The sequence below is a fragment of the Carcharodon carcharias genome, chromosome 9 (genome assembly GCF_017639515.1).
Source record: "Carcharodon carcharias isolate sCarCar2 chromosome 9, sCarCar2.pri, whole genome shotgun sequence".
Classification (NCBI taxonomy): Eukaryota; Metazoa; Chordata; class Chondrichthyes; order Lamniformes; family Lamnidae; genus Carcharodon; species Carcharodon carcharias.
This window is the reverse complement of record NC_054475.1, coordinates 102,374,828-102,428,467: the sequence shown is the minus strand read 5'-3', so window position 1 is coordinate 102,428,467 and position 53,640 is coordinate 102,374,828. Positions and strand designations below refer to the sequence as shown.

The 53,640-nt window shown below is 43.5% G+C and overlaps 1 protein-coding gene across 5 annotated transcripts; it reads right to left on the bottom strand.

The window, feature by feature from the left end:
* Positions 1-3,976: 3,976 nt before the first annotated feature.
* LOC121282128 (protein sprouty homolog 2) lies at positions 3,977-31,634 on the bottom strand. Of its 5 annotated transcripts, none has more exons than XR_005943996.1 (2): positions 29,162-30,022; positions 3,977-4,245 (listed from the first exon to the last, which is right to left on the bottom strand). XR_005943996.1 is itself a non-coding variant. In XM_041195622.1 (2 exons), exon 2 carries the CDS (start codon positions 26,754-26,756, stop codon positions 25,848-25,850), a length of 909 nt encoding a protein of 302 aa, XP_041051556.1. In that variant the 5' UTR covers positions 26,757-26,805; positions 31,198-31,634; the 3' UTR covers positions 25,695-25,847. The 5 variants fall into 5 exon arrangements, 4 of the variants coding, with proteins under 4 accessions (XP_041051556.1, XP_041051554.1, XP_041051555.1 ...); XM_041195622.1 differs by lacking the exons at positions 3,977-4,245; positions 29,162-30,022 and adding exons at positions 25,695-26,805; positions 31,198-31,634; XM_041195620.1 differs by lacking the exon at positions 3,977-4,245 and adding an exon at positions 25,695-26,805 and having other exon boundaries at positions 29,162-29,993.
* Between the last annotated feature and the right edge of the window lie 22,006 nt (positions 31,635-53,640).

The window sequence follows — 53,640 nt, the reverse complement described above, 5'->3', positions numbered from 1 at the left end:
TCAGCAGGGGTCCCACACTCCACTAGCACCTTGCTGAAGGGTTCCCCAAAGGTGAGTATAGGTGCAGCTTTAACTGCAGGCTGCAGATGCCCATGACAGGACCGGTGTGGCAGGTTCTGTAGAACCTCACCACATCTTTGTGGAGGTGAGGCTAGTATAAATGCTAGCTTATGTGGGCTTGGGTTTTTTGTATACCGACACGCCCAGCCAGCGAGAGTTTGTGGACTAGCCGCAACATTTCCCTCAGGGCCTCGGCAGCACCACTACGTGGTGGATCATTGCCCACTTCTTGTCTGCAGGTCTGTAAGGAGGTCTCCAGTTCCTCATCAGCACCTCATTTTTAAAATAGCTCTCCGTGTATCCGTTCACTTCAGCTTCAGTTTTGGCAATCTGTGCTAATCATTTTAGCACTGGGTCGGCTTGTTGAGGAAGACCTACTCATAATGTCCTTATGGACCCGAAACTCCCAAAACATGTTTTGGATAACTAGACGGCAGGGTCATCTGTCTGCAGTGCCAGTTTGGCCTCCTCTAACGGGACTGGTTTGGCCTTAGGCCAGGTTACCACACATTCAGGAAGAACGCGAGAGACTTTCTCCTGTAGCTGCTCTGTCTCCCTGAACTCACTCAGCTTCACTAAAGCCACGTGGGACTCAACTACCTTTGATCCTAACAGGGCATTGCTGAGAAGCAGGTCGACCCTGTTCACAGGGGGGGTAGCGGGGGCGACTCCCACGGTCACTAGTCCTGAAATATGGTCATTATCCAGTTGCACCCAGTATAAAGATATGGGCCTTGATACCCTTTAACAATGCTTTGGCCTGTACTCACCTCCCTTTGAAAACCTAGTTCCTTCTCCTTTTTCCTATCTCTGTCTTTTTTGCTTTCTCTTTCCTCACTATCTTTCTCTCTTTTTTTCTCTTACCCTTGCTTGGAATTCTAGCTCTAGCAGTTTCTGTTCTAGCTGTAATTTTGCTAACATTAGGCTGTCTGTTGCAATTTCTCCAGGGTCTCAAACCTGGATCTGTCTGGCCACAAGTCTAGAAGTTCAGGTTTCCTGGCTTTTAGGTAAAACTCTAACACCAACTCCTTAGCTAAATCCTCAAGAAACAAAACCTCTAAATTATCAAAAGTGATTTCTATCTGTTCTAGAAAGCCATTGGCTTTGAAAATGTGGACATTTTTTCATGTTAGTATTGTAAACCCAAGAAAACCTATAGCAACTTGTTTCTTCTTTTTAAAAAGTTGCTTCCAAGGAACAATTTACTTTCTCCACTTCAATTTTCCCATTGTCTGTGGGACCTATCCTGGATGTTAGCTTCCAAATTTCTGTTACAACCACGTGAGGAGGGGTAAAACATGACCCCCTATCCTACCACTCCAGGTCGGAGCATAGAATGTTTTTTTTGTGAATTTGTAGAGGATATGCTTTCTAATACTGCAGGAGTCCCAATATATCTGCTTTCAGATTATAAAGAATTAGCCAGGCAGGTATTCTGGGTTAAAACAAAGGGCAAGATAAGTTTATTGAAAGTACTTCCCAAATTAAAAAGAAAACTAGGTAAATCACAACCATCATTCAAACAACCACCAGTCACCAATGTCACACACATTCCCTGGGCCCACCCATACACACACTGCCAGTGCGCATGGTAGAATAAGAGGATGGGCTTAAAGTTTTTTTTAAGAGTTCGTGAAGAAGATAAACAAATAAAGGAATATATGGTTAACTGTCCTCTGGCCCAACTTGAGGTGATGAGTCCATGTTGTAGTCACTTTGTTCAGTTGTCTTCCTGGGTATGGTTGTACAGAGCAGATTTCTGTGGCCTGAATTTTACTTTCCAAGGTTGGAAGCTCACCCGACCTGAACACACGTGAAATTGCGTGCGCAGTATTGAAGTCAGCAGGTACACGTGGGAGTCGGAACTGTGCCTGCCAATAATTATAGGGGGAATAAAGGCCATTAACAAGCCAATTGCACTCGATTTTAAGTTGCCTGTGCAATTTCATGCTCATCACATGGGTGCAAAACAGGCAGGCAGGCAGTCCATTTTTAGTGAATTGTTATCCAAGGGCAGGATAAAAAAGGGTCTGGAGCATTGCCATTGTTAATAGTGAGGGGTTTAGGAGATAGTTTGCTGCTGGTTGCTTAGTGAAACTTAACAGCTTTATCTCTGTTTTGAGCTTCAGTCTTTGCATTGCCAGCCTTCATTTCAGGACTCATTGATGGCTCCAAGACCCCTCAAGGATTTATACCTTGTGGACCTTTCTGTTACCCTGGTGATGGTGATTGTCTACAGAACTGATGGCACCTCAGCTAAGGAAGAAGAGAGGGGCAGAAGGGAGAGGAGGCCTGGTGTCCATAGGCTGTATCCAAGGGAGCGACCTGTGGAAGGAGAGGCACTGACACCGGGGATGCAGGGCCAGCAGGTAGTCCAAGGCAGAAAGGGCCACAGAAGATGCCATTATCTTGCTGCCAAAGTGTACAGGCAGCGAAGCAGCTACCTCAACATGTCAGAGGTGCAATGCCGAAGGAGGCTCTGCCTCTCCAGAGAGACAGTGACCTCCAATTGTCAGATGATTGGGTTGTAGATCACATCTAACTGTGTGGTGGACACCCCATGCCAGTGGCTCTGAAGGTCACAATTGCCCTCAACTTCTCTGCCTCCGGCTCTTTCCAGCAGTTGGTGGTGGATCTGTCTAGAATGTCCCAATCAGCTATCCAAAGTTGCATCAAGCTGGTGACTGATGCTCTGTTCAGGCGGGTCGTAACATCTGTTCATTTCTGGATGGACGAGGCCAGCCAGGCTGAGTGAGCCAGAGGCTCTGCTGCAATTGCTGGGTTCCCCCACGTCCAGGATGCCATTGACTGCACACACGTGGCCATCAAGACACCAGTGGGTCAGCCGGGTGCCTTCGCCAACACAAAGGGCTTCCACTCCATGAACATGCAGATAGTTTGTGACCACAAGACGCAGATTCTGCAAGTCTGTGCAAGGTACCCTGGCAGCTTCCATGACGCTTACATCCTGAGACACTCCCAGGTGCCAAGGTTGTTTGTGTCTCCAGCTCGACTGGATGGATGGCTGCTGGGTGACAAGGGCTATTCATTGAAAAGGTTGATTATGTTGCCTCTCTGACATCCAAGAACAGAAGCAGAGCAGTGTTATAATAGGAGTCATGCATCCACAAGGGCAGTGATTGAGGGGACCTTAGTTCTTCTGAAGATGAGATTTAGATGCCTGGAACATTCAGGGGGAGGTCTACAATATCCACCAGAACGTGGGTCACTGATCGAGACTACATGCTTTGCTCTCCACAATCTGGTTCTGGCAAGCAGAGAGTCACTGGAGGAAGAGGAACTTGAGGCAGCTCCACAGGCCACAGATGATGACTCCAGTGGTGGACCAGAAGAGAACCTGGGGAATAACACAGTGAGGGTATTGAGACAGAACTTTGGAACCTTCAGGGAGGCAGGGACACCAGGGAGGCCTTGATTCAACACACTTTCAGCTAGGCTGCTAAGGCAATGCTTTCACCTCAAGCCAGGGGCACTGCCTCCTTACCGAATGTTTGAAATGACCCATTCCATTGAACCCAAAGTCCACTCAGCACCAGTGGAATAAAGTTTAGAACCCCTCACGTCCAGCATGAAATACTGGTTTGCCGTGCGCCTATAAAACAAGTGAAGCATACTCAGACCATTAAAACAAAAACAAAATTTATATAATGTTGACATTCACAGAAAATGAACATGACAATATAAGGTGTTAATGGTCACACCAGCAAACAAATTAATGACAGAGGCAATGCACTCAGTGCTGAGGGTCAAAGCAGTACTCATACCCCACATGGACTCCTCCATGATATTGGCACCAAACCCTCAGGAATCTTTGCCAAATCCTCCCATGCATCCCGCTGGACATCCAGCATCTGCCACCTAATGGACTACCCAAGAGGCTCGTCATCTGCCTCAGGCTCAGCATGGTCCTGGTCTCCAGTAGTCCTCCAACTGCCAGTGCCATGAATACTCTCTGCCTCCGCCTCCTCCTCATGCCAGTGTGCCATGCTCTCCCCACTGTGTACCAACATTGTAGCCGATGATCTAATGCCCACCAAGGTTCTGGTATCTGTGTTGGTGCCTTTGCAGAGAGGGGGTGTGACGCAGTTGCATCTGATGGCCACTGGTCCTCCAACGTCAAGGGTCATTCATCAGGGTCCTGCACTTGTTGGCTGGTTGGCAATTCTAGGGGAGAGAAATGACATGTCATCAGTATTATTCATTACCATGTCACTGTGCATGCTAGGCCGGCTGGTGAGACAATGGAGATCTGCATCATGGCGCTAACGTCTTTCAATGAATAATGGGGACTCGGGTCAGGTTTGAGGTTTCCATTACAGATGCGTCAGCACAACAATTTTTATTCACTCCGACATTCTCGCATCTGTGCACTGCATACAAACCTTTGTCAGAGACCCCTGCCTCTCCACAACCAGTGGATCAAGCTGGTTGCTGGCAGCCATCTCTGAGGCTCCATCTCGTACTTCATCAATATGAACATGTTTGTGGGGCCTCCACCCATCCGTGACCTCACGATGTTGTTATGGCTACTGCTGTCCTGACAGGACATTGCAGCCTGGCCACCCCACCTGAGGAACACCTTGCAGGGCACACCCAAGCCATGGCGCTCAACCCACAAAGTAATCAGGCCAAGCAGCCAGAGTTCACTGCTTTGGCCAATGCCGATGTCAGTGACAGTTGGCACTCGGACTCTTACACCCCTGAGCACCATGGGAGGATGGCTAGTCATTAACATTCCCCACATAGATCCATGCCAACTTGGTTCTCACCTTTGCCAAGAGCAACAGGTCATTGAACCTTTTGTAGCTCTGCACCCATCTGCGCTGCACAACATCATGGCTGCTGGCCAGGGCTGCCACCTCTGCCCATGCTTTCTTGGTCAGGTGCGGTGCCCTCATCTTGTCACCCCTGGGGTTGAGGATTTCACGCCTGGCACTGATCTCCTCCACGAGGATTCCAGGCACTCATCCAAGAACCGGGGGAGGCTGAGTGCTGATAGGACTTGCCCTCCAGCCTGGCATGCCTAGCAAGTGCAGATGCCATTGCAGCTCAAAAAAAAATGTTTCATCAAACAACTCCAAAGCTACAAAGTGTCCCCTGACAGCCTTCAGGCAGCTGCCTCTGCTGCTTTTAAATCCACTACTGGGTCACCATTGGACCCGGCACCTGACAGGGTCCTGCCCCTGCCCTGCCCTTCCAATGTTTGAGCAGACGTGTTTCATGTTGGGCGACCCTTAATTGGCCACCCAGCATGAAATCACATTGGAAATGTGAGCTCCCCCATCAACGGATTATACGTCCGCTTCTGGGCCAGCCCACTTGGAGCACACACCAAGCGTGAAATTCAGGACTACTTTTTATTCCCAAAATATCTCAGCTTGCAGTGAATTTCTCTTCACAGAATGGTTACCTTGCAAATCCATGCACTATGCTTTAGAGAGAGAGTTTCTTTACAGCCTTTCAATACAGCCTTCTGATCTCCCAACTGATCTCTCTGACTTGATAAACACTGACTGGCTGTATATTCCAGAGGAATTTGATTACCATGTCTGCTGTAATCATTGTTTTATAAAATGCGTAATTGTACAACTTGACGTCTCATCTAAAAAACCTTTGAAGAGTTTTAGAATAGTGTGAAAGCCAACAGCAGATGGGGTCTTTCAAGCTCCCCAGGAAGTTTTGCCACTTAGGTAGTGTGCAAATTGTATATTGTGGCTGGCTGGCAGTCCTCCATTGTCTTAATAGAATTACAGCTTTTTTTAATCCATCCAGAAGAAAAAGTTAGCAATTGTAACTTTTTTTTTAAAGAAGCAAACCCTCGGAACAACTTATAAAAACTCTTACAATCAGTTTTTATATTTCTGGCTGGTTTATTCTCATATTTTTTTCCCCTTTTTATCAACTTTATGGTGGACATCTTCTGGTTCCTAAAACACTTCCAATCCTTAGGTTTGCTCCTGCTTTTTACAACATTATAAGCCTCTTCTTTGAATCTAATATTATTCTTCATTTCTTAAATGAGCCACAAATGGGCTTTTCTTGCCGAGTTTTTATTTTTCAATGGAATGGAACTTTGTTGAAACATTTTGAATTGTTTCTTTAAATCTTTCCCACAATTTATTTACGTTCATTACTTGTTGCCTGTTTACCAAATTAACTTTAGCCAATTCTCCCCTCATATCTATTTAATTGGCTTTGTTTAAGTTTGCAATTCTTTTTTGTGATTGGAGTTTTCACTTTCAAACTCAACATGGAATTCAATGGTATTATGATCACTATTGCCCAGTGGATCTTTTGCTACAACATTACTAATTAACCCTGCTTTGTTCCACAATATTGGATCTAAGATAGGTTTATCCCTAGTTGGTTCCGCAATGTATTGCGCCAAGAAACTGTCATGAAAATATTTTACAAACTCATCTTCTAGACCACTCTTGCCAATTTGATTGTCCCAGTCTATATGAAGATTAAAGTCCCCCACCAACTATTATCTTTCATTTGTTGGAAGCTACAACAATTTTGTGTTTAATACTCTGCCCAGTGGTATAACTACTGTTAGGGGGCCTATAAACAACTCCCACCAATGTGTTCTGACACTTGTTATTTCTAATTTCCACCCTTACTGAATCTACTTCATCATCTTCTGAGGCCAGATCCTTTCTCACTAAAGGCCTTGCGTCATCAATTACTATTAGGGTCACCCCTCCTCCTTTGCAATTCTGTCTGCCTTTCTGAAATATTGTTTGCCCTGGAATATTTATTTCCCAACGTTGATCACCTTGTAACCATGGGTGAAATTTTATGCCAATGGGATTTTACAGCCCTGCCTAAGTCAATGGACTTTTGAGTGGCCGCATTTTATGGCCCCTGCCTTGGCCCTGCTGTGATGGGGCCATAAAGTTCTGCCCCATGTCTCTGTAATGGTGATTATATCTAAATCCTTTATCTCTTTTTGTCCCACTAGTTCATCCATCTTTTTGTAGATGCTTTGTGCTTTCAGATAAGGAACATTTAATTTCATTTTTTACCTCTATTCTCTACAATGACCTTATTTGTCAATGTACAATTTTTGTTAAACTCTTTGACTGTCCTATCCCACTCTACTTGTCCTTACCCGCCTTGCTACACTGTACTGATGCCTCGGCCTTTCAAATAAACCTCCCTACCTCCCCCTAATTAGTTTAAAGTCCTGTCTACAGCCTTAGTTATACAATTTGCCAGGACACTGGTCCCAGCCTAGTCCAAGTGGAGCCCACCCCAACAGGATAACTCACTCTTCTCTGACTCCTGATGCCAGTTCCCCTTCTTCCCACAACACTCTTTGAATATCAATTTTCATTTTATTTCTCTAGTCTGTTTGACCTTATGCCAATTGGTGCATGGCTCAGGTGACAATCCAATGATGATTACCTTTCATGTTCTGCATTTTAATTTGGACCTTAACTCCTCAAATCCTCTTAGCAGAACATCATTCCTGGTTCTACCTATGTTGTGGATTCTCATATGGACCATGACAACTGGATCCTCCCCCTCCCACTTCAAGTTCCTCTCCAGCCTCAAGGAGATGTTCTTAATCCTGGCACCAGGCAGGCAACACAACCTTCAGAGCTCCTGGTCACAGCTGCAGGGAACAGTACATATTCCCCCTGACTATACTGTCTCCTATACCACATTCCTCTTCGCTCCCACCACTTGAATTCATTGTTCACCACTGTGCCATGGTCAATTCGCTCATCCACCTTTCCAGTCCTTCTCCTCATCCACACAGATAGCAAGCACTTCATACCTGCTGGACAAAGTCAGGAGCTGAGGCTCCTCCATCACTACACGCTGATTCCCAGATCTGCCTGACTTGCAGTAACAACCTCCCATCCTTGACCACTGACCAACTCTAAAGTTCTGCCTAACCTAAGGGTTATGACTGCCCCCTGAAACAAAATGTCCAGTTAACTCTTCTCCACCCCCCCCACCACCACCCCCCCCGCCCCACCCCCCACCACCCCCCCCCCCACCCCCCCCACCGCGATGCCCCACAATGTCTGCGACTCAAACTCCATCTCAGCAACTCTGAACCGAAGTTCCCTAAGCTGTAGACACTAACTTTAGGTATGGTTGTTCAAGGTTGCAGCACATTCCACAGATTCCCACATGCTGCAGTCAGGGCACACTTCCTGCCCTGCCATTTCTGTACAATCTTCTTTATTTAATTAGTCAATTAGTTAATAATTTACACAGATAAAGTAATAGGAAGTTGCACTCATCTAGCTTGGAGACAAAGGAAGAAAATTCACCAGCTACTGGAGGCTGAAAAATAGTAGATAAAGGAACACCTCTTTGCCCCTCTGCACTGAATTCCCACGTGAACCCAATTTCCAACTACATACTCTGTCTATGTTTCACTCCAGCATAGTCTCCTCTCTGTGTGTCCCCTTACTCCATCCCCTTCCTGTCCTTTCTCATAACATTTAGCACTAAGGATTGGTCTCCTGGCTATTCTCTGTATTGCCTCCACCCCTGAAATGTCTCCCTTATGACCAGAACTGGATGCTATATTAAAGGTGCAGTCAGAGTAATAATTTACACAGATAAAGTAATAGGAAGTTGCACTCACCTTGCTAGGACACAAAGGAAGAAAACTCACCAGCTACTGGTGAGGCTGAAAAATAGTAGATAAAGGAACACCTCTTTGCCCCTCTGCACCGTATTCCCAATTTCCAACTACGTACTCTGTCTATGTAATACCCTGCAGTTTGATTATGACTTTCTCTGACTTATATTCCATTTGTGCTCCAATAATTTGGATTTCAGTTCAAATCTCTGAAACCTACCCCATAACAGTATGAAGCAATGACAATGAAAATCCTACATTGCAAAAGCAATAAAAGGGCCTAACTTTGAAAGGAATGGAAGGAAAATGAAATATGCAGTTCTTCAACAAAAGTCAGAATTCTTAAGGAACTCAACATCTTGGCAATTAAAAAAAAATTCCCATAGCCAACCATGCATTCCATCACTTCACCGCAATCTCCATCACAAGCAGGGTAAGTCAGGTCATGAATCTACCCCAGCAAAAATGAGGGTTGAACCCCATGCTGTTTGCACCAATCTGATCCACACTGGCCAACTGAGCCAACCAGCTCCCCAAGGAGTCTTAGGTGCTGTAGCAACATATGAACATCTGACCATGGAGCCAAGAGTAGGCTACTCGGCCCCTCAAGCCTGCTCAGCCATTCAATAAGATCATGGCTGATCTGATTGTAACCTCCCACCTATCCCTGATAACCTTTCACCCTCTCGTTAATCAAGGATTTATCTAGCTCTGCCTTAAAAATATTCAAAGATTTTGCTTCCACAGCCTTTTGAGGAAGAGAGTTCCAAAGACTCACGACCCTCTGAGAGAAAAGAATTCTCCTCATCTCTGTCTTAAATGAATGAAGCCTTGTTTTTAAACTGTGACCCCTATTTCTAGATTCTCCCACAAGAGGAAACATCCTCACCACATCCACCCTCTCAAGACCCCTCAGGATCTTAAAGGTTTCAAACAAGTCACCTCTTGTCCTTCTAAACTCTAGCAGATACAAGTCTAACCTATCCAACCTTCCTCATAAGACAACCTGCCCATTTCTGGTATTCACCGAGTAAACTTTCTCTGAACTGTTTCTAATGCACTTATGGGCAGAATTTTGCCTTTGGCATGCGGGCTCAGCAGGGGCGGGCGGGGGCAGTCGGGAAGCCGACCACCCCTACAATCGGATCTGGAAGGTAATTTCATGGGCAAGTTTCCTTGCTTTAAGGGACATGCAGAGAGAGGTGTAAGAGAAATGAACAGCTGAAAGTAAGGGGTGTCAGGCAAGAAGGGGCAGGGAGGGAAAGGATCAAATAATAAAAACCTGATTAGAAACTAAAACACCAAAAAAAACTTGCCATGAAATATAATTTTTAAACTGGAATTACAGATTAATTTCAAATGTGCTGTAAAGTGAAATCCTATATATCCTGGAAGACATCACATTAAATTTCAGTTGTCACTGTGGAATTACCTTGGCAGTATGATTCCACTGTAACCTGCAAGCTGTTTGTATCTGAAAGTACAGACTCCTCTCAATTCCTCCAAATAAAAGGTGTGGCTATGGGTACCCGCATGGGCCCCAGCTATGCCTGTCTCTTTATGGGGTATGTGGAACATTCCTTGTTCCAGTCCTACTCTGGCCCCTTCCCACAACTCCTTCTCCGGTACATCGATGATTACTTCGGTGCTGCTTCATGCTCTCGTCTGGACCTGGAAAAATTTATTAATTTTGCTTCCAATTTCCACCCCTCCATCATTTTCACGTGGTCCATCTCTGACACTTCCCTTCCCTTCCTTGACCTCTCTGTCTCAATTTCTGCTGATAGAGTGTCCACCAATATCCATTACAAGCCTACCAACTCCCACAGATACCTCGACTACAGCTCCTCACACCCCGCTTCCAGTAAGGACTCCATCCCATTCTCTCAGTTCCTTTACCTCCGTTGCATCTATTCTGATGATGCCACTTTCAAAAACAGTTCCTCTGACATGTCCTCCTTCTTCCTTAACCGAGGTTTTCCACCCACGGTGGTTGACAGGGCCCTTAACTGTGTCCAGCCCATCTCCCGCGCATCCGCCCTCACACCTTCTTCTCCCTCCCAGAAACATGATAGGGTCCCCTTTGTCCTCATTTATCACCCCAACCCAGCCTCCGCATTCAAAGGATCATCCTCCACCATTTCCGCCAACTCCAGCATGATGCCACCACCAAACACATCTTCCCTTCACCCCCCACCATCAGCGGCATTCCATAGGGATCATTCCCTCTGGGACACCCTGGTCCACTCCTCCATCTCCCCCTACACCTCAACCCCCTCCCACGGCACCTTCCCATGCAACCGCAGAAGGTGCAACACCTGCCCCTTTACTTCCCCTCTCCTCACCATCCAAGGGCCCAAACACTCCTTTCAAGTGAAGCAGCATTTAACTTGCTCTTCCCTCAATTTAGTCTATTGCATTTGTTGCTCCCAATGCGGTTTCCTCTACATTGGAGAGACCAAACGCAGACTGGGTGACCGCTTTGCAGAACACCTTCGGTCTGTCCGCAAGCATTACCCAGACCTCCATGTCGCTTGCCATTTTAACACTCCACCCTGCTCTCATGCCCACATGTCCGTCCTCGGCTTGCTGCATTGTTCCAGTGAAACTCAATGCAAGCTGGAGGAACAGCACCTCATCTTCCGACTAGGTACTTTACAGCCTTCCGGACTGAATATTGAGTTCAACAATTTTAGATCATGAACTCTCTCCTCCATCCCCACCCCCTTTCTGATTCCACCCCCCCCCCTTTTTTCTAATAATTTATATAGATTTTTCTTTTCCCACCTACTTCCATTATTTTTAAATGTATCCATTGTTTTATCTCTACCTTTTAGCCTTTTCTGATTCCTTCACCCCACCCCACCAGGGCTATCTGTACCTTGCTTGTCTTGCTTTCTACCCTTATTTAGCACATTCCCCAGATAATATCACCACCTTCAACACCTCTTTGTCCTTTTGTCTGTGACATCTTTTGGTTATCTCCACCTATCACTGGCCCTCTATCCAGCTCTACTTGTCCCCCCCCACCCCCCCCCCCCCCCCCCCCCCCCCCCCCCCCCAAACTAGCTTATATTTCACCTCTCTTCTATTTTTACTTAGTTCTGTTGAAGGGTCATTCGGACTCGAAACGTTAACTGTGTTCCTCTCCGCAGATGCTGCCAGACCTGCTGAGTTTTTCCAGGTATTTTTGTTTTTGTTGTGCAGTATTCAGTACAGTTCACATTGAGTACCTAAATTTATAAATGGTGTTTTTCCTTTTGCTTTTCTAAGTTCCTCTGAAAGATAACAGGGTTTTTTTTCTAGGTCATGCAGATTCAATTAACCTTTTTTCATTGAAGAACTACAAAGAGAACTAATTGGTTCGAAGTTGAAGTTTGCCTCAGAACTGTGTTAAGGTACAATCTGCATAAAGCTTCAGCCTCTGGTAACCTCTCAGAAGTCTAACTAGCCCCTGGCCTCCTGAATGAAGTTTTTTTTTGCTTTTTTTTCTCCCCCTATGAATGTGTGATTGTATATTGCCTGGTTAACAGACAATAACAATGCTGGCTGCTTCCTTCCTGTTGAATAATATGCCTCGCTTAGCAAGCTCAATGCTTCTCTGCACTGCTGTGAAGATGATCTCGGCAACGACAATCAATAAAGTGATATCCTTGGCAGGCATTCATGATGCAGCAGCCCAGGTCTCTTGACTCCGGTAGTTAACATCCAAGGGGTAAAAATTGTTTTGTTAAAAATGTGCCATTCAATGTTCTTTAGCAATGAAACAAGTACATGTAAACCAGCAAATAAATGATCAAACAAAATTCTCCAAGCCTGAAACATATTTTTACTCTCTTATCCTACTCCACCGTAACTATAGAGGAGAAAGAATTACCTTGGTCTGACGTACAGCAAAATCAGGAACATGCTGATTTTGAAGGTACCTAAGAATGTTGTTATGGATAGTGACCAAAGTATTCCATGCCACTTCAGCTCAAAATGGGATTCTACTGAAATACAAAACTCCAGTAAGCTTATCTATCAGTGACTGACTGTTTATCTATAACATTAGACAATCTTAATCCAATAACCAAGAGGTGATTCAATCCTGGAAGAGTGAGTGAGTGAGTGAGTGAGTGTGTTGTTACCGAAAGATAAAAAGGGGTCGAATGGCTCCTCTCTTTTCCCTCTCCTTGTTTCACCGCAACAGGTTGTTTAAAAAAGGTTGCACTTGCCAATTCAATGTGTACTTAACTGTTGATGCACTGTGATCATAAAAGAAAACAATTGACCAAGTTTTCTTGAGTTTAAGAAAGAAAGAGATTAGTTTTATTCCATTTAAACAGGTCTCAGTAAAGTAATAAATTACACTCTGACTTCTGCACACACACTTGAAGTCTACACACACAAATATAGATTGCAGAGTAGGGGAGGAAAGATTGGCCAAATTAGTGTCCACTAAAAAAAGATAAAAGAGTATACAGTTCACAGTTTGGTGACTCGGCTGCTTCCAGCTGAATTCGATGGTCTTGATGCTTCCAGTTTAATGATATAGATGACTGGGTGGGTTGTTCTCCTGGAGACACAGCTGTGGAATTGAGTTATTTCTTTAAAATCTCTGTCTGCTGCACATGGAAAGAGATTCAACAACAGCAGGCAGGGCTCGAAGCTTGCAAGTTATGGAGAGAGAGAGGAGGCAAGAGCTCCACTTAACTCAATTGCTAGCTCAGTCCTCATCAGGGGGTTCTAAAAGAGATAGCTGCAGAGACACTGCATGAGCTAGCTATGATTTTCCAAAATTGCATAGATTCGGGAATGGTTCCATTAGATAGGAAGTTGGGAAAAGTTACACTACTTTTCAAGAAAGGATGGAGAGAGAAAGCAGTGAACTCCAGGCCAGTTAGTCCAACATCAGTCATTGGGAAAATGCTGGAATCTATTGTTAAGGAAATCTTAACAATTCACTGTTATAGCTTTGCACAATCAGAGCAAGTCAACATGGTTTTATGAAAGAGAAATCCTGCTTGGCAAACTTATTAGAGTTTTTTTGAGGATGTAACTGGTAGGGTAAATAAAGAGATAGATATAGTATACCTGGATTTCCAAAAGACCTTTGTTAAGATGCCACATAAAAGGTGAATGGGCAAGAGAAGGGCTTATGGAGTTGGGGGTAATATATTAGCATGGATAGAGGATTTGTTAACAGACAGGAAACAGAGAGTGGGCATAAATGGAGCATTTTCAATTTGGCAGTCTAACCCTAACCCTAATGCAGTGAATAATGGAGTGCCGCAAGGATCATTGCTGAAGCCTCAGCTATTTACAAAATATATTAAATGGCCTAGATGAAGAGGCAGAGAGTTACGTAACTAAGTTTGCTGATGATACAAAACTAGATGGGAATGTAACATGGAAAGACTGCAAAGAGATATAGACAGATTAAGTGAGTGGGCAAACAAGATGGCAGATGGAGTATATTGCAGGGAAGTGTGAAGTTATTAACTTTGGTCATAAGAATAGAAAAGAAGAATATTTTTTAAAAGATGTGCAACTTCTAAGTTTTGATGTTCAAGAAGACTTGGGTGTGCTCCTACAAGTAACGCAGAAAGTTAGCATTCAGGTACAGCAAGCAATTAGGAAGCCAAATAACATGTCAGCCTTATTGCAAGGGGGTTGCAATATAAGAATACTGAAGTCTTGCTACGATTATGCAGGGTTTTGGTGAGACCATATCTGGTGCAGTTTTGGTCTCCACATTTAAAAATGATATACTTGCTCTGAAGGCAGTATAGCGAAGGTTCACTAGATTGGTCCCTCAGATGAGGGGGTTACCATATGATGAGAGGATAAGTAACTTGACCTTACATTCTCTGGACTTCAGAAGAATGAGAGGTGATCTCCCTGAAACCTATAAAACTCTGAAGGGGCTTGATAGGGTGGATGCTGAGAGATTGTTTCTGCTGGTCAGGGAATCTAAAACACTGTGTACGGTCTCAGGATAAGGGGCCAATCACTTAGGATTACGATAAGGAGAAATTACTTCACTCAAAATGTTGTGAATCTTTGGAATTCTCTACCCCAGAGGATTGTGGATGCACCATCATTGAATATATTTAAGGCAGGGATAGACAGATTTTTGGTCTCTCAGGGAATTAAAGGATATGGAGAGAAGGCAGGAAAGTGAAGTTGAAACCCAAGATCAGCCATGATCGTATTGAATTGCGGAGCAGGCTTGGCGGACCATGTGGTCTACTCCTGTTCCTATTTCTTTTGTTCTTGTGTTGTTGTGATGTTAACTGTGGGCATCCTGTACTGAATAGTGATTTACAGGCTGCAAGTTAATTAAGGTTTTCAGATGGTTCATAGATCTATATAATATTGTCAACAAATCTTACTCCTACTTGGCATGGTTCTTGTCAGCTTTTCTGTCAGCATTTCCCATTGTAAACTACTCTGTTAACATTTCCCACTTAATTTTGCTTTGTCAACTGTCACAATTTCATTGGAGGCTTTTGCCACTAGGTGTCTTTGCCAGTTAAGTTCCTGAAGTCTCTCATAATATATGAGAGTTTGATGTAGGAATCAGTTACACCATGATTTGGCCCATTTCTATGACTCATTTCAATGCCAGTAATGGAGAGAGGTTGAACAAGTAGAGCAATGCTAGAGGTGGCATGGAGGAAAACCTCAAAAAGGGCTAGAGAACGTAATATCACATTCTCCTACAGCCATCTTCCATCCCAGTCCTGCCTGGCCCCTCCCTTAACACTACCAGACCCCAACCATAATCCAAGGCTACCAAATCCTGATCCCCTACATTAGTGCTCTCCACAAATCTCTTCTTGCTCCTCATTCCTGGGATACCTGAATCTTCACACTTAAGAGTCTCTCTCAAAAGCACCCAGATCTCATTAACTCCTGCCATTACTTAAAGACCTCAGTACTCTCATGAATTACTAACCCATTTAAAGAGCACCCTGATACCCACACACCCTAGAATTCTACTCTCAGATGCATGGATTCTCCTATCCAATGCGCTGACTCCATTGCCGCCACCAAATACTTCCAGAATATTGGACCCTCCGTCATCAACACTTCCATAGCCTGCCAGTCCCTTTCTAGTGTCCACATATGCCAGGACTCTTCTTATCCATCTTCTGGACCGCAGGGCTCCCCTTCCCAGTTTTCTCACATATTGAAATCATACTACTATTCGCATTGGATCCTAGTGCTACTTTCCTAAACATCTCAAAGTAGACAATACCACCTGTCAGCACTCCCATACCATCGCACCTCCTCAATCATCCCAAACCTCATAACCTCTGCTCCTAACACTCCCAGATTCCAGTATCCGCAAAGTACAACATCCAGGACCTCCTCCCAATATTTCCACATACCAGGATCGCACCACAGAGCCACCCTTCCAACACCACCAGAATTCCTATCCCATCACTGCCAGACCATGACATTCCATTCTCTCTAGTTCCAGAATCAATATTAGTAACCATGAACCCACCCTTCAGTCTTTCCGAACCTCAATAACCATACATTTGTCAGACCTAACAAGTCTTCCAATGCTTCCAGACCTAAGAACTAATCTTCCAACACTATCAAACCACATAGTGCACCCTGCATTTCCCAGTGATACAAAATACCTACCTATCAGAAACCTGGAACCTCTTCCTTATGATCTTCCTCTGTATAAAAGCAAAGTAGGAAATGGCAGAAAGGACTGAAAACACTCAACAGGACAGACTGGAGAGAGAAACAGAACGAACATTTCAGGTTGATGATCTTTCATCAGAATTTGAAAAAGTTAGAGATTTACCAAGTTTTTAATAAATACAAAGGCAGAAAGTATGGGTTGGGTGTGGGGAGGAAAGAACAAAAGGAAAGGTGGGAAAGATTAGATGACAAAATGGATGATGGTGCAAGGCAAAAGGGGATGATAGTGAGACAAGTAAAGGAACAAAAGATGCATCTAGAGCAGGGGTAAATGACAATAACAGAATCATTACCAATATTTTCAGTCTGAAAAAATGAAAGCAATGGTTAAAATCTTACATTGTTAAACATAACGTTCAGTACAAAGACCCCACAGTGCCTAATCAAAAGGTGAGGTGCTGTGCCTTGAGTTTGCATTGAGCTCTATTCAAACAGTGAAGGAGGCCAAGAGCAGAGATCAGAAAGGATGTGGGGCAGAGAATTAAAAGTGATCAGAAATTCAGAGCCACACTTACACTCTAAATGGAGGTGTTCTTCAAACTGATCACCCAATCTGTATTTGATCTCCCCAATGAAGAGGAGACTGCATCAGCAACAAATACAGTACACAGAATTGAAAGAAGTACAAGTAAATCGCTTTGTCACCTGGTAAGAGTATTTGGGACCTTCGAAAGTGGAAAGGGAGAAGGTGAAATGGCAGATGTTGCATCACTGTGTTCAAGGGGTGGAGTGTTGGGGTGACTGAAGAGTGGCCAGGTGCTGCAGAGCAAATGTTGCCGTCAGACTGCTGAGAGGCATTTCAGTTGGGGAGGGGGGAAAATGTGCTTAGTGGTGGCATCATGTTGGAGGTGCTAAAAATGGTTGAGGATGATCCATTGAATGTGGAGACAGATCAGGTGGATGATGAGGAGAAGGAGAACCCTATCTTGGTTCTAGTAGGAGCAGAAGTGCTGGAAATGGAGCAGACACAGTAGAGGATCCTGTCAACCATAGCAGAGAGGAACCCTCGGTTGAAGAAATGGATGAAAAATTCTTCCATGTATCCTGGGCATTAAAAAAAAGATGAAATTAGCTTTGAATGAACTTTCAGGACCACTATTTAAAATGTTAGTGCAAATGTGGATGTGGTAATGGATTTCATGCCTATAATTACCAATAACAATCCAACAGTGTTGTACAATAAAAATGCTATTTGACTTGTTCAAATATTGTAACTCAATCAGCCTAATATGTTGAATGTTATATGAAATAAAACAGTGCAGCCTCTAATTCACTATGAGCACCACCATGGGGGATCGATATTGTACAAAACAGTAGATAACCAAGGGTGGATTATTGGCTGGAATCTAATCAAAGGCTTCAGATGGTTTACATGTAAAATAACAATGGTTACACAGCTGGTACTGGTTACTATTTTTGGCTTATGTGGTTTACAGCTTTATATGGCATTCCTGCATAACAAATATCTCAGAGCACTTTATAAATAAGAAAGGAAGACACTGAAGAAGTGTTAGAAAAGTTAAAGATATAACCAAAGGCATACTCAAACATTTCATTTTCTTCATGAATATTCTTCAAGGCAGGGAGGGAAGAGGTGAAATGATTTGGGAGGTGAGGTCCAGAAGGATATGTGAGATGATCAAGTGCAATCAAAAGGTTCAGACTATAAATTAAACACCCTGCTAGTGCAGCAAACAGTTGTATGTGTGGTATTCAGCGATATGGAATTGTTAAGGCTTGATTCACTTTCTATGCTGAGTTAGGTTATCTCAACCAGGGTGTCAAATGCTTGCTACAATTTGGTGTCAGTTTGCCTATGCTAAAAGAAAACTTCCATAAACAGCTCTGTCCTTTGCAGACAGAAGGAGCATGTCCACACATTAGGCTTTTTTCAGCTAAGTAAAAGCATTGGGGGTGGACATTCCCTAGTTCAATGCCCTGTGCAATGCTTTGCCCAGAGTCAACCTGCCTGTTTTGAATTTAAACAAGAGCTTGGCAGTTAACTGTTCCCTGGTGCATTCTCCATGGCAAGGCCTCTACCAGACTGCACTTGCCAACTAATCATCATTCTCTTCTCATGCAGTATAAATTGTTGTTCCCTTTACAATTGGTATTCTTGTGAATCTGCCCTGAGTGCAAGGTGAAAAGTTTTGACAGCATGTCTCTTTTGCCAGCATTACTCAAGAGTTCTGTACTACCAAGTGGCTATTTATTACTGCACTGCTAGCATCCATGGAGCCTTACCCAACCTTGAATCTCAGTCTTCAGGAGAATAAGGGAAAAGATTAAGGGGAATGATGGAAAGTTACACGGAATTTGGAACTTAAAACTCCCCTTGCTTTATCTTTGAAATAAGGGCACAGTTTAGGACAAGATCCGATCCTCCATCTGCTCCCTCTGAGAAGTGAACAGTTGCCTACACAGGCTGCTTTTTCACTGACAACTTTATTGTGCAAATACGTTTGTTCAGTAGCTTGGAGAAATCTAACAGAGCTATTTTTCCTGCCTTACTGTTTCTACGTACCCCTCACCTGCTCCAAAATGACACAAATCCCCAGAAACCTTTCGCTCCACTTGACCAATGGTGTAACAAAAGCCTACTTAGTCAGAAAGGTATCATCTTCCCAACCATTTACAGTGGTTCCTGTATATCAATGTAGGAAATGAGAAAAAAATCAAGGCAAGATTCCCTCAATCCTCAATTTCTGACACCAATTGTTTTGTAGGCCATTCAGAGTTAAAGTTACATTGATATGGTCCATCTTCTTCCTTGCCAACAGGCTGAGTGCTTGGTTGAGGTCAGTTCCAAGTTCATATCTGGTGCCTTGGAGTTACTGTTACAATTTGACAAGAGAACTGCAATTGAGCTCCAGACACTGAATTATATCTCTGTGGATACCTTACTCCTGGGCCAAAGACTTTATCTGAGAGTTCATATGTGCTAGCAACATACTTAGTTGGTTCGTTGTATTAAAAATTTGAGATCAAGTTCTTTTCCTGTACATTTAACACCTACTTAATATAGGCCTGCAATAATCGGGGATTTTAGACAAATGAAGGCGGATATTGTTTCAAAGTAAATTCATGCTTGCTCGAATGCTACCTGATTGGGCAGCTATATGTTCATTTATCCAAGAAATATTAGGAAAACACTAATTAAATGAAACTTCCTGAGGAAAACCCACTGCCTCCTTCTAATTGGCAACAAGTCATCAGCCCAGTGCTGACCCTGCGGTTAACCCAGTTGCTAGGAGGGGCATGGTAGTACTTCTGGTTACTATAAGAATTGGGAAGAGATGTCATTTACAATGTTAAATAACCTCTGGATAAGATCAAGAAATCAAAATCTGATGAATGATCAAACAAACTAATGCAGGACCTCACTGTGACAACATCCTTTCCTAAATAGCTCCCATTAAAGTAGGATTTCAGGAGTTTTGAGCCTTTTTCAGCTCATTCTCAGATCTCAAGTCCATAACATAAAACTACTGGTGAGATAAATTGGCACTATCAATTCCAAATAAATGAGTTCATGTGATAACAAGATCTCTGCTGAACGAGAGAGTTCAGAACACATTGTCAGAGCAATGAAGAGGGAGCTTTACTGTGGATCTAAAGCCACTTTTATGTTAGTGCCATTTTAATCTTAATTGAAAAATCAACCAGTGATTCAGCATTAGGCATTTCCTAGGTCCACCATCCCTGATGGCAGATTGGTATGAAAAAAGTGTGTATATGTACAGTTTTATCACCAGGAAGAGGACATCACTTCAGCAGCATAAATGCTTCTTGCCAAGAACTTGTAAAATCCAGCCAAAAAAAGTATTATTATAAAAACAGTACATGTTCTCGTGTCAGATGTGAGAGTCCTTAACATTAGTACTAGACTCAAAGCACAACAATTTGTATTTAAAGCACCTTTAACATAGCAAAATAATCCAAGGCACTTCACAAGGCATTACAAAACAAAATGTGACACTGAGTCACTGAATGATATATGCATTAAGGCAGATGACCAAAGGCTTGGTCATTTTAAGGAGTTTCTTAAAGGTGGATAGAGACGTAGAGCATCACAAAGATTTAGGGAGGGAATTCCACGGTTTAGGGGCTTGGTAGCTAAAGGCACAGCCATCAATGGTAGAACAATTAAATTTGGGGATGTTCAAGAGACCACAATTAGAGGAGCACAAAGATCTCAGAGGTTTGGGAGGTGGAGGAGATTACAGAGATAAAGAGGAGGGATGAGGCCATGAAGGGATTTGAAAACAAGGGCCACAATTTTAAAATAGAGACGTTGCTTAACCAGGAGCCAATGTAGGTCAGTGAGCACAAGCATGATGGGTTTATGGGATTTGGTGATAGTTAGGACATAGGCAGTAGTTTTGGATGACCTCAAATTTACAGAGGCTAGAATGTAGGCAGCCAGCCAGGAGTTCATTAGAATAATCAAATCCTAGAGGTAACAAAGGAGTGCATGAGGGTTTCAGAAGCAGGTGAGCTGAGGCAGGGGTGGAGTTAGGTGACATTACAGAGATGAAAATAGATAGTCTTAGTTATGCATATGGCTGGAAGCTCATGTATCACTGGGCCAAATATGACACCAAGGTTGCAAACAGTCCAATTCAGCCTCAGACAATTGTCAGGAAGAGGGACAGAGTTGGTGGCCAGGGAGTAAAGTTTGTAAGGGGGACCAAAGCCAATGGCTTCAGTCTTCCCAATATTTAATTAGAGGAAATTTCTGCTCACCTCTACTGAATGTGGGACAAACATGTTAACAGTTATTTCAGTGGAGGGTACAGAGAGCTGATGCTGAGGTGCAGCTAAGTGTTAGGACCTGGAAACTGATGTGCACTAAAAGAAATTCCACTTTCATTTGATGCCCCCCACACAAAATATATTCAACAAAAAAAATTCCTCCCAAAAAGCAAACTGAACAGGTCCAGAAGTTAACTTCTGAAATGGCTATTTAGTTACAGATATTGCCAAATTGAATCATGACATGGTCATTGCCTTGATACTGGACTCCATGTTGACCTCCTCCACCAGTGGCACCTATATGTATTACCTACAGGGCGTACTGCAATAATCAAATATGCCAACTTTAACAGTGCCCCACAGCCCACAACCTCCACCAGTGAAAAGAATGAGGTCAGTGAAATCATAGGAATACCATCACATGCAAATTACTCACCATCCTAATATTTTGTTCCCTTCATTACTGCCTCAAATTTAAAATTGAGAGCACCATCATCACCAGAACTGCTTAGTTCAAGTGGAAGGCTCACCACTTTTGGTGCAAGTCATGGTACATGTGGTCTTGACATTCACCGTCATGCTGCCCCAGAACCCCACTAGCTCCCCCAACAAACTTTAATAACTGGCCAGCTTATTCATCAACCTACCTAGTAAGAACACCCTTTCTTCTTCTAGTGCAATTTGATCTCCCTCATTATTGCAACCAGTTGCTGTAAGAAGTGAGTAAAGGGCATCAGCCATGCCTGCTTTACAGTTTTCATCTGTGCACCAGCTCTGGGACTCTACACTGCATCTCCCTGGACACCATGATATTAAAAGATCAGTTTTGAAACAGGGAAAAAAGTCATGGTAGTTCATGCCAGTTGGGGAGAAGAGTCATATTGGAATCAAAACGTTAACTCTGTTTCTCTCTGCACAGATGCTGTCAGGCCTGCTGAATTTTTTCCAGCATTTTCTGTTTTCATTTCGGATTTCCAGCATCTGCAGTATTTATTTTATATAAATAAATAAATTTCATGGTATTTTCCAATCACTGACACTACAGTTTGCCAAAGGAAGGCAAGCAATCTTAGATTAAGTTGGAAGACCAAATTTTTCCTTTTGCTGCAGACCAGAGAATAAAACCAACAAAACAATTTATTTTCAAAATTAATATATTTCTATTTTATACTTTATTCAGCTCTGTAGTGCCACCCTTACAGTTTTGCAGCAAGTTCTGTACAGTTTCCATCTCTAAAGGGTGTTGTGTTTAAATAAATATCTTATAAAATAAAACTTCAAATAAATATTTAGACTAATCAACATATTGGCAAAAATAGAAAAAGAATCAGTAACTTTTGTGATTGATATACAGGATGCCAATTGTACCTAAGCAATGCAATAATTGGAATTTGTATATAGGGTAATAATACAGCCTGATGTTAGCAGGAGACGGAGTCGGACATTCACCTGAATGTACAATGTACCAATAACTGGAGTCCTTCCTTCATATGGCACCATTCACAGTATTAATGTCGTATATACAAAAATATATCAAAGTAACTCTAATAAGGAGGCAGGCTCTTGCTATGTTCACAGCCCAAAGAAAGCAAGAAAATGCCCGTGAACGTAATGTCTGGTCAGATCTCAACAAAAACGTCCCAGTATTTCGTCCTCATACTGCATCAAGGTCCGGCTGAACTGATGATCCGACATCTACTCCACACATCCAGGTAATAAAGTGTCACTGCATTATAGTTCAAAAAGGTGTTCTCTTCCAGGATCCTCACGCAGAATCTGTATGGCTTATTCAAACCGATTTCAATCCTCATTTCATGTAATGATTGTTAGAGAAAGACGGGGAGAAGGCTGAATCCACTTCATTGCGCTATGTGGAACACAGACCATTAGAAACAACAGTTCGTCTCCTCGCTTTACAGGCTGCCAAACAACTTCTAGGAAAACCATGACCTCCCATCCACGATGTAATCATAAGACACTACTGAAAGAAAGCTGCCCCTCTGGCTACTGTACTCAGTATGGGCCAGTTTGTGTTATGAATTACTACAGTTTCAGTTTTTCATAAAGGACAGAATTTGTTCCAAGAATGTTCATGCTTAAAAATACAAATACATAATTATTGAAACCGTTTTGATTAAAGATCCTCCACGGAGAGTAGGTTGGGATTTAAATCTACCCCTACTGTTCTTATCACAGACTTCACACTGTAAAGGACGGTTCATCCCTTGGGACATCTGAAAAGATTTGGTCGTTTGCTTTATTTAATGGCCTGTCTGCATTAACCAGTTGTGAAGAATCACATACGTGTTCAACTACAACCATAGCCCCAATGAGCAAATCTCCACTTGGCTACGATAGCGATTCCAAAACTCCACACAAACTATTCTGACACGATTTCCCTTCCTGCAAACCGCTCCCATTGTCCGTGTGCCATCCGCCTGTGGATCTTGGACATCAGGGCTCCCTTCTGTAGCACGCAATGGTGAGGGAAGGAAGGGCCATTCAGGACACTGTACAGCAATGTCTTTTCACATTCCTGCAGCTTACATGCACTTAGTCGTACAAAGTTTTGCAGTGTCAGGTAGTTCCGATTGATAAACAGCCCTGAAACATGAACTCAGCACCTTGTTCTCAGGAGGAAGCGAGTCTACACAGCGGCACGCTACATTTTAAAAAAATATTAAGAGTCCTTTGCAAGGAAAGTGACAATGAAATTACGCTGATGCATATGAGTAACCGGCAGAAGGCCATGGCTATGTAATTAATGAATACAATCCTGCTGCTGCCGTCACCTCAGTTTATTTGAAAGCACAAAACTTTCACTAATTGTAGAATTAGGCACCAAATGAAGCTAAACATGGAATACCTCCCCTGAAACGCTCCAACCTCGGCAGAGCACTGCTCAAGAGTCAATCTCTTATTTTGCAGGGTGGGTACAATGAATCTTTTAGAAAAAACCTCGACAAATCAAGGTCCAGTTGTCCTGTAATATACTGTTACAGCTTGGGAGTTATACGGAACGAGGTTCACTAAGAATATCTGTAAACCGAGCTTTATCATGAGTACAACTTTATGAGTGGAGTGCAACAAGGATTTTATAGCTGAACTTCAGAATGGATTGCGGGTATAATTGATAATCTTTTACAATGAATAGGGTGTAACGGTCATTCCAAAGTTTTACGGTGAGTGGGTGGTTATGGCTAAATGAAGCCAATTGTAGTAATTCTGTTAAAATACGGCATTATGGTGACTCTGTTGCCCCTGAGGATACTAAAATAACGTAGTCACCAAAGACTCACTTGCCCGCCTCTGCCAGTTTGAAAGCGAAAGTCAAGGCAAAGCGTGATACATCAAAGATACCGCTGCCATTGAGAGGGCAGTGACAATACCAGCGTTTGGCAGGACATGACGAATGGCACGATTCAAAGTGGGCAATGCCATTGTGGCACGAACTGCATATCAGGGCAGAAGTGGAGTGAAGCTTTTTCGCACGGGTTCCCTCGACTGAAGAACACTTGTTCCAGGAGGGAGGCGGAGGGTACGGCATTCTCACCACCGTATTGGCATCGTGCAACTATGCATTTCAACGCACCAATAACAATGTCAGCCGAATACTTTCGAATAGGTGAAGGTGACCTCTTTCAGTACTCCCCCCGCCCCACACCCATTGCCGATCCTCTACATGCAAACATACCGAGTGCCCAGCTTCCAATAAATATGAACTTCGCTTTCAACCCCAATGTAATGACCATTAATCCGAGAGGGAGAGGCGAAGACGGATCAGCTTTAGGTGCTCACAGGCGAGCAGCAGGATAAATCACACCAACACTGCCCCCGACCTTTCAAAAACCATCGCCCTCAGAATCCAGGAACCAAAGAATCAAAACGGTTTCAATTTTTTCTCTACAACTGAACTATGCGAATATGTAAATAACAACGGTGTTGGTGATTGAGAACAAGAATATATTTCCAGTGGGCCATATCACATTTCTAAGCCAAGCAATAAATATTTAATGCGTCGATAGTGAAGACAATTTGCATGGTTTTCCCATAAGCTGAGCGGCTCACTCTGGACACACCATCTGCCAATGGCTGTTCCGAAGTCCCTGCACTGGGAGTTATGGTGGGCATGGAGGTGGTGGTGAGGCGGGGTGGGGGAGAGAAAGAGGGGAGAGAGAGAGAGAAATAGCCTCCAAGCCCCAGGGCCTCAAGTGAAGAAAGCACGTTGTGTGCAGATAGTCATCGTTCAGACCGGTGAGGGGGTGAGGATATCATACGACATCCTTCACAATAGGAATTACATGAGTTTGTGAGCAACAGGGAACTAACTGTAATGAACTCAGGAAGAACCCACAAAAAGGTGCTTAACATGGAGCATGGTCCCTTTCCCCCGGGGAGATTCTAAACGCTCAAACTTCAAGATATGGACCTAGTCGTCTGGTGTTTAGGAAACCGCTCTATTCAAATATCCAACTGAGAGTTTAGCAACCACACTACCCCATCACGCACCGCACCACCCCCCCCCCCCCCCCTCCACCTGTCAGATCATCTTGTGCATGTCCTGGGGTCTCGGCGTGAGAAGAAATGTAATCTCCCCTTGGAAATCTCACTAAGGAATTAAGGAAGCTTTGGAGAATGTGCCTTCTGAACATCCACAGGGTTAACATTGGTCACGGATTTAACAAGAGTGTCTTGGTCATAAAGGTTTCTCCAAGGTTTTAGGACAGGGTGTGTTGGAAAACTTCCTGCACACGGTATTTGAGTTTTTGCACCTGCAGCCCGGTCGCTTGACACCGTCATAACATCCCTGGCAGATTCGGAGGCATCCTTTCGCCGGCAGATAGCACCACAAGCAGGGCAAGAGGATGGAGATGAAGCCCATGGCGGTCCAGCGGGCGCAGCAATGGCCTTGGCTGCAGGAGCACGGGTTGTCCGCACAGTTGTCCTCGTCATCGCTGGAGCAATGATAGAAGAGGCCCTTCACACAGCACACGCAAGTGCCATACTCCAGGGCGCTCTGGAAAGAGCAAAGGCACCTCTGGTCACAGAGCCAGCAGGAAGGCAGCGTCCTGGGAGCCGTGCACTCGCTGCATTTGCACTTTCCACATTGCTCGCAGCGCAGTGAGTGTTGGCTCCAGTCCTCGGCGCCAGCCGGCTTGTTCAAGTCGCCTTTAAGGTCAGCTTTGGGCTGCGCCCTGATAATCCCTTGGCCAGAAGGAGACGAGCTCAAACTGACAAGCAGTCTCTGCTCGGAGGTGCTGCTGCTCCTGGAGGCTGAGCTGACCGTACTGGTTGACCTGCTCAAGTGTTGTTGGACCTGTTGATGAAGCTGAGCTGAGGGGCGCTGTTCCAGCACAGCCAGGCTCTGCTCGGCCGCCCTTTCCCATTTCTGCCCCGAGCTGGACGGGCTGCCCGTGCTGATCTTTGCCCTGATGATCAGGGGGCGCTCCACATAGTCGTTGTTGGCTCGGATTGCCCGGATCTGATCTATAGAGAGCACCGGTCCCTGCTGCATATCCCCGGGGTCAGGATCAATCCGCTGCCGCCCCCTGTCGTGAGCCAGTTGGAGAGAGAGAGGCGAAGTGAGCGGCGCTGGAGTCTCCATCTGAATGTGATCGGTGCAGGTCCGCGGGCTGAGTGCACATTGGTCAGACCTGGCGTGGAGACAGGACAGAGAGAGACAGACAGACAGGGGTCAGTAAGATAGTGGGGCGATACCAACCCACCCATTACACTGGAACCTCCTTCAGGGGGAGTGCTCCACCCCGCACACAATACCGCCCATACCCCAGCCCCTTCGTGACTGCCCCTCTACCCAGCACCCCCTCCCCCTTCTGCTACATTGAAAGGGGGCTTGGGAAAGCATTGCCTGAAGACTGGCCTGCAACACACAATCCAATCATCCTGCAGCCTCAGATACTGTGTCCAACAGCCCTGCCCAGAGAGATGCCAGCCGCTGCCACCACCATCCCCACCCCCGTCCCCCAGGAGAGAACCGTCACTCCGGACACGGAATCATTTGAAACAGGAGGTCCCAGTGCTTAAACCCGCGGTTCAACCTGGTGCCCGCCAACAGTTATCACACACACAGCATCCCGAGTCAGCCCGGGTTATTACACACACAGCATCCCGAGTCAGCCCGGGTTATCACACACACAGCATCCCGAGTCAGCCCGGGTTCACACACACACAGCACATCCCGAGTCAGCCCGGGTTATCACACACACACAGCATCCCGAGTTTAACCTTTACGAGGATCAGATTGTCAGGTGTGAGCTGAGAAAGATGAAGAAAGGCTGGTATCAGCTTGGCACCATCAAAATGGCACGGAGCTGTCCGGGTACTAAAACCTGCGCTTATCGGGAACAATATTCTCACTCAAAGGGGCAGGCATGAAATAGTTTTCACATTCACTCAAATCAGTGCTGTGAATAAGGTGGCACTGAATGAAGGTCTTTAATTTCAGCTAAAATCTGAAAAATGAGTGATTCTTTCAGTTCATCTTGCAAAGAAGTGAAATGTCCTTCTAATACCACCCACCCCCCGCCCCCCAGGTTTTGGAATAACTGAAGGGTGGCCGATTCACGCCCTCGGTGCCTGGACCCCGGGTCCTTTCTCCAATCCCACTTTCAACCCGAGGCGACTCCAAGGCAGTGAGCAGGGAGCAGAGGTGGCGCTAAATATGCCTCCAGGGTCACGGCTCAAAGAAAACCACCCACCGGTATAGGTCAAAAAGGAGTCAGTCCCGATAATTCGAAACTCGTAATATTCTGGAGCACAATCTGAATGATGAAAACTGAACCAAGGTCAGGCTGGAAAAGTAAGAAAGATTGACTACTCTAGAGGAGATATTCTCAGCGCATTCCACCCAATTGCTCTATTTTCAAGGAGAGATGAAATCTGGAACCACAAATCGCGGTCATTTCCATACTAGATACAGGAGATGCTTCCTGACCTGCTGAGTATCTCCAGCATTCTCTGTTCTCATTACTGGAGATGTCTGCTTCGGGAGACAGGCTGAAGCATTGATAGTGACCGGCGGGCGGTGGGACCCGGAGCAGCAGCACTCTTCTTCCAATTGCTATTGAATGGCAGCGAGTTTGCAATTCCGGATGTGCTGAATCCGATACAGCAAGCTGGCTTGAAATGGATACTACATGCGGAAAAGTCAAAAACTGTACCAGGGCCATTAGACAGCGCCATGAACTGATCAGTCTCCGCCGTTCACATACACACACACACACACACACAGAGCAAACCAACGGCCCCAGTCGCCACTAACGGAACCACATGGAGCAGAGTGAGACCCCAGCCCCTTGCTCAACCCCACCCCACACCCCACACAACCCCTGCCAAAACTCAAATCCCACCCAACTCGGGCAGCACTTAACAAAACTTGTTCATTCATCCCCACCCCGGTTGTGGGATTAACATCATTTAAATTAAGGCTACAAGGTTAATCTCAAATTATATTGTAAACACAAAGATATAAATGCAGCTGCAACAAGAGTAGACAATGAATAAATGTTATTCAAGAAAGAAAATGGTATTTCTCCATCCCCCAGTTAAAGAGTTAAACATTTACCATAAAATTCACGTGAGGATGTTATCCCGCAGGTTGCCAGTGAAGTTTACCGACTGCCTTTCGGCTCTTTACAGACTCTTTAATGGATGTGGCTGGATCCGTTTCCTCATGGAGAGTTACATTAAAATGAGGCTACTCGGGGTTTGATCGATATTAAATATTATCTCCTCCTCCCCACCCCCTCCCTTCACACCAGTAACAGTATGCTGCAACCGGGTCTAGTTTAATGCAGTCCCTTGGTGTTGAGGGATGAGTGATCAATGATCGGAAAGATTTTTGCAATTGCTTGAAATGAGCGTTAACCCTGTAGAGATATCCGACTCCAGTCTGGCACAAGTTAAGTGCATAATAGACATGATTGAATAGGTTGGATATACACACTGGTATGTATATAGTAAACCAGGTCATATTCTATAGTGGCTCACCTCGCGGAAGATGGGAGCTGTTCCTTAGCGATGCCACTGGGTAGACTGTAGCAGTAACCTTGTCTGCTCTGCCTCAACTGCAGCCACTATGTCCGATCAATGACAAGCTCCTGGAGTGAAGGGCGCCGTGTCCTGGGCTGTCAGGGATCAGTGAGGAGGTGGAAAGAGAGAGAAACAGACCCTTCCCCAATCCCTCAGCTCTGCTAGTGACTCAGATGCACGAATGCAGAAGCTGTGTTGGCGAAAGGAAACAGAAGAAAAAGCCCCGCGCACACAGTCCCATCCCGGGTCCACACTCTCCTCAGTTGAACAGGGATTTGCCCGGTTATAGCTAATGGCTAAGTGGCGTCATCCACGTGAAATTGAATAAGCCATTTGCCGTCCCAAAGGTTTCTCCGCATCCGGTCATGGGCCATTGGGGAAGGCGGACAACTATTTAAAGGGAGCTTGTTTAATAACCGAATGTGTGTCGGGCAGAGCAAGCGACCTTTTTGTGGAGATGAAGTTTTACACCTACCTCCAAACTGTTCCGTGCACTGTAACTGAGATTGTGCTCGGGAAACACCGCTAAGATTTGAACATGTTCTGCCGTGCAGATTTATATCAAAAGAAAAAAAAGTGAATGATCAGGGGCAGATAGCGTGCTATTTATACAGTGTGTTCGAACGCGCTCGGGCAACAGGCAGACATCTAAACAAAATTGATTAATACTTTCGATCCATTCAAAGCCATTACTGATGTTTTTAAAACCGAGGTAACCTTAGAGAGAGGGAGGGAGAGAGGAGGAGGTGTAATGCTCTTCCCTCGACTCCTCGCAGGCCTTGTTACTTTGTAATGGTGACGATTCCCACCTGTTAGCACAATCTGAATGGGACATAAACTCGGACTCGTGTTCGCCTAATTCGCAAAGTGCTTTCTCTTTTACACTGATTTTGAAACATTTTGTTCAATAAATCTTTGGAGTTTTAATCTTATCGTAACGGGGGAGATCGGCTGCTAATTGCATCCAAGTCTTGCAATAAATCTGCTTGTGATTTACAGAAATGTAAAGTCTCACGGGTCTGTATCCGGTTTGCGGACAGGGGGGTGTTGTGGTGAATCGGAGCCGTCATCAAGTAGTATGACTTGGTTCTGCAGATGTCTGAATGACTGTTGTAAGAGACATTTCACAGTCCTTCTTCGCTTCTAACCTTCCTTCTGAATCATCTTCCAACATATGACATCAGGGTACAGAGGAGAGGCTACAGTTCGGTCTCACATTGAATGGGAGGTCACAAGGTTAAGAAAGCTTCTGAACTGCTTGTCCAACACATAGAGGATTTGGCATGAGTTTTATTCGCTCCAACATTCTTACAGCGCCTATACAATACAGTAAACTTTCATCTATACTCTTCTGACTGTATCACCAAAGAGCAAAACGTTGCGTTCCAATAAACTCAAACTATCACGTGTTTTGGACAACGATCTCTTCAACATCCCTATTCACTGTTTTATATAAACTTTGTTAACTGGGTTGTATGCTTTATTTTTTCTGAATAGGGATTGTGTAACCCTTTGCCGACTAGTCCAAAGAAGTTGCCGATTGGCTTGTGTTGCTTTTCATCTCGAAACACTGTTTCGGCAATAAATTACTCGATTAGAAGTAATTTATTACTGAAATATTAATCACGCGATTCTAAAGTGTGCACCAAAAACAACTTTAAATTAGTTCACTTCAATTTTATTGTTCTTTTAACACATGAATATGAACCATTCTTTGTTTCATATTCTGGAATATGAACTGTATCCGAATTGAACGGAGCCTACCTTATTTGTTTTAACTGGAATAGCATTAGATAAGTTTCAACCTTAGAGTTTTTAAATCTGTTTGTTTTGTTTTCTGGCTTCCAAGGCCCAATTTGCAGGTTTCACAAACCGGATTTTCATTTAACTTAAAATTAGCTGCAAACGACAGTTTCTCAGCCCAACACAGGCTTGGAACACTGGTAGAGGTGCAGCTGTCTGTCACCGTCTCAAACTGTGCGGAGTATACTTACGGGTAGTCCCAGGAGCCTAGCAGCACTGAGATGAACGCTGGGAAGCTTAAATTCCAAAACAAAAAAGCACAGAACCTTTATCCTAAGGAATGCTTGTCCGTCAACTAATGTGTCTTAAAAAGGCATTCTCTTATACTGAGATAGGGATGAGCATCAGGCCAGTTTGACAGCTCATCTTCTCAACAAATTAAAACCAAAGCGGCTACTTTTGATCCCCCTTCACCACGATCAAGCCTCCACCCTCCAAAAAAATCCAGCTCCCAAAATGTCACCATATAGAAGCAAACCCGTTAACTTTCACCACTAAAATTATGGCACTTCTCGTTTGAAAAGATGTAACTTCACATCTAACCCTATAAAAAACAGTCCATTCATTTTAAAGGGTTTAATCTACGTCACATTTTCCAACACAGATAGCTGTACTGTGCTGTATTCCACTGGACTTTGAAAACTAACAATCTAATGCAAATGCTTTGTGCATGCCAGGAATTTACAGGGTTTCCAGATCATCTATAAAATGAAAATTCAAAACTGCAAAGACCAGAATTTTATATGTAATCAAATTCTTACTGAGTGTCGGATGGTGGGGGAACATTTAGGAGATAGTGATCATTGTATTGTACGTTTTAGGATGATGATAGAAAAGGACAATAGGCAATCCAGAGTAAGAATAATTAACTGGATTAGATCCGACTTCGATGGGGCAAGAACAGTGTGGGCCAGATAGGCTGAAACAAAAGAATGGTGGTTACCTTCAAAAAAGAATTGGTTCAGGCACAGTTGAGATATATTCCATCAAGAGGGAAAGGTAGGGCAAAGAAATCCAGAACTCCCTGGATGAAAAAGGAGATAGATATTAAGATAAAGAAGAAAAGGTGTACTTATGACAGAAAATACAATTGAGAACCAAGAGGAATACAGAAGGTTCAGAGGGGAGGAGGAAAAGCATATTGAAGAAGCAAGGGGATATGAGAAAAGACTGGCAGCCAACATAATGGAGAATCCCAAAGTCTTCTATAGGCATATAAATAGTAAAAGGGTGGTAAAATGAGGAATAGGGCTGATTGGGGACCTAAAAGGGAATTTACACATGGATGAAGGGGCCATGGCTGAGGTATTAAATGAATACTTTGCATCTGTCTTCAACAAGGAGGTAGATGCTACCCAGGCCATGGTGACAGATGAGGAAGCTCTGTCACTAGAAGGGTTCAAAATTGATAAGGAGAAAGTGTTGAATAGGCTGTAGGTACTTAACGTTGACAAGGCACCGAGACCAGATGAGATGCATCCAAGAATATTGAAGGAAGTGAGAATAGAAATTGTAGGGGCACTGGCCATAATTTTTCAGTCTTCCCTAGACTCAGCAGAGATGCCAGAGGACTGGAGAATTGCAAACATTACGCCTTTGTTCAAAAATGGTTGTACAGTTAAGCCCAGCAATTACAGACCAGTCAGTTTAACTTCACTGGTGGGCAAGATTCTAGAAATAATTATTCAGGATAAAATTAGTAGTCACATGGAAAAAAGTAGGGGTTGATAAGGAAAAGCCAGCATGGATTTCTAAAGGGGAAACTATTTTTAATTAACTTGCTGGGGTTTTTGAAGCGGTAACAGTAAAGGCTGATGAGGGTAATACTGTTGATATGGTGAACATGGACTTTCAAAAAGCATTTGATACAGTGCCACACAACAAACTTGTGAGAAAAGTTATTGGTCATGGAATAAAAGTGACAGTAGCAATGTGGATACAAAATTGGCTGAAAAATAGGAAGCTGAGAGGAATGGTCAATGGATATTTTGCAGGCTGGAGGAAGGTTTGTAGTGGAGTTCCCAGGGGTCAGTATGGGGACCCTTGCTTTTCCTGATATATATTAATGATCTAGATCTTTCTGGACAGGGGACAACTTCAAAACTTGCAGATGATATGAAATTTGGGAGTGTTGTAAACTGTAAGGAGGACAGTGTAGAACTTTAAAAGGACATAGACAAGTTGGTGGAGTGGGAAGATAGGTGGCAGATGAAGCTCAATGCAGAGAAGTGTGAGGTGATGCATTTTGGTAGGAAGAACATGGACAGACAATATAAAATAAGGGGTCAAATTTTGAAGGGGGTGCAGGAGCAGAAAGAACTGAATGTATTTGTGCATAGATCATCGAAGGGGCAGGACAGGTGGAAAGTGCAGTTAATAAAGTATATTGTATCCTGGGCTTTATTAATAGGGGCATAGAGTACAAGAGCAAAGAGGTTACATTGAATTTATTTAAGACACCCATTAGACCTCAACTGGAGTATTGTGTACAGTTCTGGGCACCACATTATAGGAAGGATGTGAACACATTGGAGAGAGTACAGAAGAGGTTTACAAGAATGGTTCCAGGGAAGAGAAACTTCAGCTATGAGGATAGCTTGGAGAAGTTGGGACTGTTCTCCTTGGAGAGAAGAAGGCTAAGAGGAGATTTGATAGCGGTGTTCAAAATCATGAGGGGGGTGAATAGAGTAGATAGGGAGAAGCTGTTCTTTCTCATAAAAGGATCAAGAACAAGAGGGCACAGATTTAAAGAAGTAAATGTGACATGAGAAAAAAACTTTTTCATACAAGTGGTTCGGGTCTGGAATGCACTGACTGGAAGTGTGGTGGAAACAGGTTCAATTGAGGAATTCAAGAGGGCATTAGATGATTATTTGAATAGAAACAATGTGCAGGGGTATGGGGAAAAGGCAAGGCAATAGCACTAGGTCAGAATGCTCACTTGGAGAGCCGGTGCAGACACGATGGGCTGAATGACCTCCTTCTGTGCTGTTAACATTCTGTGATTCTGTGACTCTTACTGGTTAGATTTTGGCTTGAGGAGTTTAGTCATTCCATTTTGTGTGGGCAACATTTCATGGAACAAATCTCTACTGGGCAATTTCATGGTTATAGTCACTGCTAGGTGCCAATTAACTAAACAAGGATTATCTAGGATGAAGTTATTATTATTTAAATACTATTACACCAGAAGCATCTCCCCTATTACATTGGCTGTGGATAACGTTGGATCCTATTTTAGAATAAAAGGACCATTATACCATTAGTCTACTGCTTTATAAAGGCATGACCATTTATACTAATATTCTACTGTGAAGATACTTGTGTTTAACAGAGTTGCCTTTTTAAACCTACAAGATCTAATCTCACCATCGCAGTTAGAGAATTTTAATTCAAGTTTTCCAAAAAAAAGGTAGAATTAAAAAGCTAGTATCAGAGCTGTCAAGTAGTCATAAAACACCAATTAGTTCAATAATGCCCTTTAAAAGTGAAAATCTGCCATCTCTGCCAGTCTACTTTATATATGACCCCAGTCCAATGCCAAAGACCCTCTGAAAAGGCCTAGTAAGTCATTTATTTGCGTTAAACTTGGCCAACTAAGTATGGAAAATACATGCCAGACTCGTTAGAAATCCCCACATCCTGAGAATGGATTAAAAACAGCTGATTGTGGTAAATAAGGATCTTTTGTGATCCATTATAGGATATTTGTTATTGATGGGAAAAGTTTGTAGATTAGTGGGTTTTTAGCTCAATGTGCACTTATAGAATGATTGCAGTACAGAAGTAGTCCATTTAGCTCATCAAGTTTGCACCAGTTCTCAATAATGGCAATTTATCTAGTTCTACCCCCCTCGCCCATTCCCCATAACCTTGCAAGTTTATTTTCTTCAAGTAATTATCCACTTCCCTTTTGAAAGTCACGATTGAATATGTCTCCAACATCCTCTCAGGAAGCACATTGATAAAGGAAAAAAGAAAGAGCATGAGAGAATGCTAGTTAGAGCAGATAGTAAGTGTTTCTGTAGATATTTTTAAAAAAGAATTAACAGAGTGAGTATTGGTCCAATAGAGAGTGAGTTTAGGGAATTAATAATGGAAAATAAGGAGATGGCAGATGAATTGAACTGGTATTTTGCATCCGTCTTTACTATAGCGAATGCAAGTGACATCCCAGAAATAGATGTAGGGAGAAACTCAGGAACATTACAATCACCAGGGAAGTGGTACTGAGAAAATTGTTGGAGCTGCGAGATGTCAAATCCCCAGGTCCGGATGGACTTCATCCTAGGGTCTTAAAAGAAGTGGCTAGTGAGATAACTGGTGCATTGGTTTTAATTTTCAAAAATTCCCTAGATTTGGGGAAGGTTCCATTAGATTGGAAAATAGTCAATGTAACTCCTTTATCCAAAGAGGGAGGGAGACAGAAACTAAGAAACTACAGCCTACTTAGCTTAACATTTGTCATAGGGGAAATATTAGAAGCTTTTGTTAAAGATGGTATAGCAGGGCACTGTGAAAAATTCAAGGTAATCAGGCAGAGTCAACATGGTTTTTTGAAAGGGAAATCATGCTTAACCAATTTTATGGAGTTCTTTGAAGAAGTAACATATGCTGTGGATAAAGGGTGTACTCTATTTAGGTTTCCAGAAGACATTTGATAAGGTGCAACACCAAAAGTTATTGCAAAAAATTAAAGCTCTTGGTTTAGGAGGTAACATATAGAAGATTAGCTAGCTAACAGGAAACAGAGGGTCGGCATAAGTGGATCTTTTTCTGGCTTGCGAGATGTAAGGAGTGATGTGCCACAGGGATCAGTGCTGGGGCCTTAAATGATTACAATTTATATAAATGACTTGAATGAAAGGACCAAAGGTATGGTTGCTAAATTTGCTGATGACACAAAGATTGCTGGATAGTAAGTTATGAAGAGGACACAAGGAGGCTACAATGGGATATAGATAGGTTAACTGAATGAGCAAAGACCTGGCAAATGGAGTATAATGTCAGAAAGTGTGAAATTCTCCATTTTGGCAGGAAAAATAAAAAGGAAGCACATTATCTAAATGGTGAGAGATTAAAGGGTTTGAGACACCGAGTGATCTATGGGTCTTAGTGCATGAATCGCAAAAGGCTAGTATATAGGTACAGCAAATAATTAGGAAAGCTAATATAATGTTATCATTTATTGTGAGGGGATTTGAATACAAAAGTAGGCAGGTTATGCTTCAGCTATACAGAGCATTGGTGAGTACACATCTGGAGTACTGAGTACAGCATTGGACTTCTTATTTAAGGAAGGATGTATATGCTTTGGAAGCAGTTCAGAGAATGTTTACTAAACTAATACCTGGATTGGATACGTTGTCTTATGAGGAAAGGTTGGACAGGCTAGGCTTGTATCTGCTGGAGTTTAGAAGAGTAAGAGGCGACTTGATTGAAACATATAAGATCTTGTGGGATGTTGGTAGGGCTGATCTGGAGAGGATGTTTCCTTTCAAGAACATAAGAAATAGGAACAGGAGTAGACCATTCAGTCCCTTGAGCCTGCTCCGCCATTCACTAAGATCATGATCTTCTTGTGTTTCGATTTCCACATTGCCATCTAACCTCGATTACCTTGGATTCCCTTGCTTAACAAGAATGTATCTACCTCTGCCTTAAAAATATTCAATGACCCCGCTTCCACCACCGTCTGAGGCAGAGAGCTCCAAAGTCGCACAACCCTCTGAGAGGAAAAAAATTCTCCTCATCCCTGTCTAAGAGGGTGACCCCTAATTTTAAAACAGTGCTCCCTAGCTCTGGATTCACCAACAAGAGGAAACATCCTTTCAACATCCACCTTGTCAAGGCCATTCAGGACCTTGTGTACTTCAATCAAATCACCCCTCACTCTTCTAAACTCCAGTCTGTCCAACCTTTCCTCATTTCAGGTATCAAGCTAGTAAACCTCCTTTGAACCACCTCCAATGCATGTGGGAGAATCTAGTACTAGGGGCCACTGTTTAAAAATAAGGGGCTGCCCATTTAGGACAAAGATAAGGAGACATTTTTTCTCTCAGAGGGTTGAGAATCTCTGGAACTCTCTTCCTCAAAAGGTGGCAAAAGCAGAGTCTTTGAATGCTTTTGAGACAGGGGTAGATAGATTCTTGATAAGTAAGGGGTGAAACATTACTGGGGGTTGGCGGGAATGTTGAGTTGAGGTCACAATCTGATCAGCCATGATCTCCTTGAATGGTGGGGCAGGCTCGAAGGGCCACATGGCCTACTCCTGCTCCTAATTCATATGTTCGTAACATAGGAACCCTTACACAACTGGTGTATTCTATAGGTCACCAACTAGTGGGGAAGATACAGAAGAGCAAATTTACAAGGGAATTACAGAGAGGTGCAAGAACTATAGCATAATTATAATTGGGGACTTCAATTATCCAAATATGAAGAGGGATAGTAATAATGTAAAGGGGCAAGCATTTCTGAAATGTGATCAGGAGGAATTTCTTGACTAGTGTGTTCCTGGTTCTGGGTAAAGCAATGGGTCAAGAGGATTAAATGTCACCTGGGAGTCATTTAGGGAACAATGATCATCATATCTTAAAGGTTTAAGTTAGCTATGGAAAAGGAGAAGAAGCAGTCCAGAGTAGAAATAATTAATTGCGGAAAGGACCAATTTCAATGGGATGAGAAATGCATCTGGCCCAGGTAAATCTACAACAGAACAATGAGCTGCCTTTAAAGAGGAGATAGTTCAAATACATTGAATGGACATTCTCATGAGGGGAAAAGGGCAAACAAAGGCAGAGCTCACTGGATCATGAATAAGATAGAGAGTAAGAGAAATCAGAAAAAGAGCACACATGACAGATGTCAAGCTGATACCATATATACTTGTATAAAAGTCAAATTTTTGATACAAATCTTTTGGGCCAAAAGTTCCAGGGCTGACTTATATCCTAGAATTCTTTTGAGGGATTGACGTGCATGCCTGATTTGGGCCCAAAAAAGACTCACAATGGAATAAACTTTTTTGAGCATAACTTCACACCTTTTATCCTCTTTGGGGAATAGTGGGGAGGTGGTGGAAGGATTCTCAGGCTGATTATCAGCTATTGAACCACATCATGAATGTTCCTACCATGGCCAACAAGTCCTGGTGTTGGACTTGAACCTGAAATTTCTGGCCTACAGGGAGGGAATGCTACCACTGCACCACAAGATTCCATCAATGGAATAGAGTAAAAATGAACAACACTAAAGAATTCACATTGTTACTGACAGCGGAGAGAGGCAAAACTGAACTCTTTCATTTTCTCATCATCTGTCCATAAGCAAAAGTGTTTTAATTTTTGAAATAGGCTAGGGCGATTCCCAAAACTTTCAGTTTGTGAGGTCAATTTTTTAAATGACTCGCAGCAAACTCTCAGGTTAAATCAGAAGTATTGTACATTCACACATTCAAACCCAGGAATTGTTGCAACTTCAAACACACACAAAAGCACACAATAAGAAAACAGGAAAGAGGAGTTTTACAACTGTGAATAACCTAAAAGAAAAGAACCACATGTTTAGATATCAGTTCATGTGATTGCTGGAGTCCAGGAAGTCAGTGTCCAGTGAGGGTTCCTTCACGGAGGAGTTGCAGCTCAGGCGGGTTCAGCTAGCTGAAAGGCCTATGGCCCATTGGCACAATGTTGCTAGTGAGGATGCTCGCATATTTCTGCCTTTAGTGAATATTGATTTGCATTCCAATTTCTTGAATTCTGAAATCCTACCTTTCTTCACTTCTATGAGGGCATTGAGTGGGATGACTCCATGTGTGATAACATGACCATTTTGCCAATGCTCAGTAACAGGGGGAAAATCAGGGGAAAACAGGAGGAAAACTGTCCACTGATTGGAGTCATACCTAGGACAAAGGAAGATGGTTGTGGTTGTTGGAGGTCAGTCATCTCAGCTCCAGGTATCACTGCAGGAGTTCCTCAGGGTAGTGTCCTCGGCCCCACCATCTTCAGTTGCTTCATCAATAACCTTCCTTCCATCATAAGGTCAGAAGTGGGGATGTTCGCTGATAATTGCACAATGTTCAACACCATTCGCAACTCCTCAGATACTAAAGTAGTCCATGTTCAAATGCAGCAAGACTTGACAATATCCAGACTTGGGCTGACAGATGGCAAGTAACATTCGTGCCACACAAGTGCCCGGCAATGACCATCTCCAACAAAAAAAAACACACTCTGTCACTTTTTGCTCCAGTTTAAATTGAGCTGCATACTTGTTATTCTTTCTTGAAGGCATCATGATAGATCATGTATTATACATTTAACTTGCTGATTGGCTGGAAGATTGCTGCTAGAATGAGCATAGTGAAAACCTATAGGTTCCTGCGTATGCCTTGAAATTAATGAACAATCATAATTACCAGTAAGTAATTAATAATCACATAGTCTGATCCCTGAAAAACTTTTATTGAGGTCCCTGAAAAATTAAGCCTTTTAGGCCAAAATCATGGGGCTGGCTTTCACACAAGATTGACTTTTACATGAGTATATGAGTATGAGTATATATGGTTATACAAGCCAGAGACAAGTTAAATATAGAAAATTCAAAGCGGAAGTGAGAAAGGAAATAAGAGAGACACAGAGTATGAGAAGAGACAGGCAGTTGATATAAGTGGGATACCAAAAGTCCCCATGGCATATAAATAATAAAAGAGGAGAGAAAGGTGGGGTGGAGGCGATTAGGAATCATAAAGATAATTTATGCATGGAAGCAGGAAGCATGGGTGAGGTACTAAATCAGTACTTTGCATCTATTTTTTTTTTGCAATGCCTTCTTCCTTGGTAAAGTCACAGTGAAAGAGGGTGTAATTGATATTAAGAGGAGGTATTACAAAGGTTGGCTGTGCTTGAAGTTGATAAGTCACCAGGACCGGATCAGTTGTTAAGAAAAATAGGGTGGAAATTGCAGACTCTCTGGCTATAACCTTCCAACTCTACTTACAGGGGTTGTGTGGAGGACTGGAGAAATGCAAAAGTTACAGCCTTGTTTAAAAATGGGTGTAAAGATTAGCCCACCAAATACAGGCCAGTTATTTTAACCTCAGTGGTGGGAAATCTTTTAAAAATGATAGTCAGGCACAAAATTAACAGTCACTTGGACAAGTGTGGATTAATTTAGGAAAGCCAGCATGGATTTGTTAAAGGTAGATTGTGTTTAACTAACTGGATTTGAGTGTTTTGATGAGATAACAGAGAGGGTTGATAAGGGTAATGTGGTTGATGTATATGTATCAAATGTCCAAGTAAAGTGCTACATAACAGGCTTGTCAGCAAAGCCAAAGCTCAAGGAATAAAATGGACAGCGGCAGTGTGGATACAAAGTTGGTTGTTTGACTAGAAACAGAGAGCAATGATGAACGATTATTTTAAGGACTGGAGAAACACATATATTGAGGTTCCTCAGGAATCATTAGTAGGATGATTGCTTTTCTTGATCTCAGAGGGTAGTGAGTCTTTGGATCTTCCTTCCTCAAAAGGCAGCAGGAGCAGAGTCCTGGTTTCCTGAACTTAGTTCATGCCTTTGTAATGCACTAATACCATAACTAATTAACAGAGCCACCCCTCCTGGCTTCCTGTCCTTCCTAAAAGTCATGTACCCTTCAATATTCAGGTCCCAAATCTATGTCATCCTGCGGCAATGTCTCTGTAATGACTATCAGATCGTGCTTATTTATTTCTATGTATGCTATTAGTTCATCTGTTTTGTTTCAAATGCTACATGCATTCATATACAGAGCCTTTAATTTTGTCCTTTTATTATTTTTGTAACTTCTGGCTTTGACTGCTGTTTTACTCTTAGTTTTGTACTCTCCATACCCTCCTGTCAAATTCCGTTTATCATTTCCCATATTAATATCTTTCTCTCTTGTCTCATCTCTACTCTTTGGTTTACCACAGCTTCCCAAATTTGATCCCTTGCCCTTACTGTTTAGTTTAAAACCTTCTCTATTTCCCTAGTTATGACATTCACTAGAGCATCAGTCCCAGCACGGTTCAGGTGTAGACTGTTCCAGTGGGTACAGATCCCACTAGCCCCAATGCTGATGCCAGTGCTCCATGAACCAGAACCCACTTTTCCCACACCAGTCTTTGAACCACACATTCATGTCTCTAATCTTATTTGCATGTGGTTCAGGTAATAACACAGAGATGATTCCCTTTGAGGTTCTGCTTTCTAACTTAGTGCCTAACTCCTCATACTCTCTATGCAGAACCTCTTTCCTAGTTTTACCTATGTTATTGATAGCTACGTGGGCCACGACAACTGGATCTTCCCCCTCCCACTGCAAGTTCCTCTCCAGCCCTGAGCAGATTTCCTGAATCCTGGCACCAGGCAGGCAACACAACTTTTTGGACTCTCACTCTTTGCTGCAGAGAACAGCATCAATCCCCTTCACTACACCCGCTATCACTACATTCCTTTTTGCTCCCCTCACTTGGATGGCTTCCTGTACCACGGTGCCATAGTCAGTTTGCTCATCCATCCTGCAGCCCCCACTCTTATTCAAACCAGCTGAGAGAATCTCAAACCTGTTGAACAATTATAGTCATGGGGCTGTACAGGAAGGTTACTGCTATTGCTGCTGCTGCACATTGACTCAAATACATTCAGCAGCAGCAGCAGCAGCGTGAGGCCTGGACCCTGGGCCTAGCTTTCCCTCCCCGACCTTTTAACGTCCTCAGGCTCCAGATTCACAGCCATACCGCAAGCTCTGGACATTCCAGTCAACTCTTACCGTCTAGCCTGAACTCAAACTCCAGGAACTCATGGCCAAACTTGCCCTTGTTTCCCACATAATAACTCGGGTAGAAATCACTCAACATGGACTCCGGGCCAGATGCCTGTGTCACATATCATGCAGCCCTGTGGATTGCAAGAGGATTTCCCTCCAATTCTGATTGTTGCCATCAATGAACCAAATACCCCTGCATGTGTTACTCTTGGAAACAAGCTTCAACATTGGAGGCAGCGAGGGTTAAAATCAACACCAACCTTACAGATTGAAAACCCAGTCAGACAATTAATGGAATGGACTCCACTGAGATCAGTGGAAAGGAAAATCAAGCGGGGTGTATAACGGATGGTCAATCAGCAAAGGGGCGTTTACCATCCAATGGTGAATATTAAAGCCTTTAAATAGGACATGCCAGAGCAGTGCTCCAGCAGCACTACACACCTGGGAAAAACTATTCTCATCGGCAGAGGGGTTGAGAACCAAAGGTTTCCGATTTAAGATGAAGGGCAAAATAACTCAACTGATACCTGGGATGGAGGGTTATCTTACGAGGAGAGGTTGGACAGGCTGGACCTATATCCTTTGGAGTTCAGAAGAATGAGAGGCGATCCTATTGAAACATAAAATATCCTGAGAGGACTTGATAGGGTGGATGCTGAATGGATGTTTCCCCTTGTGGAAGAGACTAGAACTAGGGGACACAGTTTCAAAATAAGGGATCTCCCATTGAAGACGTAGATGAGGAGAATATTTTCTCTCAGGCGGTCGTGAATCTTTGGAACTCTCTTCCCAGAGAGCAGTGGAAGAAGGATCAATATTTTTAAGGCAGAGGTAGATAGATCCTTGACTAACAAGGGAGTCAAAGGTTATCAGGGGTAGGTGGAATGTGGAGTTGAAGCCACAATCAGATCAGTCATGATCTTATTGAATGGTGGAGCAGGCTCAAGGGGCCAAATGGCCTACTCCTGTTCCTAGTTTGTTTGTCGTATGTAACCAAAGGCAGCATGAGGAAAAGCTATTTTTAAACGCAATAAGTGGTTAGGATCTGAAATGCACTGCCTGAGGGTGTGTTGAAGAAAGATTGAATTGTGGCAGCAGGATAGCGGCATCTTTTGTGGCCCCTTCCGCCTTGCACTTCCTGTTGTCCCTGCGCCCCTTGTGCCTGCACCTGTCCTTCCACATGTTGGTCCCCTGAAGGCTGAATAGGGACACCTGGCCTCCTCCCCCTTCTGGCCCTCTCTTCCTCCTCAAAGGAGGTGCCTCCAGCGGAGACCACAATCCCATTCCCAGGGTAAGAGAAGGCTGTCTGATAGCTGGAAGGCCCCAAGTGGTATGACTCCTCCAGAGTCTTGAACTGAAGCCTCTTATTTCTGTCAAAGCAGCACTGAAGCGAAATGAAGTTGTCCTGTTCACACAAGCAAGCAGCAGGAAGTTATAAGCTAAAGTTGTTAGCTTATAACAACTCGCATTAGCAAGCCCACTCTTATCCTGCCCGTGGATGAGGTTTTTAAAATTGCCTGTTGCACCCATGCGATGCCCTGAAAATCGCTCTGGCTCTGTAAAATCACAGACAATTGGTGCCTCAAGGGCCTTAACTGGCCAGTTAACTAATGGCGGGCATGCCTAACGAAATATCGCCATGGTGCGCGGTGACATTGGGATGCACGCCCAACATCATTGCAAGTCATTTTACGTTCCAGTGTGTCAGGTGTGCACCCGCACGCTAATGGTAAAATTCTGGCCCAAGAGTCGATTGTCCTCTTTCTGTATGGTAGTCATTCTACAAATCTAAGATTCTATGAATCCTCCACCATCAACTTCCTGGAGGGTCATAATTGATCAGAAATTTAAATGGACAAGCCTTGTAAATACTGTTGCTGCAAGAGCAGTAAGAGGCTGGGTTTTTTGCAGTCAGTAACTCACTTCCTGGTTCCTCAAACTCTTTCCTTCATCAGCAAGTCAGGAGTGTGATGGAAAATTGTCCCCTTTCCGGGATGCTGTGCAGCTCCAAAGGCATTCAAGAAGTTCGATACCATTCAAGACAAAGCAGCCCGCTTGATCGGAACCCCATCCAGCACCATAAACATTCATTCCTTCCACCACTAGGAAATAGTGGCAACAGTGTGTACCATTTACAAGAGCACTGACATGTGGTGCCCACCCACACAGTCAGAGCTGATCTCAGGGCCGATCATCTGACAGATGGAGGTCACTGTTGCTGTACTTTGATACTGAGGGCTGAGTGGAAGTAGCATCAGCCTCCTTCAGCACTGCACCTCAGACATATTGAAGTAGCTACATCGCCACCTGTAAACCTTGGCAGCAGGATAGCGGCGTCTTTTGCGACCCCTTCTGCCTTGCACTTCCTGTTGGCCTTGTGCCCCCTGTGCCTGTGCCTCTCCCCCCACAGGTCGCTCCCCTGAAGGCTGAATAGGGACACCTAGCCTCCTCCTCCTTCTAGCCCTCTCTTCCTCCTCAAAGGAGGTGCCTCCAGGAGTGGGCTGCAGAAACTCACCAAAACTTCTTCACAAAACCTTCCAAATCTGCAATCTCCGCTGCCTATAGTAGCAAAGGCAAGAGGGGCATGGGAACATCACCACTTGCATGCTCCCCTCCAAGTCACACACTATTTTGCCTTGGAAATGTACCACCGTTTCTTCATGGTCAGTGGATCAAAGCCCTAGAGTCTCCTGTCCAACAACACTGTAGGTGTAGTCACATCACAGAGGCTGCAGCAATTCAAGGTGAAGTTCATCACCACATTCTCAAGACCAATTAGGGATGGGCAATAAATGCTGGCCTTACCATTGATGCTCACTTCCCATGAACAAATATAAAAAAAAACTGAAATTAAATTCTCCAGCTCCCAAAGTGGGGTTTGGACTCATGTCTCTGGGTCATTCGTCGAGACCTCTGGATTACTAAACCAGTAACATGACCATGAACTCTTTAGAATATTTTTCTATCGGGATACTGCATGAGAAGAACATTGGGCTCAACTGTGATGCTACCTCCACTCAGCCCTCAGTATCAAAGTACAGCAATAAAAATTGTCACATTAACATGGTGCCAGATCATAGCTGATGCCTGTAAGCTTGAACCCTTACAAGAATTAATACTTTTAGGAAGGCTAGGAAATGTGGGTATAAAGAAAATTGCCAATAAAAGCAAGAGGAGATTGGTAAGCAGGTTCTATTTAAAGCTGTTTGTTTCAGAGAGCAGAAGGATGTAAGGTTTAAGAACGGAGCAAAGGTAGGCTGAATAGGCAGGCAAATGACAGATGGAATTTATTAGAGAGAAGTATGAGGTGATGCATTTTGTCAGAGGGGTACAGAAAAGCAATATAGGCTTAATGGCACAGTTCAAAAGAGCGTGCAGGGAGAGAGGGATCTGGGGGTGCATGTGCATAGATCTGTGAAGGTGGCAGGACATATTGAAAGAGTGGTTAGAAAAACATATTGAGCATCATAAATAGAGGTATGGAGAACAAAAGCAGGAAAATTATGCTGAATCTTTATAAAGGTTAGGCTACAAATAGAGTATTGCTTCCAGTTCTGGTAGCCACACTTTAGAAAGGAAATGAATGTCCTTGACTGGGTCAGAGGAGATTTACCGGAATGATTGCTGGGGTGGGGATTTTAGCAACAAGGTTAGGTTGGAGAAACTAGAGTTGTTCTCCTTGGAGCAATAGAGCTGTACAAAAGTGTGACAGCTGGCGTAATGATAACGTTGAAGGTGATGTGGGAGGTGCTGGTATAGTGTTAATGTCACTGGACTAGTAATCCAAAGGCCCAGCCTAATGCTCTGGAGATATAAGTTCGAATCCCACCACGGCAGCTGGTGGAATTTAAATTCAGTTAATAAATATGGAATTAAAAAGCTAGTCTTGGTAATAGTGACCATAAAGCCATTGTTGATAGTCATTAAAAACCCATCTGGCTCACTTTAGGGAAGGAAGTCTGTCCTTATCCTGGTGTGGCCAGGTGGCTGCAGACCCACAAGCTATTCAGTTGTATCAAACTGCTGCAAAGCCTACGAAAAGGAATGAAACCAGACAGATCACCCCTCATCGAAGTAGGCACCAGAAATGACAAAGACAAACCCAGCCATATCGACCCTGTAAAGTCCTCCTTAATAACATCTGGGGGCTTGTACCAAAACTGGGAGAATTGCCCCACAGACCAGTCAACCCAGAGCCTGACATAGTCATACTCTCAGAATCATTCCTTACAGGCGCCACCAGCAGAGGTGGTGGCACAATGGTATACAGGCAGAGGGAGTTGACCTGGAAGTTCTCAATGTCGACTCTGGACCCTATGAAGTCTCATGGCATCAGGTCAAACATTGGCAAGAAAATCTCCTGCTGATTACCACATACCGCCAACCACCCTTGTCAACTGGTGATTCAGTGCTCCTCCATGTTGAACATCATTTGGAGGAAGTATTGAGGGTGGCTAAGGCACAGAATGTACACTGGGTGGGGGACTTCAATATCCATCACCAATCAAGCAGATCAGTAGCACCACTACTGACCAGCTGACTGAGTCCCAAAGGACATAGCTGCTAGACTGGTTCTGGGTAGATGGTGAAAGAACCCAAGAGGGAAATACCTACTTGGCCTCGGCCTCACCAATCTACCTGTTGCAGATGCATCTGTCTATGACAGTATCGGTAGGAGTGACCACTGCACAGTCCTTGTGGAGACGAAGTCCAGTCTCCACCCTCCATTATATTGTGTGGCACTACACCTTACTAAATGGGATAAATTTTGAACAGATCTAGCAACTCAAAACTGGGCATCCATGAGGCACTGTGGGCCATCTGCAGCAGCAGAATTGAATACAACCACAATCCGCAACCACATAGCCTGGCACATCTCCAGTCTACCATTACCATCAAACCAGGGGGTCAACTCTGGTTCAATGAAGAGTTCAAGAAGGCATGCCAAGAGCACTACCTAGTATATCTAAAAATGAGGTGTCAACTGGTGAAGGTACAACATAGGACTACTTGCATGCAAACAGAGAAAGCAGCATACGATAAACAGAGCTAAGTGACCCCACAATCAACGGATCAGACCTAAGCTCTGCAGTCCTGCCACATCCAGTCATGAATGGTGGTGAACAAGAAAACAACTCTCTGGAGGAGGAGTCTCCACAAATATCCCCATCCTCAATGAAGGAGGAGCCCAGCACATCAGTGCAAAAGACAAGGCTGAAGCATTTGCAGCAATCTTCAGCCAGAAGTGCCGAGTGGATGACCCATCTTGGCCTCCTCCTGAGGTCCACAGCATCACAGATGCCAGTCTTCAGCCAATTCAATTCACTCCAAATGATATCAAGAAACGGCTGAAGGCACTGGATACTGCAAAGGTAATGGGCCCTGACAACATTCCAGTAATAGTACCGAAGACTTGTGCTCCAGAACTAGTTTCACCCTTAGCCAAGCTGTTCCAGTACAGCTACAACACTGGCATCTACCCAGAAATGTGGAAAATTGCCCAGTTGTGTCCTGTCAACAAAAAGCAGGACAAATCCCACCTGCCAACTGTCACACTATCAGTCTACGCAGAATCATCAGCAAATTGATGGAAAGGGTTGTCGACAGTGTTATCAAGTGGCATTTCCTCAACAATAACCTGCTCGCTGATGGCCAGTTTGGGTTCCATCAAGGTGACTCAGCTCCTGACCTCATTACAGCCTTAGTTCAAACATGGACAAAAGAGCTGAATTCCAGAGGTGAGAGTGACTGCCCTTGACATCAAGGCAACATTTGACCAAGTGTGGCATCAAGGAGCCCTAGCAAAACTGAAGTCAATGGGAATCAGGGGGAAATCACCCCACTGGTTGAAGTCATACCTAGCACAAAGGAAGATTGTTGGAGGTCAATCATCTCAGTCCTAGTACATCACTGCAGGAGTTCCTCAGGGTAGTGTCCTCGGCCCAACCATCTGCAGCTGCTTCATCAATGACCTTCCTTCCATCATAAGGTTAGGAGTGGGGATGTTCACTGATGTATGCACAATGTTCAGCACTATTCGTGACTCCTCAGATACTGAAGCAGTCCATGTCCAAATACAGCAAGACCTGGATGATATCCAGGCTTGGGCTGACAAGTGGCAAGTAACATTCACGCCACACAAGTGTCAGGCAATGAACATCTCCAAAAAGGGAGAATCCAACCATCTCCCCTTGATATTCAATGGCATTATTATCACTAAATCCTCCACTATCAACATCCTGGGGGCTACCATTGACCAGAAATTGAACTGGATCAGCGTATAAATACTATGGTTACAAGAGCAGGTCAGAGGCTGGGAATCCTGTGATGAGTAGCTCAGTCTTGACTCCCCAAATCCTGTCCACCACCTACAAGGCATAAGTCAAGAGTGTGATGGATTACCCCCCACTTGCCTGGATGAGGTGCAGCTCCAACAACACTCAAGAAGCTTAACACCACCTAGGACAAAGCAGCCAGCTTGATTGGCACTCTATCACCTTCAACATCCAACCCCTCCATCATCGACACATAGTGGCAGCAGTGTATACCATCTACAAGATGCACTGCAGCAACTCACCCATGCTTCTTTGACAACACCTTCCAAAGACGCGACCTCTACCACTTAGAAGGACAAGGGGAGCAGATGCATAGGAACACCACCAGCTGGAAGTTCCTTCCCAAGCCACACTCCATCCTGACTTGGAAATATATCACCATTTCTTCACTGTCGCTGGGTCAAAAACAAGGAACTCCCTTCCTAACAGGAATGTGGGTGTACCTATACCATATGGACTACAGCGGTTCAAGGAGGCAGCTCACCACCACCTTCTCAAGGGCAATAAAAATGTTGGCCTAGCCATCAATGCCCATGTCCCATGAAAGACAAAAAGGTTTAGATATAGTAGACAAGGAAAAACTGATCCATTGGCTGACTGCACAAGGGCTGGGGGCCATCAATTTAAGTTTAGGCAAGAGATGCAGGAGACATGTGAGGAAGAACTTGTTTTTTATAGAGTGAGTGCTACTGACCTAGAAGTCATTGCCTAAGAGGGTGGTGGAAGCAAAATATGATCAATGACTTCAAAAGGAAATTGGATAGGCACTTGAAGCATTAACCTTGCAGGGCTATAGGGATAGAGCACAGGAAAGGGACTGACTGTTTTTCTGTGCAGCAAGCTGGCATGGGCTCAATGGACTCTATGCTCTCCTTAAATGAATACAAAGAATTCTGATGTTAAGAAAACACACCACTGATAATGAGCTAGTGCATTTAAAGATACAATTGGATAATTGTATTCTGGAATGCCATAAAATCAGGCGCAAAAGCTTAGCAAAAGACATCAAGAAGAACCTCTCTGAAGAAGTTCATTTTCATTTTTTTAAAATTCAATTGGGCCATTAGCACCCAGTTTACACTTTACATTTTAATTATAGTATCAATGTGAAATGGTCCAAAAGGTAACAATGCTGTACTTTAACATTCGCAGTTTTGAGCGAAGAGAAGAAATATGACATTTTAAAAAATATTTATATTTGAGTGTCAGCTGTGGTTCAATTGGTAACACTCATCTCTGAGTCATAAGGTTCTAGGTTCAAGCCTCACTCCAGAACTTGAGCACAAAAAAAGCCTTAACCCTCCAATGCAAATCTGAGGGAGTGCACTGTCAGAGGTGCCAAGTTTTGGATGAGACATTAAACAAAGCCCCATCTGCCTGCTTGGATGGATGCAAATTATCTCATAACATTATTTCAAAGAAGAGCAGGGAAGTTACTGCCAGTATCCTGGCCAATATTTATTCCTCAAAAAACATCACAAATGCAGATGATCTGGTCACCATCATATTGATGTTTGTGGGAGAATGTTGTGTACATATTGTTGTAGGGTGTTGGATGCTATTTGATGGGTCTTATTGAAGCCTTTGTAGTCTTAAGTGGGTTAATTAGGCATTTATTAACTACACGAACTATGTACATACCTTTGATAAAGAGTTCATGCTAGGAGCTGTCTCCATGCTTGCTTGTGCACATGGCTCAGTCCAACTCTACACTGATCCCTAGGTGTGGGTCATGTGTTCTCTTACATCACTGTGTGGACGGTACTGTACTCAGTCCCACATTAAACCTATACGTGCCAGACCCTTATACTACACATATTGGCTGTTGTGTTTCCTACACAACAGGAGCTACACTTCAAAAGTATTTTATTGGCTGTAAAACAAATTTGAGGCATCAATTGATTGTAAAAAGCGCCATATGAACACAAGTTTTTCTTTTATCTTCCCTCAATGGTTTAAGTGGATAGGTAACCAAAACATTTGTGCTCATCTACTTCTGGCCTTTTGACGATCCCTGATTTCAATCACTCCACTGCTGGTGACCATGCCTTCACCTGCCTATGCCCGAGCTCTGGAGTTCCCTTATTTAACCTCTCTGCCTCTCTTTTTTCCTTTAAAATGCTCCTTAAAATCTACCTCTTTGACTAGGCATTTAGCCATCTGCCCTAATATTGCAGTATGTGGCTCGGATATGTCAAATTTTGTTTTATAACACTTCTGTGAAGTGCTTTGGAGTGTTTCATTATGTTAAAGGTGATGTATAAATACATATAGTTATTTTCATTCTGTATTCTACTGAGCCATGCAAGTTATATTTGATCAGCAGCAGATCTGGGCTCTACTAGGGCTTTTTTTAAAATTGCAGTTACTTTAGCATGGTATATTTTCCCAAATAGAGCTTTCTTCCAGAATAGTCTGTTGAACAAAATTTTATACAAGCTCAGAAATAAAATGTACAGTCATCAACCTGTAAGATCAGACAGAGTGCTAATAGAATGTTGAGTCTTTTTTTCTGTTTTGGTGTTTGATTACCAACTGAATCACTGGGGTAATTTTTTTCCAACCTCCCACTGAATATAGTCAGGGATCAGCACACAAACCACAAAACGCTAAGGATCCAGCCTTAGTTAGCTCGGAAATCGAACACTATGATGATTCCACAGAACTTTGGAAGGGATCAGTGTCTTTCATGTAAGGAAAGAGGAAGCACCAGGTTCATTTAGCCCAATGAAACAGGAACACAACAACTTTCATGTCTGATTAAATGACTGCTACTAATATCAGTGGTTGTGAGTGGGATGGCGAAGAATAAACAGATGCTGAGCTGCTTGTGGGCGAAGTGTTTCCCCAGCCTGAAAAAAAGGGCTCCTCTTATCCTGAGTTTATACTTTACAGAACTGTTTCTAATAGAAATGGTTTGGAATGTGTTGGGCTGGCGTGATCTGGAGTCTATCCTGTTTATATTACAGGGTGGGTTGCAAAGCACCAAACACAGTTGTTTAAAAGTCACAATTGTGCATTTTGATTTTCTGGTCACAGACCTTCACCAGCAATGTGAAAAATTAATCACTGGCCTATAAGCAGTTGGGAAAACAGAAGCATGTTGCAGTGTCCAGTGCTGACAGCAGCAGTCTTTAGCAGGCCTGTCTTCTGGTTGATATCTGTCTCATCAAAGACAATGCAAGACTTTACAATGGTTGGCTGGGTGGAAGCGTCAATTAATGGCGAACTGTCACATTCCACACTTACCCTTCAGAAACCGATTGTAAATTCAGGATTAAAACAAAGTGCTTGAAACACTCAATAGGGCTGGCAGCATCTGTGAAAAGAAACAGAGTTAACGTTTTGAGTCGGGTATGAGCCTTCAGAAGACTCTCCTTTCCAAACGTTATCCCTGTTTCTCTCTCCACAGATGCTGCCAGGCCTGCTGAGTATTTCCAGCACTTTCTGTCTTTATTTCAGATTTCCAGCAAACGCAGCATTTTGCTTTTATGCAATTTCAAGATGTCGCACACGCACAAATTAGCACAAAAATTCTGAATCTGCAGGCTGTCACTCTGTGCTCCATCACAGAATGCTATGTCCCCCCAAACCTATGTCAGTAATCATTGAAAAAACTTCAACTTTCTCACTCTGTCATCATGATTGAAACCCCATAAAAAGTTACATCTTGTTCAATCAGGTGTAACTGAGTTTTGAATGGCAATGCAATTCATAAAATTTGACAAACAACAGAACAAGCCTGGAAAAAAATAATTTTATATCTGCAGAGTGCTGTTAAATGATAAATTAAATTGTTAACTATTTAAAAGACTATTTTTCAGAATACTTCAGCTTTCACCGTCACTCCATGTGTATGCCCCAATCTTTCATTTGCTTTCTGTAAAAAAAAATTAAAGTGATTTTATTTTAGTGCTTTTAGTTTCAAGGTGTTGGGGATGAGGGGGGTGGAGGTGGTCTGTGAAAATCCTTTAACATGATTGGCTGCTTGGATAGCCTGATGGCATCACTGCTACTCTACACGGTGAATGTCCAGTAAAGAATGCCACAATCATCACAGCAACATAGCAGTGAACTTATCACCAAAGAGATCACTAAATCTCTCAGTGAGACTTACTTTGAGGTCAGTGGTGAGTGCCCTTGATTCACTACTGACCACAAACACTGGGCCATTACTGCCACTGCAAGTAGCTTATAACTCCACTGTCAAATTCAGGACTGCCTGTAGGAACAATGATTTAAAATTATGCAGAATTATAAAAGTATATATTTTTTGCACCTCTAGCTTAAATTGAATTTGCTTTGAAGTGCAACACATCTGATGAACTATCATGAGACAACACATTTATAGCAGGTGTAGGATATAATGTCAAACAATGTTATCCGCATTACTGATTTTAAATATTTTACAGAATTGGCATTACTTCATTTGTTAAATTATTGGAAATAATTTTCTCTTGAAAATTCACTTAAAGAGAACATTCGCAGCAGGCCTACTGTAAGAAATAAGTAATCAACTTTAACATAAAAGCAAAATATCGCAGATGCCAGAAATATGAAATAAAAACAGAAAATGCTGGAAAAACTCAGCAGGTCTGACAGTATCTGTGGAGTGGGAAACAGGGTTAATGTTTCAAGCCTGTATGACTCTTCTTCAGACCTATAGAGAAGTAGAAATGTGAAAATTTATACTGTTAAGAAGGGTGGAGCAGGTAAAGCAGGATAGAAGGTCAGCGATAGGTGGGGGCTAAGGAGAGATTGACCAAGATACATAGACACAAGACGAATGGAGTATTAATGGTAGTGGTGAAGACTAAAGAAGGTGCTAATAGCGGCATAAAGGTAAGAAAGCAGAATGGGTTAATAGCAGAACAAGGGTCAGTGTTCTGAAAGAACAAAATAGAACAAGTGACAGATGGCCCTTAAAGGGGGGTGAGGGGGGTGTGGTGGTGGGGGTCAGTGGTTGGGGAAAAGGATAAAAAAGGGATAAAAAGTGGGAATTTAAAAAAGGGATGAAACAATTAATTAATGAATAAAAATGAAAATAAGTAAATAATGAAAAAAATGTAAAAAGGGATTAAAAAGGGGGTGAAGATAGAGGAAAGAGTTTATGGTCTGAAGTTATTGAACTCAATGGCCAGAATTTTGCCCTTGATGGGCGGGTGGGCCCAACTGACTCAGCGGCGGATGGGCAGCCGATTGCTGCCGCCGAAACGGGCCACCTGTTATTTTCCGCAGACGGGCCAATTAAGGCCTGCCCAGCGGGTTAGCGACTCCTGTGGAGAATGGGAAAATAGTCGCGGAGGTGGGCGTGCTCAGACCGCCGGTTCCAATGGGGAACTGGCAGCCTGTATAAAGAGTGGCCAGGCAGCCTGCTTGAGGCAGTGCACCATGGCCACTCGGGGAGAGAGAGAGGCAGCTGTCACAGGACAGGAGCATGAGCAGGAGGAGGGGGGCAGGCTGCAGGAGAGGCCAGTGTGCCCCTCGATTCTCCGATGCAT

Bases quoted from the DNA above. Each gene is read 5' to 3' on its own strand.
- LOC121282128 (XM_041195619.1), bottom strand. From the start codon at position 28,126: ATGCTGGAGATACTCAGCAG. The intron at 26,806-28,106 runs GTCAGGAAGCAT...TCTCCACGCCAG, and splicing joins ATGCTGGAGATACTCAGCAG to GTCTGACCAATGTGCACTCA.